Source organism: Juglans microcarpa x Juglans regia, chromosome 7D, assembly GCF_004785595.1.
Source record: "Juglans microcarpa x Juglans regia isolate MS1-56 chromosome 7D, Jm3101_v1.0, whole genome shotgun sequence".
Taxonomy (NCBI): domain Eukaryota; kingdom Viridiplantae; phylum Streptophyta; class Magnoliopsida; order Fagales; family Juglandaceae; genus Juglans; species Juglans microcarpa x Juglans regia.
This window is the reverse complement of record NC_054606.1, coordinates 14415426-14487514: the sequence shown is the minus strand read 5'-3', so window position 1 is coordinate 14487514 and position 72089 is coordinate 14415426. Positions and strand designations below refer to the sequence as shown.

Below are 72089 nucleotides of genomic sequence, written 5' to 3'. Positions count from 1 at the left end.
TTGCTCCAATCTGCTACCCCACTTCTCGCGTCACACATGCCAATGGCAAATTTTTTAGATGTACCCAAAACACCTCATAGTCAAAGTTCATCTTCTAAGGAGGAGTACAACCATCAAAAGGATTCAATGCAAATAATTGGTTATCGAATAGCCATGGTTTGCCCTCCAGCACTAGAGGTCTATCCTTTTGGCTCTCAAAAGTTACTACAAACATATTTGGAGCAATATCACAAAAAGTGAACGAACCTCCCAACCTCCAGATCTTGTTCATAGTTGATTTAATCACCTCCTTATTCACTTTTCGATCTGATAAGAGTTTTCCAACCAAACTTTTATGCCCCTCCTCTGTCCCTTTGTTCATGTACTCTGCATTCACCTCAATCACCTCATTCTCCCCCTTTGTGAGGTGAAGTTTCTCCCACCGTTCTCCCAATTCATCCATTCTTACCAACTCCTCCTCCCTCACTCAGTAGAGTGAGCTGAGAGTTTTCCTTCACTTGGTCTTTCTCTACAAAGGAAGCTCAGAGAAGAGTTTAAAAAAAGTTCACCATGAATTGAATCTTATATCTGTGAGGTTTCCGAATAAAATGAACCTGAACCTCCATGAAATCCAATGTTGTGTCTATTCCACTTTAAAATCCAAGCGTTCAATCAGTTCGGGTCAATGTTTTAAACTTAACTATTAAACTTGCGAAGTTATGGTTGGTGTTGATGAAATACACAGTAACAAAATAAAAATTAAAATCAATAAAAACTGAAGCGAAACTATTTTGGACTGAGGCATAGAAATCACTCTCTTTAAGGAGATTCAAGCCATTTGCGGTGTACAAAATTTCAAATGAATCAGTGCAGCATACCTCCTCTTGATTTATCCATTTTAGGATATAACAGTCCAATTGAGCGTCGTATAGCTCGACCCGACTCTGCACAAAGGATTGACTCCAAAGCTTTACTAAAAAAAATTGCATCTCTTTATCTGGAAAAATTCTCAAAATTATCCGCACACTTTGCGTACGTCTTTTTTCTATAAAATTTTTCTCTCGTACGTAAAAAGTCGGCGAAACTGAAGAAGCTATTAAGATGAGATTTGGTTTTTTCAGCTAAGGAATTTTTTTTCTTATATATAACATGGAGCTTCCGTTATGCATATAAAAGACACTTAGAAAGATGTTTTTAAAATCTAAACGTTAGAGGACTTTTTTTTTACGGTTATGACACTTGAATTCCAAAAATAATATAGTATATTCAAGCCTTGCTCCAAAATATCCATAGAAACAAAAATGAAGTTCAAATGCGCTTAGTGCATGTTTCGTATTATGGTGGATAATATAACTTTTACCTTAAGGTTTATAATTGTAGAGTTGTAAGCATAGCTCTATAGTTAAAAATTTATTTAATGTTTAGTAATGAAACACTTTCAAAACATGCTACAATTTTTTTTTTTTTTTTGAAACAATATAAAAAACTTTTTTTTGAGGTAGAAATGACATAAAAAGTCATTTGAAAATTGTAGTGTCGTGCATGTAATAAGATCAAAGGGCAAAACTATAATTATCTTAAATTTATATGGGTATTTTCGCCCATTGAAAGTCTTTTTTAAAATAGAAACCATGTTCCGAGTTATTTGAAAAAACACATTTGAGGATTTTTCTTAAATGTATCTTTTAGTTTATTTGAAATTAAAAATTATTTTAATATGTAATACTCAAACAATCTAATTTTATCATTAAAGAATTTTTAAACCTATTTAAATACTTTTTAAGACCCAAAATGACTTAAGGCTACGTTTTGATGTTACGTTGAGCCCAGTTCTTTATGAATAGTAGTGAGTTGAGTAGTAGATGAAGTTATATGGGACCCATCTAAACTGAGTTTAAAGTGTGTTTGGATGTTAAAATGAGTTTAGTACTTTTTATGAGAAGTTGAAAAAGGTTGTGAGTCCTATATATAAAGATGTGTTAAGTTGAAAAATGTTGTGGATCCTATGTGTAAGAAGATTTTGAGTTGAAATGAGATTAGTGATTTGAGAGTTGGGTGTTTGGACGTTAGACTCAGCTTAAAATTAGATTGAGCTCAACTGAGTTCTGGTTGCGTTAGACTCAGCTTAAAATTAGATTGAGCTCAGCTGAGTCTTGCAACCAGATGCAACTTAAGGCCTTGTTCACTTTCACAAAACTTATCAACTCATCTCATCTAATTATTACAACTTTTTAAAATTTCCACACAAAATAAAATAAACAATTTAACATTTTCAAATCACAAAACAAAAATAATATTAAAAAATATATATTATAATAATATTTTATTCAACTTTCAACTTTTATCTCAACTCATTTCATATCATCTGCAAAAACAAACAAAGCTTAATTTAACTTAATGTTCAATCTAAATAACTAAATGAACTTCAAATTCCACAATTATTGGACATTAAAAACAATGTTGCAAAATACAATTTTTTAATAATAAAAGTAATACAAATAAGATAAATACTTCGAACAAACAAAAAAAAATTATTATGCATCATAAATGTATGATTTACATTGAACCTTCACTTAGTGAAACAATAGTTTTTATTCTAGAGTTAGTAGTATGTACTCTCAAATTTCAACTATAGCTTCTAAAGGGAAATAAATGCATAATTTTTTATTTCCAGGTGTTGATAGGTACTTTATTAGCCAGCCATGTTATGATCTTGTGCTAATCCTAGTTTCATGAGTAATTTACAAACAAGTCCAATTGTAATGTCCCATCCCTGTAGGTCTAGAGAGTTAACTCATGTCACCTAAAATTATCTCCAATAACACTTTTAAAATAAACCAGAGTTTCCATAACATATTAACATATTTGTTCAATACAAATATTCATATTCCTATATAAGGGCACATAAGAAGTGCCTCAATAATATACATAAATATTTTCACAAAGACTAGAAATATCAATTACTCAAAATACCAAAGTCACATAAAATATCAACACTATCAAAAAGACTCTCCAAAAAGTCATTGTACCCTGAGGCACTTAGTCTTCTATGATTAACAAAACTTGCAAGTACTCACTATTCCTGACTTCCAGCTATTACATCCAAATTATCTAAAATATATTATGGAGATAAGGCGTGAGTTATCAATAACTCAGTAAGCAGAAAACATATACTAGTATGCAAACATGAGCATTTATAGAATTAAGAATACAGAACAAAACATATTTTATTTTCATAATGCAGAATCAGAACATGTTATAAAAAATATCAGAGCGAAAGTTCAAAAATATTCTTATTCAAAATTCCCTTAGCACAGCATAACTGAAACATCATATCATAACAGAATTCCATGTTTAACCCCTGTAGTAGGGTTGTGCAAATCCCAGCGGCCAACCGAGTAGAAACATAATGTGAATCTTCCTCTTATTATTCTCAGAGCCCGAGTGTGCACATAGGAAAGATCACGCAGAAAACCACATTATTTCCAAAGTGGATGCACCAGAAACAAAAAAGTTGGTACCAACCCAAACAGAAGCCACAGTTTTGCATTCGTGATAAGGTCATAACAGAACAGAAACAGAATGTCATGACAGAAGTTTCAGAAATCACATCATATCATATCAGAGTATAGAACATTTTCAGAATAAAACAGAATCAAATCACAAAAATATAATTTATGTAAAAAATTTCATATTCGCTCTCTTTTGCACAGTTCGGAAACAAAATGTCAAAATAAGCTCATGTCTACACCAGTCATGAGTCTACACCAATCATGACAGAAAATACTTTCTTCTTATACAAAATTTTATGAGCAATGCAGAACAAATAACTGAGGTCGTTTCTAAAATTTCTTTTCATAACAAAATATGCATATTTTCCAAAATCAACCTCAAATCATTTTATTTTATGCAAAATGTAGCGTAGAAATCCCGCTTACCTAGACTTCTTAGTTTTTTAGAATTTTCCTCAAATGCCAAACAAATATTAATCGTCATCTATAAAAATCACGTAATTCCCATAAATTTCAATTGAACATGTACTTCAATATTTAAGCATAAACTTTCAAAATAACCTATTTTAATTCCTTAAAACCTAAAATTCTCATAACCTCAAAATATATCATCACTTTCTAAAATATTCAATATACAACTTAATAACTCCGACTAAAACATTAAATTCTAACTTATTTACTATTGGGATCTAACTATAATTTATAAAACTAAATAACATACTTATATCGAAATCATTATAAGTAGAAAATCATAATTTTGTTTAAATCAAAAAAATATTCTTTTAAAAGGATTCAAAATAAGATTTTGTACTTACTAATCACTTCAAAAATTCATCAGTATTTACTTAATAAATATTCTGTTAAAATATCAGTCTCTTAAAATACCAACTTAACAATATAAATCTGCACATTTACGTCCAAATAAGAACATACTCTGCAACCCACATAATATAAACTCATGATTTCAAACCCAAAGTACATAATATAAACCCATTAAACTAAACACCCTAAACAATAAACCTAGAGGTATACACTAAGGGGGTAAAAAGTAATAGCACTTCCTTCTATACACAGAAATAAAACCAAGTATGCTATGGCAAGGGCTTACCCAAGGGAAACTGAGGCGCGATGGATGTTGGGCTGGGGTGATGGTGGCTTTCTCGATGGCATCACATAGGGAGAGAGAAAAAGAGAGTGCTGAAAATGAGGGAGAGGGAGATAATGTGAGACAAGAAACGGATGAAGAGCAAACCGAAAGAGGGAGATACGGTGAGGGAGTGTCGGTGGCTTACCGAGAGAGACTGAGGTGGCATGCAGAGTACTGGGGCTGATGAGACGACGGCTGGCAGTGTGGGTTGGCAGGTTGATGGCTCATGATGGAGGAAGCACTCCTCTGTTTCTTGGTGTAAAAACAGGGGTAGTGTTTTTATCGATAGCTGAGAATCGGCCAAGGTTCGCGGAGGGGCGGTGGCGCTGTTGGGGGTGGTGAACTCAAAGTGGCTGAGATATCTGCTCGGATTGAGTTTGGTGGGGTTGCAGCACATGGATTGGCTTTGGGGTGGCAGTTTACTGGATGCAAACCGAGACTTTCGGTTTGGTGCTTTTACGGAAAAACGATGGCTGGCTACGATGGTGAGGTATGGACTGAGGTTCACATGGGGTGGAAGAACTAGGCGGCAACAACTTGGGGGTGTAGTGGGTCACGGAAACAGATTCACACTCTGTTTTTTGAGAAAGAAAATAGAGGGTGATGGAGGCTATTTCCGTCATACTAAGGAGATCGCGATGGAGGCAGTGGTTGGCGGCAAGGGTCCTCGCTAGTGGCAGCAGAGTGGAGATATCGGTTTGACACTTCTAGGAAGAGGAGGACGAGCGACACTTATTTTAGGGTTGAGGATGCTTAACATATGTATATGCTATAAGTAGAAACAGATAAAACCTAAAGAAAAAAAGGAATGAGGGACGTGCACCAAAATGGAAAGCGGTGTGAAACTGTGCGACGTGCAGTCTGGAATCGCTTCCGCGGGCCTAGGTTCTTTAGCCTAAAATGAAATATTTGGCCCACGACTTGGATTATGTACGGGATTATTGTATGGGCTTTTTCCTTAAGTTTTGGGCCTTCATTCAACCTAAAAAAAAAATACACTTGTCCCATAAATTTTCCGGGTGAAAATCTACTTCGTCCATTAAAAGATTTTATCTAATTATCAAACTCATTGAAAAAATATATTCCGCCAAAAATATCTTAGGCCTAAACTCTCTTCCAAAAAATTTTACTCACAATCTCAAATGGTTTTTGATGGAAACCAAGTTGGGCCTACTCTTAAAAATCATTTGTAAATTTCAGATGGGCCAATTACAAGATCAAGGGCCAAGAAGATCAAGGAAGCAATGCATGGATTGGTGAAATCCACTTGGGATGAAGCTCGCAAGAGCCCAACACTCAAGATGGGCTTGAAAGAAGGAGAACTAGCTTTGATCCACTTGATTCAAGTTGTGGAAGACATGACTTAGAGATAGGGCCTATTGTTATTAGACACTTCCAATTTGGTTAAATGATTTATTTTATTAGTTTAGAATAAGTAGGCTTGAAGATGCCTGGCCCACACGTCTTATTTTTAATGAACTAGGATTTTTTAGAAGGCCTTGTATTTTGGCCAAGGGCTTATTTGGAAAGTTACTTTTTAAGAATTAGGGTTTCAAGAGGTATTGTAGCGTTACTGTAGCCGTGGGTACTGTAGCGAGACACTGTTCATCAGGGCATTTTGGGTAAAAAGGGACTTTATTTTGGCTAGAGTTTTAATTAGGTTTAGTTTAAATACTCCTTGTAGCCTCATTTGAAGGTTAGACAATATTGAATGTTATTTGTGAGTTGGGATTTCTACTCTTGTTCTTAATTGAACTCTTGAACTTATCAAAGGTAAATCACAACCTTTGTGGCGTTCCTCCTTTGTAATCTAGGTTCTTGAGACGGGTTCTTCAACGGGTCTAGATTTTGATATAATCTAGGTTCTTGAAACAAGTTCTCATCGGGTCGAGGTTTTTCCATCCATTGACTTGAATTTGGATTTCTTGGGGAGTTTTCAAATTGATTGTGGGTTCAAGGGATTTCATTCCCGCGGGTTCATATCATTTGGTATTCAGAGCAAGGTTTCCAATCAGGTCTGATTCTATCTTTTATTTCTTGCATATTTTAGTCTAGGGTTCTATTGCTCTAGGATTGATTACAAAATATATATATATATATATATATATATATAGTGGCTGTTGTATTTCTTCACTATTGTTAGGGTTTCTGAATCTCATTGTTCTAGGGTTTGTGTTGGCTTAAATCTCTTGTTCTAGTGGCTGCCGTATAGCACTTGGGTTAGGGTTTTTGAGTTAGTGTTAGGGTTTTCTCAATTGCTTATTCTTGATTATGATCAAATCAGTTGGTGAAAAAGAAAAAAAAAATCGTGCAAAAAAAAAAAAAACGAGAAAAAAGAAAGAAAGAAGAAAACCGAAATTTCTCTTGAGCCTTATCATCAAATGGGCTGCATACATTATTCTAGTTGGTATCTTGTCTTATAGTTACTGTTTCATTCGTATAATTTTCTTGATTCACGTGTCATTTTTTTTTATTCCTTCCGTCTTACTCTTGTTCTTGTTTCTTGGACCTAATTACTAGTTGGGATAAAACATGGTTGCTTTGTCTTGATTGAGTTCAATTAGTACTTAAAGAACTTAAGTGGAAAAACTCTTGAGGTAAAAGGCAAGAGAGTGTGAGACTATTATAGAAAAAAAAGCCAATTAAGAGTGAAACACGAGTGGAGTGCCATTATTCGAGTGTAAACACGTAAGAGAGTGTGTGAGGTTTTTCTTTTTTGTCACTAACATTTTTTTGTGCAGCACCTTATAATGTCTCAGCGGAGTAGCGCATCACCAAGGGGGAGAGCAGATAACTCATCCTATGTGTTGCAAGTCATGCAACAACAGTTTGAGCGGTTGAACTTTGTGTTGAGTGAAGTGAGAGATAGGATGGATCATTAAGAAGCAGTGATTAGAAATCTACAAGGTGGGAGAGACAGGAGGCGACGTGAGCATAGAGTTGAAAATGAGTATGAGAATGAGGGAGATGGTGAGGATGAGGAAGACTTAGCATCTGAAGTTGGGTCGGGTAGACATGGAAGAGTTAGGCGTGAAAGACGACTTGAGGGGAATCTCAGGGGTAGAGATGGTGTAGATAGAGACCTTGGGAGCATCAAAATGAAAATACCATCTTTCCAAGGTAGAGCTGACCCTGAGGTTTATCTAGAGTAGGAGAAAAAAATAGAGTTGGTGTTTGATTGTCATAATTACTTTGAGGAGAAGAAAGTGAAGTTGGCGGTAATTGAGTTCACTGATTATGCTATTATTTGGTGGGATCAATTAGTGACCAATAGGAGGAGAAATTATGAGAGGCCAGTAGAGACATGGGGAGAGTTGAAAGCTCTCATGAGGCGGAGATTTGTACCTAGCCATTACTATAGAGACCTTTACCAAAAATTATAAAATCTTACACAGGGGTCTAGGAGTGTGGAGGATTACCATAAAGAGATGGAGGTGGCAATGATTCGGGCTAATGTAAAGGAGGACCGGGAGGCCACCATGGTTAGATTTTTTAGTGGTTTGAATAGGGACATAGCCAATGTAATTGAATTACAGCATTATGTAGAGATAGAAGACATGGTACACATGGCAATGAAGGTGGAGAGGCAGTTAAAGAGAAAAGGAACAGCACGATACACTTTGGTTTCTAGCACTACTTGGAAATCAAAGTGGGATAGGAATGATATAGCTGAAGCAAAAAGAAAGATCGAACCACCTAAGGGAAAAGATGAGGGAACTAGCAACAAACCCAAGGTAGAATCCCAACCTTCACAGAATAGAGATAATAAATGTTTTAAGTGTTTGGGTTCAGGGCACATTGCTTCTCAATGTCCAAATAGGAGGGTGATGATTATGCGTGACAATAGGGAGGTGATGACTGAGAGTGAGGATGATAGTGATGAGGTGCCCGAGTTGGTTGATGCTAGTGATGATGATGGAGTGGTATACCCCGTGACCGGTGAGTCTCTTGTTGCCAGGCGTGCTCTCAATGCACACATTAAGGTGGATGATATAGAGCAACAGAGAGAGAACATTTTCTATACTAGATGCCATGTCAACAATGAGGTATATAGTATGATCATTGATGGGGGAATTGTACTAATGTTACTAGCACTACTTTAGTTGAGAAATTGAATTTATCAACCTTAAAATACTCTAGACCATACAAATTGCAGTGGTTGAATGATTGTGGGGAGGTTAAGGTGGACAAACAAGTGTTAGTTACTTTTTCTATTGGAAAGTATCAGGATGAGGTGCTTTATGATGTTGTGCCTATGCATGCTGGCCATATTTTGTTGGGGAGGCCGTGACAGTATGATAGGAGGGTGACACATGATGGGTTCAAGAACATGTACAGCTTTGAAAAGGAGGGCAAAACAATCAAGCTTGCTCCTTTAACTCCAAGCTAGGTCTATGAGGACCAACTGAAATTGAAAAGTGAGGTTACTCAAAAAAGAAAGAGTGAAAATGAGAGTGAACAAAACAGAAAGAGTGAAAATGAAAGTGATCAAGAAAGAAAGATGAAAAGTGATTGAGCAAAAAAGAAAGAGTGAGAGTGCAAATGAGCATAAAAGAAAGAGTGAAAAAGAAAGTAGAGAGGTGGCTAAGAGTAAAGAAAAAATAGTGGAGCCACGAGAGAAAAAAGACTGCAGAGAAAAAAGGAAAGGCAAAAGTGAATTTCTATGCAAGAGAGAGTGAGGTTAAGAGGGCTTTTTTCGCAGATCGCCCTTCTTGTCTATAAAGAGTCCTATCTTACTCTTGATGAAACTAATCAGTCTCTTCCTAGTTTGGCTATTTCTTTGTTGCAGGAGTTTGAGGATGTCTTTCCGGAGGAGATGTCAAATGAGTTGCCACCCATTAGAGGCATTGAGCACCAGATTGATTTTGTGCCCGGGGCCGCTATTCCAAATCGACCAGCCTATAGGAGTAATCCAGAGGAGACAAAGGAGCTTCAAAGGCAAGTTGAGGATTTGATGGGCAAGGGGTACGTGAGGGAGAGCATGAGCCCTTGTGCAGTACCAGTGCTACTAGTGCCAAAGAAGGATGGGACGTGGAGGATGTGCGTTGATTGCAGGGCGATCAACAATATCACTGTAAAGTATCGCCATCCCATTCCTAGATTGGATGATATGCTTGATGGATTGCATGGCTCATGTATTTTCAGTAAAATTGATCTTAAAATTGGGTACCATCAAATTAGAATGAAAGAGGGTGATGAATGGAAAACTGTTTTTAAGACTAAGTATGGGCTTTATGAATAGTTGGTTATGCCATTTGGACTTACAAATGCGCCCAGTACTTTCATGAGAGTAATGAACCATGTCTTACGTGCATTTATAGGCAAGTTTGTGGTTGTGTACTTTGATGATATCTTAGTGTACAACAAGGACTTAAATGAACATATTGAGCATTTGAGATATGTGTTTGATGTGTTGAGATGTGAAAAGTTGTATGCTAATTTCAAGAAATGTGCATTTTGCATGGAAAAAATTATTTTTCTTAGTTATGTTGTTAGTACAAAAGGTATTGAGGTGAATGAAGAGAAAGTCAAGACCATCAAGAAATGGCCAACGCCAAAAAGATCCACTGAGGTAAGAAGCTTTCATGGCTTAGCTAGCTTTTATTGGTGTTTTGTTAAAGACTTTAGCACTATTGCTGCACCACTCACTGTTGTAATTAAAAAGAATATTGGGTTTCATTGGGGGGGAGCTAATCAAGAGAATGCTTTTGCCACTATTAAAGAAAGGTTGTGCTCTTCACCTGTGTTAGCATTTCCTTATTTTAACAAAACTTTTGAGATTGAATGTGATGCCTCAGGAATAGGGATTGGAGCCGTTTTGATGCAGGATAGGCGACTCATAGCCTTCTTCAGTGAAAAGCTAAGTGGGGCATCCCTGAAGTACCCTACTTATGACAAAAGAGCTTTATGCTCTTGTTCGTGCATTAGAGACTTGGCAGCACTACCTATGGCCAAGGGAATTTGTGATCCACACCGATCATGAATCATTGAAGCATCTCAAAGGTCAAGGTAAGTTGAATAAAAGGCATGCTAGATGGATGGAATACATTGAGACTTTTCCCTATGTCATCCATTACAAGCAAGGTAAGGAGAACATTGTTGCTGATGCTCTATCTTGGAGGTATGTACTTCTTACTTCTATGAGTGCTAAAATGCTTGGGTTTGAATATGTGAAAGAAATGTATGCCAATGACGCTGACTTTTCTTATGTGTATATGGCATGTGATAAAGCGGCATTTGGTAAGTTTTACAGGTATGATGGTTATTTATTTAAGGAAAGCAAACTTTGTGTGCCAAGTTGTTCTATGAGTGAGTTATTGGTGCGTGAGGCACATGGTGGGGGATTAATGGGACACTTTGGTGTCAAGAAAACTTTGGACATTTTGCATGAACATTTCTTTTGGCCTAAGATTAAGAGAGATGTTAATCGTATTTGTGGAAGGTGCATTACATGTAGAAAGGCCAAATCTAAGGTTTTACCACATGGGTTGTATACACCCTTACCCGTTCTTAGTGAGCCATGGGTAGACATATCTATGAACTTTGTTTTAGGGCTGCCTAGGACAAAAAGGGGTAGAGATTCTATTTTTGTGGTTGTTGATAGATTTAGTAAGATGGCACATTTCATTCCATGCCATAAAACAGATGATGCCACAAACATAGCTGACTTGTTTTTTAGAGAGATAGTGCGATTCCATGGTGTACCTAGGAGTATTGTTTCTGATAGGGATGTTAAATTCTTTAACTACTTTTAGAAGGTGTTGTGGGGGAAATTGGGTACTAAACTCTTATTTTCCACTACTTTTCATCCACAGACTGATGGTCAGACTGAAGTAGTTAATAGGACTTCAAATCAGCTTTTACACACTGTTGTTCATAAGAATTTAAAAACTTGGGAGGATTGTCTGCCATTTATAGAGTTTGCATATAATAGGATCATGCATACTACTACTTCATATTCTCCTTTTGAAATTGTTTATGGATTTAATCCGCTTACTCCTTTAGATTTGATGCCTTTACCTGTTGATGGCAGGAGTAGCTTGGATGGACAAAAGAATGCAGAGTTGGTAAAGTCACTTCATGAGAGGGTACGACTTCAAATGGCCCAAAAGAATGAAAGGGTTGCTTCCCAAGCCAATAAAGGGCGAAGGCGTGTCATCTTTGAACCGAGAGATTGGGTTTGGGTTCACATGCGCAAAGAAAGATTCACAGCCCAAAGAAGGACGAAGTTGCATCCTCGAGGAGATGGGCCTTTCCAAGTTCTTGAGAAAATTAATGACAACGCATATAAAGTGGATCTTCCAGGTGAGTATAATGTTTCTGCTACTTTCAATGTTTCTGATCTTTCTCATTTTGATGTAGGTGAAGATTCGAGGTCGAATCCTTTTGAGGAGAGGGGGAATGATGGAAACCAAGTTGGGCCTACTCTTAAATATCATTTGCAAATTCCAGATGGGCCAATTACAAGATCAAGGGCCAAGAAGATCAAGGAAGCAATGCACGGATTGGTGCAATCCACTTGGGATGAAGCTAGCAAGAGCCCAACACTCAAGATGGGCTTGAAAGAAGGAGAACCAGTTTTGATCTACTTGATTCAAGCTATGGAAGACATGACTTAGAGATAGGGCCTATTGCTATTGGACACTTCTAATTTGGTTAAATGATTTATTTTATTAGTTTAGAATAAGTGGGCTTGAAGATGCCTGGCCCACACGTCTTATTTTTAATGAACTAGAGTTTTCGAGAATGCCTTGTATTTTGGCCAATGGCTTATTTGGAAAGTTATTTTTTAGGAATTAGGGTTTCAAGAGGTACTGTACCGTTACTGTAGTCGTACTGTAGCCGCAGGTACTGTAGCGAGACACTGTTCATCAGGGCATTTTGGGTAAAAATGGGCTTTATTTTGGTTAGGGTTTTAATTAGGTTTAGTTTAAATACTCCTTGTAGCCTCATTTGAAGGTTAGACAATATTGAATGTTATTTGTGAGTTGAGGTTTCTCCTCTTGTTCTTGATTAAACTCTTGAACTTATCAAAGGTAAATCACAACCTTTGTGGCGTTCCTCCTTTGTAATCTAAGTTCTTGAGATGGATTCTTCAACGGGTCTAGATTTTGATATAATCTAGGTTCTTGAAACAAGTTCTCATCGGGTCTAGGTTTTTCCATCCATTGACTTGAATTTGGCTTTCTTGGAGAGTTTTCAAATTGATTGTGGGTTCAAGGGATTTCATTCGCGCGGGTTCATATCTGTTTTTCATAACTATAAACCCAAAAGTTTGTAAGGTGGCTTAGCTAGGCCCAGGTGTTATACCAATTCTCATAGGACGCGGCTCCACTCCCACACTCACATAGATGAAATATGTCAAGGGTGCTCTTGTAGTTCTAACACCCTAGTCATGTCAAGGGTGCTCTTGTAGTTCTAACACCTTAGTCATAAGAACTACAAATTTTTCATTAAGAGTTTTTTTTTTTTTTTTTTTAAAAAAAACAAATCTCATCCTTTAATCATTATAGGATAAATACACATACCATAGGAATGGAAAAAACTACCAAATAAAATAAATAATACATTTCTTATGACCACCAAATGATTCATTCTTCACATTGAATTCAATTCTCAAGATCTCTAGGTTGGGTATCCTCATATGCGGTTCATGATTGTATGTACTTTAATCTTATTCCTCTTGATGTATTCCGAACTCTTTCTCTTGTCAAGGCCTTGGTTAGTGGATGTGCTAGATTATCACATGATTTCACATAATTCACGTTAATGACATTACTACTCAAATAGGATCTAATAGTAATGTATTTTCTTCTTATTGGTCTGGATTTATTTTGTAATAGAAATTTTGTACCAATAGTAGTAGTGCTACCACAATGAATTAATATAGGTGAAATTGGTTTTTCTGAATTTCATATAATAAATCTCTCAACCAATTTGCTTTCCACTTGCTGAAGCCAAAGCTAGAAGCTCGGCCTCCATAGTTGAGTTAGCAATAATTTTTTTTTTTTTAGACTTCCAACATATAGCACCATCTAAGGTAAAAATATAACCAATAGTAAAAATATAATCACTGACAAGGCATTCCAATCGGCATCAGTGAAGCCTTCAAGTATAGGAGGATAGTTTCTATAAAACAAGTCATAATATTTTGTATCGGATAAATATTTTATTATCCAATCAATTGCATATCAATGGTCTCTTCCAGATTTGGTAGTAAATCTATTAAGTACTTTTACTGTATAAGCAATGCCAGGTCTAGTACAATCAATCGCATAATGTAAACTACCAATCACTATAGCATATTCCTTTTGATTAATGACATCATTGTTGTCAATTTTAACAGAAGATAAATGAGTACTAAAATCAAATGGACTAGTGAAATGCTTGCATCAATATTTTCTCAAAATAGTGCGACTGCTCAAGAAAAATATCATCACAAGATTTTGTGATTTTCATACCGAGGACAAAATTAGACTCACAAATATTTTTCATGTCAAAATAGTAACTAAGGATGTTTTTTGTTTTAATCATCAATATATATGCTAATAAAAACAATGAAGATTATTTCAAGATTTATAATAGTACATTTATCACTCTCTTTTGGCTTATAGTCATTCTTGATCATGTAAAAGTCAAATTTCTCACTTGTACATTGTAACAACCCAACCTAGATATTATTAGGGATTGAATTCCAATAATTTTATCTTTCAATTTTTCATATTATTATATAATTCTCTTGTTGTTATTATTAGTATTATCAATTTGATTGGATTCTATAGCATTAATAAGTTGTTTATATTTTAAATATGAATTTTTATTATAGCTATTATTTTAATTAAAATTGTTAATATTTTTACCTTTATTAATAATAATCTTCCGTCGTCCTTCACGCCTTTTATCCTCTCGGACGTTCAAAATTAATTTAAACTACGTGGTCCACGAAATGCAAGCGCCGAAATCCTCATTTTAATACTTCTCTTTCCTGTGCATTATTTTCCCTTCAGCTATTTTCTCTAGGGTATTTTCTTAATCTAAAAGATTTCGTATATTGTAACCGTGGCACGTCTCTCGGTTTTGATTGAGTTGAAACACTTTCAGTTTTGTAGCCAACATATTCACACGAATCAAAACCTACACTTCTTGATATACCCACGTAGCCCATGCACGTCTCTCTCTCGCCCACGAAGATTTCCTACGTCAAAAAATTTCTATTTGGTAACCGACTTGCACACTATATTTATACTCTCCAATTCCCTCCCTCACGCCGGCAAGCCGCCATATCTCCTCCACGGGCGAGCAACAAATGGCAAGTCGTAGCCTCAACAAATGGCAAGCCACCATGTCTCCGTCCGCAGCCCCTGTTTTCTCATCGTCAAAACAGAGCACCACCGCGTTCAAGAGAAACCCACGAGTCTCCACTACGCCGAAGCAGCTATGGACAACCCAGAAACTGCCGCCTCACCATGCTTCACTTTCGAGAGATTTCGCCACCACCCAACGCATGGAGCAAACCACCCGAGGGTCAGTTTTCTAACATCAAAACAGAGCACAAGCCGAAACCCTGTTCGATCACCACCAAACTCCGGAAACCGCCAGAATATACCCAGAAGATTTCGACAGTAACCTCTCAGCCCTCCACGACGGGCGTTGAGCCCACCTCATTTTCTCTGTCTCTCTCTCCCTCTAACCGCACCGAACTCTCTCTCACGCTATTGTCTCTCTCTCTCTCTCTTTCAGTGCTCTTCAGCCACCCTGCCACCGTTGACCTAGCCCAGCCACCAACACCGCCGCATCCCTTCTTTCGCACCGCGCACCGCGCACCGTCGCACGTTTCTTCTCTCACGGTATGCTCTCTGTTTTGCCTCCGGTCGCACGACTTGTGTTTCCCTCTAAGAAAATACCTAAACAGAATACGTTTTAAACTTATATTTTATGTAGGGTTTTGATTTTTAAGTTCGGCCTTGTTTTTAGGTTGGGCTTAATTCTAAGCTCAGCTTGTGTTTTACTTGGGCCTTTGTCTTTGGGCTGGGCTTGATTTTATTGGACATATGTTTGAATTAAGTTTATGTTAATAGATATTAATTTTGACTTGTATCTTATATTTATCTTAAATTTCATGTTAGGCTGGGTTTTATATATTTCAGAAAATTACTATAATATGTTAAGTTGTGCTTAGTTTTATATGAATAAATATCTTAATCTAGAAACTTGATTTTACGGAAAATATTTAAGGGTTTTAAATTAAATTATGATTAAACTATAGTAATACGAACTAAATGTTTACAGCAATTATTTTCATAAACTTAGATAAAAATATATATTTAATGATATTTGAAAGATTAGATATTATATTAGTATTTAAATTTCAGCAGAAAGTAGTAAATGTTTAATTTTATTTTCAACGCTTTAATCTGAATAAGTCTATTTTATTAAACGAAATTATGCTATTTACTTTGATAGATTTTGCTATGATTAAGTTGTGAATTGGAAATAAAGAAATATGTTAAGAATGTTTAAATGATATTTATTAGAGTTCTTGTAATTTCTTATAATTATGTAAATTATATGAAATTAAACCTATTTTTAGAATTGAGGTTTTCGAGATTTATTTTAATAGAATTGAATATAGCTCAAATATTCTACTTAAGTTGTAAATTTAAAGGGAAAATATGTCATTAATATTTAATGAATTATATGATATTTAGTATTCAATGATTTTGTATGAACCATAATATTTATTAAATTATTCTCTAGTATGTATTTAACTAGGTGAAATATTACGACACGCCTTTCTAAAAATTTAGTGACATTTAATACTTTGTATAGATGACTAGCTACGAAGTGAGATTCAGGAAGTAGCGTAGCGAGGTAAGTAATTTAATCATGAATTAGGATCATCACTTGTTAGCTTAGATAAATTATTAGTAAAGTCAATTCTTGAAAGCCAATGTTAATGTATCTTGCATGTTATGATTATGCAAACATGTCATCCAACATCATACACGACAATGTCATTTCGAATCATGTTCAGATTCAGAAATTATTATCATGTACATATTATGTCATGCATCTCATGTGCATAAAACACGCAAGCTATCTTAAGTTGAAGTACAAGATAAGATAAGATTAGTTTAATCAGATGGTCATTCAGATGCATGGTACCAATATAGTTTCAGGGAAAATGTACAAGTTACGGACTCAAGTGTGGTCCACCATAGTATGCCATAATACTATTAGCAGCTCCCCATGTGGCCGCAAAACGTAGGGCCAGTGCACAACCTCGTACACAATGTTAAGTGTGTTGGCCTGTCAGATCAGTCAGTTACTTAAGATAAATCAGTCATGCATAATATAAGGATCAGTATGATCAAGCATGATTTTAAGCTCTTAGCACGAAAACTTTTATGAAAACCTTACGTTTTACCTTTTGATGGATTTCTTACTGAGCTTTCGACTCATATAAGTTTTATTTCATTTATTTAAACCATCCAGGTCAAGATGATAATCAATCTGAACAGGCAGGCTAGACTAAGATATTGGATTTAGGTCCACGCTTTATAAATTATTTATTTAGTCTGATTTAATTTAATATAAGATTTCTTCTTGCTGGGTTATATTTTATGAAAAGCATGTAACACTCTCACCCTTAGGGAAGGGTGTGTTACACACAAGGCCAGATTCTACAAAGTAGGTTGATCTATATAAATTTCTTTATCAAGCTTTCCATTAAAAAAAGTTGTTTTAACATCCATTTGATGAGTTTTTAGATTACAGATTAATAATCTAATGGATATTATTCTTGTAACAGGAGAAAAAATACCAAAAAATCTAGGCCAAATTTTTATTTAAAAAAGTTTTCAAAACTACCCTTGGATTTTTCAACTATCCATCCGATCTAAGTTTCTTTCTAAGGACCCATTTACATCCTATAGTTTCTCAATTTGATTTGAGTTAAGATAAGAAACCTGTGAATAGTAATAAAATGGTTTGAGTTAATTATTTTATTGGGTTTTGAAAAATAAGAGAGAAAAAGTAGAAAAAAAATATTATAAAGTTAAAATATTATTAGAATATTATTTTTTTAATATTATTTTTGTGTTTTGTTTAGAAGTTTGGAAAAATTCTAATGATTAGGTAATGATTAGAGGAAAATGTTAAAGATTTCAAATTGAAAAGTATTTATACTTGAGTAATGTTTGAGAATGAGATTATATGAGATGAGTTGATATAGGTATCCAAATGAAGCCTTATATTTTGAATTTTTTATTTACGACTTCAACTGGCTATTTCTTGTATTCTAATCTTTGAACAAGCCACAATTTTCAAAGATTAAATTTACTGTCAAATTCTTATTCCCATTTTGAATCATCAAAGCATCTTGCCCTTTAACTTCCTCCATTAAGCAAATACGTTTGAAACTCCCTTCATGAAATTGGTAGCTTTTCAATGATACCACAAACAATTAGATTTTCTCCATTATTGATGCCTTTAGATGTAACTTTTGCTACAATCATTTGAAAATCTTGCACTTGATTCGCAAAAAAAACTTTCCATCTACCATTTGGTATCGAAAGAAACGACTTGTCGCATATTCCTTTGCTCTGGCTCCTTCTGTATCATATTTACTTTGTAAAACTTTCTAAATTTTGTTTGTAGATGTGTAAGTAATAATGTAGTAATCATAAAATAGTAATTCTATATACAACCGTGAAATGTGTAAATGCCGCGTAATCGTTTTGAAAAAGAGTGGGGTCTTCTATTAAAAAATTAAATTTTTTTCATATAGATCCCAGGTTTTATTCATTTTTTTCAAACGATTACACAGCAGTTGCATAATTCAAGGTTGCAAATATATTTTCTCATCATAAAAGTAATATGCAAGACAACTCAAAAGATAACATCGACAATTATACTCATCTTTTATGTATTTTCAACATTTCCTCATGAGTTTTTACTTGTACTTCAATCATGTTCTCGGCAGTGATCTTGCTAGGAATCTTTGCAGTGAGAATATAGGAGACATCATATTGACAACTTAGATAGAAGAGCATCTTGCACGCCCATCTCTTGAAACGGAAGGGGCTTATTGAGAGATCTCCAATAATTTTCATGGATTTTTTGGCTATAGACTCCATATGAATTTGCTTAAAATTGTTGGTGAGATGCATATAATCAAATAAAATTTACAATGAAATTAAAATTTAAATGAAACTAGTTTGGACCGAGGCATGAAAATGTTGCTCCGTTCAAACATATTCAAGTCCTCTGTAGTATACAAAGTTTTAAATGAGAACCGATACAACAAACATCTTCTTGACTTGTCTCCTCCAGGATACAACAACTAAACTAATTTTCATATGGCTCGAAACAACTCTACACAAGTAGTTGAGTCCAAAACTTCACAGAAAACAACACCTTTGTTTGTTTGGAAAATTCTTAAGAGTACTTTTTTCTTTTTCTATAAAACTTCTCTCTCGTACATTAGAGCTCGTTTGGATAGTGAGATGAGATGAGATGAAATGGTTTTAGATGAGTTGAATAAAATATTGTTAGAATATTATTTTTTAATATTATTATTATTTTGAAATTTGAAAAAACTGAATTGTTTATTATATTTTATGTGAGAATTTGTGAAAGTTATAATAATGAGATGAGATTGTTTCTGTATCCACTACAACAAATAAGGGCATTTGGAACGAAAATTTTCGTCCCAAAAGACTAGCATTTCGTCCCAAAGTATATTTTGGGATGAAAAAAAATTGTCCCAAGTTCATCCCTATAAAACTATCCCAAAAGGTATTTTGGGACGAAAATCACAAATTTGTCCCAAAAAATATCTTTTGGGACGAAATTAAGCTAGACCGTTCAATCGTGTTCGAACGAATTTTTTTTTCTGGAACGATTTAAATTCGTCTCGAAAGTTTGTTCGAATGTCGTAAATAACGTTCGAACAATGAGGAACTGTTCGAATAGGTATTTCATGGCCGGTCGATCGATACCACTTTGTTCGACCAAATACACATGAAGAAATGTTAGAATAAAAAAATTGATGATCGAACGCAAATAGTGAATTGTCCGTTTCGGACGTGTTCGAACGGCGCGCAATTTTTTACCGTTCGAACTCTAATTTGTGATGTTCGAATGGTTGTGTATGATTTATATATGTTCGAATGTTTGATGAGAGTTTGAACGGTTATTATTTTCTTGAACAATACTTAAAACCAAATAGATATTTATATTTAAAAAATACATTACAAATTGTTCAATATAAATAAAATTAATCTAATAAGTTAGAACTAAATAAATAAAATACTAATAATACTAGTGAAATTATTAGTACATGATATATAATTGTTCAATATGCAAAAACACTTCTAATGAAATTCAATTGTTTGGAGGCCTGAATTGTTGCAAAAACATCTGCATTTGAAGCTACATCTATTTTTGTTGTTCTTGCATTTGGAGTTACATCTCTTGTTGTTGATCTTCTTGTTATTTTATGCGCATCTCCATGTATGCTTATTTCGTCAATTGAGCCTCTAACTCCTGCTGTTTTGCCATCAATTCATCAATCTTAGAATTTGTATTCTCTAATGCAATGGCGGTAGTGCTTGACGTTGATAAAAAGCCTGAAGGCTTTACACAGCGACCCAAACCCCTCAAGTAGCCCAAACGTTGATCCATAATTTGTGTAAAAATTTCAACATCACTTGTTGATAAGTTATGATATGATGCAGTTTCAACATGGATGGCAACCATTTTATCCTAACAGAACATATAAAATTAATATTGATACAATAATTTAAATATGGCTAATTAAAAGAAATTATAATACTTACATAATTCTCACGAGCATCAGGATGAGTCCACTCTCCATTGAATTGTTTTCATCGTTTCATTAAATTGTTCTATCAATTAATTTATTAAATTGCTATTAGTATATAATTTTGTAAATATTTTTGTCGTAATTAGATTTTATCACTAATATTGAATATATATTTTATTTTTAAAATTTCAGATTCATAATAATGTCTTATAGGGGCCGTAAACGTGGTAGATTAGGAGAACCTTCCATCCAAACAGTTCGAGAGCAGATTGTTTTACTTGAGCGACAGGTAAAAATGTTTGATTTTGTGGCTCTTATATGGGAGGGTTATTCCCTCCCATCAGTATTCAATGATCGTGGTTGGGCACCAATCTTAAATCAGCGAGAAGAAGGAATAAAACTCATTTCCTACATTGAGATCGTTACTGTTCTATAAAAAGCTCGATGGTGCCAGCCCAAACGAAGGGGCATACAGGATCTGTGTCTGAGGAGCTCCTGTTATATTTTCAGCGGACGGACTTGCTGTATATCTCGGTATTCCTAGACTTCTCGATGCCTATCGGAACCTACTGCCTAGAGAGTCTGATCCTTTAGGTGATGCAGAGATGTCTCAGGACGAGGGACCAGTTTACACAGATGAGATAGACACACTTGCTGATCATGAGGTCAGAGACTTGATTGTTGGTCAGATACTCCAGTGTACGATGGGACGAAGAGTATTAGGCAGACAGATTTATCTTCTTTCTTCAAGATCATGAATTTGATCATCGCCAACAATATTGACCCTCGGCAGCACAAGACCGAGGTCGGCATGCATCGAGCGAGATTTATGATACGGGTCCCTCGTGACATTCCAATCGACCTCGTGGGTTATATATTTGAGAAGATCCGATCAGAGGCTCAGTTCATTACTATAGATATGCTGCCGTTTGGGATCTTCATCACTCGATTTTTATTACATGTCGGGGTCGTGCCAGAACCTGCCGAGCGTTCTCAGGAGCATATGGGACCGATCAACAGCACCACCCTGTCACGGAGCACGGGACACTTGAGATTTCATTTTCGTGGAGTTGTTCCTGACAGAGTTGATATTCAGAGAGATGCAAAGCCGGAAGATACTAGAGTATCGGTTGGTGAGACATCTACACAGGCCGAGGCATCACGCACATCTCCTCACGAGGAGATGGCCGACATACTGCATGTTGAGATCGGCGTACACACATCAATAGTGTTGATGCAGTGCATACTGTTATATCTGAGTTGCGTACAGAGATTATGGCTACCGTTTCTGGGTTACGTATAGAGGTTAATGAGTTATGTACAGAGATTAATGTCAATAATGCAACTCAGGTCACACTCAGTACTCGATTGGCATAGATAGATAGACAATTAGCTGCAGTCTAGGATGTGTGTAGAGACCTCGCATCACAGTAGTTTCTATTTTTATTTATATTTTTTTTGTTATAGTTATGGATATTATATATGCTGTTTTGATAATTTGCTCTAATTGTAAATTAAATATTTTGTTTTTTCTAGAGTATTTATTGATTTATATTATGTGGTGTATGGTTGATAATACTTATTTAACTAAAAATCTTATTTAACATAAAATAAATCATTAAAATATTTTTAAATTAATTATATAAAATTAATTAATGAATTTGTATATATGATATATATATTTTTTATATTTTGAGCTTCGTACCGAGATTTATATTATACCTTCGAATGTATAAATATGGTGCTTAAATATATTCTAACTAAATATATTCCATTCGAACGGTTTAGAAACCTTCGTGCCAGGATTTGCCACCAAATATTTTCCGTTCGAACACAACAAATTATCGTTTGAACGGTTGTGAACTTTTCCCGCCATAATAAATTACTTTCCCGCCAAGATTTTACTGTTTGAACATATTTTTTCCTGTTCAAACAGAAAATACTTTTTGAAACGATTTAATTCGTCATAGAAAATATTGTTCGAACAGTTATTTGACCGTTCGAACAATTTTGTAAAGTCATCAATTTTGTAAAGTCATCAATTTCAGTTAAATTTCGTCCCAAAAAATTACTTTTAGGGACAATAATTTCGTCCCAAAAACTCAAATTTGTTGTAGTGATCCAAATGAGCCATAAAAATAGATAGAACTGAAGAAGCTATTAAGATGAAGCTTGGATTTTTCAGTTAAGGAATTTGTTTTCTTATATATAACATGGAGCTTCCTTCGTGCATATAAAATACACATTTCGTACAATGTTTTTAAAATCTAAACGTTGAAGGACTTTTCTATAACAGTCATGACACTTTAATTCCAAAATTAATATTGTATATATTCAAGCCTTGCTCCAAAAATTCACAGAGAGAAAATTGAAGGAGTTCAAACGTCTTGGTTGGACATTTAAAACAAAATGAACAGTAACGGCAATAAAATAGAATTAAAGCAGCCACTAATAATGTTTTAAAAAAAAACTGAATCAACTTAATGAGCACTTAATGACCAACAATTAATCTAACTTAAAGCTCAATCTTGATGCCAAAATAAATTTCAAATTCCACCATTATTGGACATTAAAAAAAAGTTAGAAAATACTATTTATTAAAAAAAATACTAACATTGGTGCGTTAGTGAAAATACCAAAGCAAAACTATTTGGAAAATGTTTGTAACAACCTGTCAGAAATTCAGTTAATGAATTTGTTAGGGCATGTAAAAAAAATTAAAATGTTATTAGTGAATTGTTTTATTGAATAAAAAATATTATAAAATTAAAATGTTGTTATAATATAGTTTTTTAATATTATTTTTATTTAGAGATTTGAAAAAGTTGAACTACTTTTTATTTTTTATTTGAAAGTTTGGGAAAGTTGTAATGATTAGTTTGAAAAAAATTATAATGATCAGTTTGAAAGTATTTGTGTTTGAGTGATATTTGGGAAGAAGATGAAATGAGATTCGATAAGATGAGAATTTTATGATGGAAACTTTCTCCAAACAAGCCTTATAGGAATGTCATGAAAACCCCATAAAGGTCTCACGAAGTGACCAATCGTTTAGGTTTTAATCTGTCACCATAGTCAGTTTCTGGCACACTTAGGTGTTAGAAACACGATTTTATTTATTTGAGGTACTTAAGAGTGTAAGAATGACGGTATGCGCCATTAGTCTATGATGAAGATTTAGGGTTTTAGGGCGCAATAAAATAATTTTCGTTTTCTAGACAATAGTTGTTCGAAAATGCATTGATTTGTTCGAGGCACTTAGGAGTTGAAATTCGTGAAATGAAGTGTACAACTAGTTTTGTTGGATTATTTAGGATTTTATGGTGTAAATTTATTTTCATCATTTTCGGAGTGAATAGTAGCTTTTGTGTTAGTGCTATGTGGTACGTAGTTGAGTTGTTTTCCTATCATGGTGTGGAACGTCCAAATCAATGTAGAGAAATTTTATTTGGACACTTGAAAAGATCTTAGCCACACTTAGTGAATATTATAGGACACTTGGCACCAAGATGAACAGTGAGATGGAAATGTGAAGTTAAGGAAAATCAAACTTTGTGATCATGTCACCTAAGCTAAACACTATTCCATCCAATTATCTATTTTTGCACCAAACCAAAAATGGTTTCAACTCTAATGAAACTCTAAATATTTGGAATCAAATTGAAATCCCAAATACCTTGTGGAAACCGAAACCCTAAATAGTTTCCCAAACCCTAAATAAGCCAATTTTAGTTTAGTGTTTAATTACTTGATTAAATAACTTCTACATGCTATTTACCATTCAAATTCATGTTATTACACCCTTATCCATTATTTTATACCATAATATTTTCACTAGGCTAAGAAAAATTGAATTTGGGCTTGATAGAAACCGAAACTCCAAACCAAACTCTATTGAAACCTCAAATGAGGCCCAATCGGTTTAGGCCCATTAAGGCCCACTGAAATGCACCACCTATGCCATCTTCTTGGGAGAAGTTTCTCCTCTAACATGAGTGTACTTTCCCTGCCCATATCAACCCCAAATAGTGGTTGTTGGGAGGGCAATCAGTCACCTCACCACCACCCTATCACAAGGTAGCTTAAAGCCTTAAAGGCACAAAACCTTGTGATGTAGCCATGGTTTTGGGCATGGTTTTGGATGACAAAAAATACCAAAAAGTCACCCTCACATCCCCTATCAACCCCTCCAGCTGTATATAAGTCGTCCATAGTTTGTCCCTTAGGCATTTGTCACTTTTGAAACACTTTCTTGAAGAGAACTGAATGGGAAAACTTCAGATGGCTTTTCTGGCCTTGCTTGCTTGAATTGTTTGAAGCCTTTTTAAGTAGATGTAAAAAATCTTTTCATTTAGTTGTACCTCTTTGATTTTATTTTCCATTGGTATATTTTGTGGGATTTTTCATGGAGTTTTGGTTAGTAAAAAATCTATTTAAGCATGCAAAGGTCATATAGGGCGATAATGTAGAGTGTGCGATTCTTTGATTTTTTTTATGATGTTCTTGGCAAGATTTTAGTCTGATATTTTTATGTTTTAGATTTAACATATTAACATGCAAGTTGGATTTAAATTTGTTGCATATTGAGAGTTTTTAATAAGAGTTTTGCAAGATATTGAAAAGTTGGAAACTAGACATGTAAAAACAGTTTCTGTTTTGAGTAAGTTTAGATATTTTGTTATGAAAGCATGTTCCTATGGTTTTGATATCCACATAGGTTATTCTTAGGATTGTGATCTATGTGTTAGGAAGTTATTTTGAAGATTTATGGTTGTGATCTTGAAAGAATAAGTTTTTATGCATGTTAAGATCCGGTTGAAACACAAACTTGAGGCTCATGGGTTGCGTTGTGTTTCTATGCAACTTTTGCCATGAGATCTTGAATTTAATGTGAAGCATATGATGTTGTTTATTAATGGTTCACTTCATGGAAAAAGTCAGATTTAGTGGCTTGATCAAAGACCAAAACATGAGGTACTCGGTTTTGGAGAAAATGTGCAAACCGATTGTATTGGTTGACATTTTGCGATTTTTGTGATCTTTGACTTATTTATTCAAATATGATATTTCTTAAGATTGACTTATGATTATGTTAAGAGTATGTTTTTAAAATTTTAGAGTTCTTGGAATTGATTTGAAGAATGATAGACTAAGAACATCAAGGGATTGTACATTTTGGTCAAAAACTTGATGTTTTGGCATGAAGGAACTTGTGATTTATTTTATGATATGTGTTTTTTAGTGTCCTATCATGATATTAAAGCATAGGATGTAAATTTTTTTTACACGTTTCAGTTTTAGCATGAAAGATAGGGTTTGAAAGAATTTCAACAAAAATTAAGGATTTTAGCATTTTTCATGTTTTAGTCTATGCTTGGTTCTCATAGCCATGTTGTGTCTTAAATTCTTCTAATTAGATATTTCGATTTAGGACAAAATTTACATAATGAATATAAATTTTAGTGAGTTTTGGAGTTAGGATGTGAAATCCTTCAGTTATAGATAAAATGGTTATTTTCCTAAAAGTTAATGGGTAAAATGATAATTTTATTTTGAGTCAGTGATTTTATATTTCTATATTTACTAGTGAGGATTTCTAACCTTTAGAGATGTCTGCTTACAGTTTCTATTATTTGATGCTTAAATTCGTCACGCTTCAATCATTGTAAGTCTTTAACTTACGTTTAGGATATCTATGTGTATATGATGGTAAGAAACCATCATTCATGTTGGTTATGTTATATATATATATATATATATATATATATATGTTAAGTTATGTTATACCATGTTTTATTTTCAAGCACAAAATTACTTGTTACATGTTATATTACGTCATGCCATTTTTATTTTCAAGTACGAAATTATCTATTACATGTTATATTATGTCAATTCACGTTTAACTATTGTACGCCATGTTATGTCATGTTGTTAGTCATGCTCACACGTCATGTCATTTGTCATCTCATTTCAAGCCACGTCATGTCACGAATATAGAGTTCGTCATGAAAAGTAGTGTTTGCAAGGGCCAAAGTATGGGGTAATATCCAAGTAGAACTCCATTGTTCACGCTGAAGTGTCTAAACTGATGTGAAATTATCTGAGCTGACAAAGTACCATCAACATGTTTCGAATAGGGCCAAAGTATTCTGGTCGTCAAAACAAAGTTAGGCACCAACGATGATGGTGCCAAACCACAACTATGATGTGATGCGATGTGGTATCGGCAGGGGCATATTGCTCAAAAGGACCTATGTAGCATCCACAGTTCATGTTTACTTAAGCAGTTATTATGGGAACAAGATTCCAAGTTCATGTTTAGTTTCAAGTTCAGTTTAGTTTCAGTTCACGTTATGTTCATTTTCGAGTTTAGTTTAGTTCAGTTTCAGTTCATGTCATGTTATTTCAGGTCCAGTTGCAGTCTATGTTAGTTGAGGTCATGTCAGCTCATGTCATATGAATTACTGCTGTTACGTCACATTCATGCATGTTCACGCTAGCATTTATGTTTTTATTATCATACATATATATGTACACTAATAATTAAAGTTATTTGTTAACTTGTTGAGATTTGTAATTAAATCTCATTTAGTAGTCCCAACTACCATCCCCCAGAATGGTAAATCATGTACCAAGTTCATGAGATGCGACGAATGGTTGATTGGAAGAGGTCGATTAGGCGACAACACAATGAAGTAATGCTCATTGCTTCAATGCTCCGTTTTATCGATAATATTTTGGCTTCCTTGGCCGAGTTGCACACGGTACTAGCCTAGTATATTATATTAGTCTTTGCATGTACTTAAGGCGCGCTGTCTCTAGTACTCGTGATGTTACAGATCTTTTGGACATATATTGTAATTTTTGAACGTTTGTTATGTGAATTTTATAAAGTATGTTTACATTTTTGGGATATATTACTTCTGGTACAGAATATTGCTTAAAGAAAAAAAAATTATCCGTTGCAAATATTGCATATTGTTGATGTATGCCAGGTGCATTGCATCTTTATCTGTCATGAACGGGGATATAAAACCTTGTGTTGCAGATCTTTTGGGCATCTCAATGTTAGTTTGCCTGCTTATTTTGCCTCTTGAGTTTGATCGCTCATGCATTTTAATTTTTTTTTCTAATGATCAAACATGTAATGTATTTGTATATGTTTTCTAAATGTTTAAAGATGTTTAAAAAATATTTGAAAAAAAAAAGAAAAAACGTGCAACTGCACTAGAGGCACGTCCGACGATACATGCTGAGAGCAGAGTAGTAGTTGTATCGTAGGCCATGCGCTTGGCAAACTTAGTTAAAATATAATCCCGTTAACTTTATCTGTAACAAAAACTGATAATGTGACATTGGGAATACTATATTTTTTTTTTAAATAAAAAAAGAGATAAGGATACGGAGACTCAATTCCCATACATTCGTACTATATAGGAAAAAAGAAAAGTGGCATCACGCTGCTTTGATCTTCCCTCTAACACAAAGATGTACGAAAACAAAAGATAATATAATGATAAATGTTATTGTCATGATGCCGCGCCGAAGAGCCGTAACCGAAGAAGGAAGAAGATGACTTGGGTTCGGTAGAACTGAAGTGAAGTGTGTGGAAGTGAAGGGTTTGAGAAGAGGCTAAGTGTTTAAGTGAATATGGACGGTGTCGTATTGGGAGCATACGTTAGTTAAGGGCTGGTGGAAGAACGACGTCGCTGAGCTGCTGCAATGCCGTATGGTGCGTTTTAGCAAACCTGATAAGGGGAGTCAAAACGCAGTGTTTTTATTATTGTCTTATGAGTCTGTCTTGTAATACGCAGCGTTTGGCTTTAAAACCAAACGTTGCGTTTTGAAGTGAACCTGCGTGAGTCTGCAAGTTGATTTCAAGTATTGTCTATCACTTTTATTTCTTAGCCTGTCATGGTTAGTTTAACAAATAGGAGAATTAGTTACATGTCGGAGAAATGAGGAATAAAGAGAATCAGAGAGAGGGAGAAAGGATTATCAAAGAATATTGCAGTAGTGAATTTTCTGTAAGGGGGATTGGGAGCCCTCGAAGTACTCCCGTGACAATACAATTTCTTCTAGCCATTTTATCAAACACAGACAGTGCGCTCTGCTTCATCTTCTTGCATCAACCTTCATCAACATTCAGTATCCGTCCTCATTACATTCACAATCACAAGCAGGTGTCTAACAGTTATTATGCTTATTAATTTATATCACTCATTTTGCTTCTTGATATGGTATCACAATGTGGTGTTACATAGATTAATAAAAAAAATTAAAAATATAAACATAAAAGGTCAAGGGAATCTAAAGTTTTATTATTTTTCTTTTTGTATTTTCGGACGTCAATTTATTTTGAATATATAATTTTAAAATTTTTTTAATAAGGCATGTAGTACCATGTTAAGGGGACAAAGTGAGTGATGTAAATTAAGAGATATAGTTAGGTTCCTCTAATAAAATTTATCACTCTTTCCTAACCAAAAACAAAAAATAATCACAATAAGTAGATATAGAATATTGAAAGAAGAGACTAGTCTCCTCCTCCTCAGTAGCCAATACATTTAGGGGCTTTTTTTTTTTTTTTTTTGTCATTAACTAAAATCCCGGGTATTTGATGTTTCTGATATATTATTATATTTATTAACATTTTACATGACTTTGTGTAATTAAGCTATTTATTCAAAATATGCTAATTATTGACCAGGTGAAAAATCAATATAACAATATGCACTTCAATAAGCTGCCCAAGTGTGCTGTGAATGTGCATATATATATATATATATATATATATATATATATATACATATGTGTGTATATAAAAAAATGCTAAATGATCCCACATGAGTTTGTCTCTTCAATTTTACCGCTTATGCATTTTAATTTGTTTTACTTAATGATTAAAAAAGTAACTATTAATAAAGTTGTATATTTTCTTTTATTTTTTCTTACAACGGCACTAAAGCCACCGAAAAAGTACATTTCATTTTTTATTTATTATTTATTATTTATTTTCATATATTTTTTAATCATCATAAATATTTTTTTAAAAAATAAAAAATTCACAACATCTTTAAAAAATAATTTCTTAATCATTAAGTAAAAACAAAAAATTAAAAATAATTTGGGAGAAATGCTTGGGACCATTTTCGAAATCCTAAGCATTTCTTTTTTTTCTTAATGACTAGGGAGGTTAAAAAAGTATTTAAAAGAAAATCATAAGAAATAATAAAAAAAATTTCAACTACGATAAAGGTTGGACGCCCGCTAGCAGTATATATAAATATATATATATATATATATATATTTATATTTATATTTTGAAAGGAAAAGTTGGCATGCAGCTTCCTTTACCCGTCCTTGAATGTGCTAACTTTGGAGACATGCAGCTCCGGGCTGCAGTCTGCACGTCTCCTAAAAGTCTTTTCCTTTGTTTTTACCCTTTTTGTGTAAAGAAAAGTCCTCTTATTCAAATTGCACATAAAGAGAGAAACACTCCTAGCTTGTTGCAAAGGGCAAGAGGGAAAAGTTTTTAAGCTAAAAGAACATTAAATTATATTTTTTATAAAAATATTAAGTATGTTTTTTCACTACAAAATTATAACTTTATCTATTGATTTTGTGTGAATTTGAAATTTTCTATCCTTTTAATTGTTGATAATTTAATGGTCGAATCTTATAAGTGATAAGTTTGTGACATTTTAAATTAGAGATTCAAATACGATTTTTATAAAAAAAAATTTATTCATCATCTTAACTCTTATCATTTTTCTATATCTCATAATGTAGTATTAGATGATAAATTTATAAATAAAATATAATAAATAATTTCTATTCACGTAATACTATATCATAAAATAATAAAAAATTAATAAAAATTAAAATGATAATTTAGACCTCGTACTACAGAAGACCGAAGGGAGAAAATAAAGTCACCTACACATCCCAATGCGAAATTTGTCTTCATTCGAGCTTCCTTTTTGCAAATAATAACAAACAAATCAGCTACCATACCTACCCCTCGAATCTGTTCCCTCAGCGCACCATTACTGCTTTCCTTGAATATACGCTACTCTCATTAACATTGCTTCTGCTCCATTTCTCTACCTCCAAATTCCAGCCCCACTTTGTACTTCTACCCTTCCATTTTGGAAATCTATATCTAGTCTGCCATTGTTGGTTTGTTTCTTCTACGTCTTGTTGTTGGCAGTGTTGCTGTCTGCCACTCTCCCATCTTTAACTGAGCCGCTCAATGTTCAAAGATGTAGGCTTTTATGCGTAATCTTTCCGTCTCCTTCAATTCATTGTTTTTCTCAGCAATGTTCAATTGTTTATTTCTTGTTTGACTTGCTTTGGTTTGCATTTTGTAAAAATGGGTTCCTTAATTTTGGCGATTCTTGAAATTTGGAAGTTCGATTTACCAAGACTCTCCTACTGGTTAGTGTTAGTAGCCATTGAATTCTTCAATGCAAGTCTTTCGAGCTTTTAGCTTTGCAACTTGCAAAACTAGCACTGACTTCCACTCTTCGTTCGTAGTCCAATTTGTTACACTGTCTCTGTCTTTCTCTCTTTGAGATTTTTCAGAGCTGGGTCTGTTTCAGAAGGAATGCAGGCAATCTGTTTGACAATGTTGTTTTTGGTAGTAATTGCATATGGACAATCAGACATTGAAGCACTCTTGGAGCTCAAGAAGGGCTTTGTAAATGAGCCCTCTGGGCAAGTCCTTGTTTCATGGGATTCTAAATCCTTGGATTCTAATGGGTGCCCTCAGAATTGGTACGGGATTGCTTGTAATGGTGGTCGAGTGACCTCAGTCACTGTTAATGATGTGGGCCTAGCCGGTGAGTTTAGGTTCTCAGCTATTACAGGCCTTAGCATGCTTAGCAGCTTATCAATTTCGAACAACCAGTTGACAGGGACAATATCCAAGATCGATACACTTCAGTCTCTTCAAAATTTGGATCTCTCATGCAATCTGTTTCATGGGTCTATACCCCCTGGATTAGTCAAATTGAAGAAGTTAGCACAACTGAATCTTTCTTCAAACCAATTCGAAGGCAATGTTCCTGATGGTTTTGGCAAACTCCAACAGCTGAAGTATTTAGACTTGGGGGGAAATGATTTCTCTGGGGATATTATGCATCTTCTGTCCCAAATAGGTAGTGTGGTTCACGTTGACCTAAGCAGCAACCGGTTTTTTGGTTCTCTGGATCTGGGACTCGGAAGCTCTTCTTTCATTTCCACGATTCGATATTTAAATATTAGCCACAATCACTTGGTTGGAGAGCCCTTTGCTCACGACGGAATGCCATATTTTGACAGTTTAGAAGTGTTCGATGCTAGTGATAATCAGCTGGTGGGAACTGTACCTTCGTTTAATTTTGTGTTCTCTCTACGGATTCTTAGGCTTGGAAACAATCAGTTAAGAGGGTCTCTACCCGAAGCACTTTTGCAGGAGAGCTCAATGATTTTGTCTGAATTGGATCTTAGTCTTAACCAGCTCGAAGGTATCTTGACTTGATTGACATTTTTTCTTGGTATCTTTGATGCTTTACCTTTTACATAAATTAATTAACATTATATGTCTGCAAGATTTGTCCTTTTTTTAACTTTATGAAGAATTCTTCGAATTAATTTATTGTGTTCAATGTTCCTACATAACATTCCCATTTTAGTCGGCTTGTTAGTGGCTATGCATATCTGAGTATACAACTGTAATTGCATTTTCTTAGCATCAGTCAATTATGTGGTAGAGGTAAGCAAAACAACTATCAGAGAAGCACTTCCTGTTGTACTTTTATCGTTCTAGTTTTTGTTGTCTTGATAACACACTTTATAGTTATACCAATGTACGGGAATAATTAAAATAAAATATAAGAGGTGAGGAAGCAAAAGAGGTAAATAATGACGTGTCAATAACTACAATAAGATAGCTAAACTTTTTTCTTTACTGGAAAAGCAAAAATAAAATGATAGATAAAGTAAGTGAAGGAAAATCAAAGTGATAAGCAATGGGAAATCAATATCACTATAAGCTGAACAGTCTTATTTTTCCTCTATTGAATTAGTAAATCATGAATGGTATTAAATGATTGGAGACTATTTGTTATGTTTCACTTTTGGGCTAATCATTTAATGCCACATCAAGGGATGTTAAGAGGATGATGGTTAAAAAGGATGATAAATAGAATTTTTCTTTTTTTAACCTTAATCTGGTGGGTTTATTGTGGTAAGAAAGACAATATAATGAAAGGTCTTTTAGCATATAAAAGGTTGGGCTAGGTCAATTAAGTAAAATGAAAAACAAAATAAAATGATGAGGTTTCTCAATAGAACACTAAAAGGATGTGCCACGAATTATATGGGTAATAGGTTTTTTATTGCTCCATCTGTCTTTCTGAAACAAGGCTAGAAACACACTCCTACCCCTATGTTGCTTAATAAGGAAGGGCCGACCTCTACGTGGTAGATCAACACAATAAGTTTACTATAAAATCCACCATTATATGTGCTAAGTCGAAGAAATTTATATACAATGATCATCATGACCTCAACCGATGACCTTATGGACAGAAACAAGCTTTAAAAACCATCAATTTGAAATGCTTAAGCTATTGAGCCAACAATGTGTATCTACTACATCTTAACACTTACAGAATACTAGAATTAAAACAAGGAATCGGATGAAATAACATCTTATATCATTTTGCTGAAGTTGAAAGGATGGTTATTCTATATTATTATGATAGCAAGTGAGTTTTTGAGAATTGTTATCGTTCTTCACAGTTGGTGTTCGTGGAAATGTGTCCTAGAAACCTCTTTTGCTGTTCAGTCCCTATATTGACATTTTTATGTCGGCCCCATTTGTTGGTGGAAAAATAAGCTTGTAAATTGTATGTCCAGGAATTTGCTTAAAGCATTTTTTTTCTTCTTTTTCATTATTCTTATTGGATAGGTTGCTGGTAATTTCTTTGGTACTCAGGCAACATGAAGTTACACAAAACTGGTGTCATAATTCGATTCAAAATCATGTTGCATTGAATTGTCGGACTTAGTTGTGCCTTCGTGTTTACAAAGCCAACCAAATAGTGCAATGAAGTTGATCTGTATGTCATCTCAGTAATTTAATTTTACGATGAAGATTTAGGATCTCATTCTTTGTTTGATTAAATTTAGGATTAGATTTTTGTTAGAAATACACTGGAGAGTCTATGCATCAGAATTTAATATGCCGGAACATAAAAAGAAAAAAAAAAAGAACAGGAAAAATAGTCAAATTTTTTCAAGGTCTCAAGGAAATCTCAAGCCGCATTTGAGTTTATACTCCAAAAGGACACCACGGTTACAATAGGAGTTCCTTAAAGTCATTGTATAGGGCAAGAGCTTCTTCCTCTCAAGTAATGTAGAATCCCTTGTGCCACCTTTCTATACTCGATACAGATATTAGAATTTAACTATTTCATCAAAGAATGGCTATTGTTGCTTAAATTTACATGGTAATATATATTTTTTTATATCAGGATATACATGGCAAGAAGCTCATCATCGATGTCCATTAGTATATTAAATATGCTCTAAACTCAATACTCATATTTCTTGCTTCACAATGGATTCTCTTGCATGACATCATGATGCGAAGTAATCCTAGACCCAAATCCAGTAACTCCTAGACTCTTTCAAGATGGGTTTTCTTCTGTTGTATAGTGTATCATTTCTTTGTTCACATCGGTTGAGTATTTATAGCTTTCAGCTAATTTATATGGGTTTCAAATTGAATTCTTTGCAACACTCTATCTTCCATTTTCCTTTGTGGTTAAAAAGAAGTTGCATTATGGCAGGTCCCGTAGGAAGTATCACTTCTGCAAATTTAAAGAAGCTTAACTTATCTTCAAACAAGCTGTCAGGATCCTTACCTGCCCAGGTAGGGCACTGTGCCATCATAGACCTGAGTAATAACATGCTCTCTGGTAGCTTGTCCAGAGTCCAAGGTTGGGGAAACTATGTGGAAGTCATTCGGTTAAGTTCAAATTCATTGTCAGGAAGCTTACCAAACCAAACTTCTCAATTCTTAAGGCTGACTTCGCTTGAGATATCGAAAAACTCATTAGTGGGTGCTCTCCCACCAGTATTGGGTACATATCCAGAACTTAAAGTGATCGATCTTAGCTTCAACCAGCTTAATGGGATCCTCCTTCCAAGCCTTTTCACCTCAACCAAACTGGCTAACCTTAACCTGTCAGGCAACAATTTCTCTGGGTCAATACCGTTTCAAAAAATTGGAAATATCACTTCCATAGATTCTGTCAAAGACTTCAGCTTGATGTCTCTTGATCTGTCTAATAATTCGTTGAGTGGATATTTGCCTCTAGGGATAAGTAAGTTTCATAACTTGGTGTATCTTGACCTATCTCATAACAATTTGGAAGGTAGCATTCCTGATGACCTTCCGGGTAACTTGCAAGGTTTCAATGTGTCTTTCAATAATTTTTCTGGAGTTGTACCTGAAAACCTAAAGCGGTTCCCTGATTCAGCATTCCATCCAGGAAATAATTTGCTCATCTTTCCTTATTCTCAATCATCTCCAAGAGATGTCACAAACAGGACTCCAAGTGAAGCCGGGTCTCATATGAAAAGTGTTATTAGAATTGCCCTGATTGCAGGCTTAGTTGGTGGCACTGCTGTGATATGTCTTTTGTGCATATTGATCTATTCCAGAACTCACTGGCAGGAACATACGAGGTCAAGTTCAAAAGAAGATGATGCTAAGATAGGTATTTCAGAAGGGAGTTCCTCCATCTCTCATAGATCAAGACCCAACAAAAATGTGGACCCATCATTATCTTCACTTGCATTTGATCAAGATATTTTTACATCATCCCAATTGGGATCTGGTAATGATGTTGGGGAAACTTCATCAGTTTTAAGGAAGCACAAGGATGTTGGCCATTTAGAATCAGTGAAAAAAGGGGACGGAATATCTCCTCCTATGTCCCTCTTGTCATCTTCAAACCCATCACCTTCTAAAAAGCAACTACCTGATAATCCTGGTGTGTTCAATGTTGTTTGTTCTCCCGAAAAATTAGCTGGGGATTTGCATCTCTTTGATGGTTCCTTTCTATTCACAGCAGAAGAACTTTCGCGTGCTCCGGCAGAAGTAATTGGGAATAGTTGTCATGGAACATTGTATAAAGCTACACTTGACTCTGGCAATGTATTGGCAGTTAAATGGTTACGGGAGGGAATAGTAAAAGGACGGAAGGAATTTGCAAGGGAAGTAAAGAAACTTGGGAACATCAAACATCCAAATTTAGTTTCTCTGCAGGGTTACTACTGGGGCCCAAAGGAGCATGAGAAGCTGATTATATCCAATTATTTCAACGCTCAATCTCTTGCACTCTATCTTCATGGTAAGATTCTATTTACTTTGTTTGATACTACTATGCACACATCCTGGAATATTTTAGTCCGTTTTTCTTCAGAAATTCCTTGAAGTTTGATCAAGCCAATGTGCAGTCCTAATCATCTGATGTGTCCAGCACTGGAATGTGCTGAACTCAAAGCTGACTTGCTGTTTAGCCTATGTGCTGTATTCTTTTAAGGCAAATGGAAGAATTTATCTTCCAAAATTGAGCCATCAATTCAGGTGGTTATATTGCGCAATCGGACTGGTGCTCAATCATTAGATATGAATGCTAGGACAATCAATTTTTATGCCACGTAATTATGGATCTTGGCCGAAAATCAATGATACTTGCATCACTCTTTATGAAGATCCTTTTCATTTAATTCTTTTTATCTATAAAGCTTTATATTAATTTCTTGTTATCTGGTCAACAATCCAAAAAACATTATGTAGTGACTTGCTATTATTTGGTAGTCTTTATGGGCATAGTATAAAGTTGTCTTGATAGTTTCCCGGGCAACAGACTATCTAGTGGAGCAATACTTGCTCTCTGCTGGTTTTAGGAACAGCTGTAATCCTAAACTAGGTGATAGCCTTACAGCCTGGTTGGATAGATGCATTGATATGAACTTGCAATAGGATGATACTGACAATGATTATATTGTTAGTGAATACTCTATTATCGTTTGGGAAAGTGGATGGTTATCCAACATTATGAAAGAGAAGATAGCGTGAATGAACAGGAACAAAGCTCCTTGAACATTGCTTCTGAGCTTGATCACTCTGCTATGAATAATTGAGGAAAAACTTGAAGAAACAAGGTTGCACATTTATTAGCCTTTTCTTTCTTAATAAACTTCTACATCTATTCAGTTGATTCAAGAGATGGGTAGCACATTTTATTTTTAATTTTAAGGGGAAAATATACAATCCACCTTAAACTAATAGACGGTTTACTCTAGCCCAACACTGATACTTGCAGCACACAACCATAAAAACTAATAGCACATTTGTCTAATTATGACCATTAAAATGAATGAAAATATGTGGAAATATATAACATGGTATAATCCTAACCATCAAGTCTTTACAGAAGGTTCTTATTGCAAGCTTTTGGTAGTTTGTAACTACAATCTGTCAATGTCTAAGGATGCTTGGGGAATGAGATGAGATGAGAATTTGTGAATGGTAGTAAGATGGTTTGTGAATAGTAGTGAGATAGTTTGAGTTAAGTATTTATTGAGTTTTGGGAAAGAAGAGAGAAAAAGTTGAATAAAAATATTATAAAGTTAAATATTGTTAATATTATTTTTGTTTTGTAATTTGAAAAGGTTGAATTGTTTTTTGTTTTTTATTTGAAAATTTGGGAAAGTTGTAATGATTAGTTTGAAAGTGTTTGTGTTTGAATGTTGTTTGGGAAAAAAATGAGATGAGATAAGATGAGATGGGATGGGATGAGATGAAACATGTTTCCAAACATCCCCTAAGGTGCAATGTAACCCCTTGGGGTTGTCTCAAGTGGTAAATGCCTTGGGCTAAGGGGTATGCTTCCTTCAGGTCTAAGGTTCAAATCTTCTTGGGTGCAGACAATCCCTAGGGATCATCGGACTGGAGGATTTTCCCCTTGAATTATCCGATGTGCACTTGAGGACAACTCCTTGCCTAGGGTTTGTGCACCCCAGAGATTAGTCGAGAGGCTAATCCCAGACACCAGGTGCCAATAACAAAAAATGTCGAAGATGCAATGTGTACGCATATTTACCCATATATTTTTTACCGTATTCATTGGCTTTCGTCCACCATATGTTTACTTTCTCTAGTGAATTAACTAAACATTACGACAAGCAAAATAACCATAGTACCCCTCCAGAACTCTGGCCCTAAAGCTTTGACATGTTAACATCTGCCATTGGCATTAGGCACTTCATATTGTGTCGGTATCCTTAGTTGACTTCTGCTAACTTGTTTACTAGAGGAAACGTATTATTTGGATTGCACTATTTGTGATGACCACAGAAGATGATTATCTAGTGATAGAGATAAGGCAGCTCCTAAAATTTTTATGATATTTTTTTGTACGATAATTCTTTTAGTTTCCTACATTATCTGATAGAAGAATTATGTTGCATCCCCTTTATATATTCCACAGAGATGGGGCCAAGAAACCGGCCACCCTTGTCTCTTAGTGAGCGGCTTAGGGTTGCTGTAGATGTGGCCCGATGTCTGAGCTACCTGCATAACGAGAAGGCAATACCTCATGGAAACCTCAAATCCACCAACATTTTGTTAGAAACTCCTACTCTAAATGTGCTTGTTGCTGATTACAGCCTGCACCGAATACTAACTCCAACTGGGACTGCCGAGCAAGTTCTGAATGCAGGTGCGCTTGGCTACAGCCCTCCTGAGTTTGCTAGCTCAAGTAAGCCATGCCCATCATTAACGAGTGATGTCTATGCATTTGGGGTTATCTTGTTGGAGCTTCTGACCGGTAGAAGTTCAGGGGAGATTGTTTCTGGGATCCCAGGTGTAGTTGATCTGACTGACTGGGTGAGGTTATTGGCAGCTGAGAATCGTTCTGGTGAGTGCTTTGACAGGCTGATTCTGGACAGGAACAGAGTGGAGCACCAACCTAGAGGTCTTGATCATATGTTACAGGTGGCTCTAAGATGCATCCTTCCTGCATCTGAGAGGCCCGACATGAAAAGAGTTTTTGAAGATCTCTTAATGTTAGTCTAGTGAATGATATCACCAGGAACAGAAGCTCTATTGCCTCTTTCATTCTTTAACTTCTTTTGCCAATTATTTCTGTTAATGACAATTCTAGATAGAAATTGTAACTGCTTGAACGTAGGAAATAAAGTTGGGTTAATCATTCTTTCCAAACTCTTACTTGGGAATGTAATTTGACTCTGAATTCTGGTGTGATTTTGTTAAGGAGACTGCCTTGCGAGAGGTGTTAGTGAGCTGCATAATTTATAGATCGATTTCTCCATACAATTTGAGGCAAGATAATGATGGTAGTTTGGATACTAAACTCATCTCAATTCATCTTATCTAATCATTACAACTTTCTCAAATTCTAACACAAAATATAATAAAAAATCTAACTTTTTCAAATTTTAAAATAATAATAATATTAAAAAATAATATTCTAATAATATTTTATTTAATTTTTAACTTTTATCTCAACTCAACTCAATTTAATTTAATATCCAAACGCAGCCAAATGAACCCTCCGTTTTGATTGCCACCTTTCACCAATTTAGCTACATTTATCTCACGGTCTTTTTTTCATACATGGCAAGTTGTAAACACCTTTTATATCGTCTCTTTAGAAGAGATTTTCTGTGAACATTATTTACTCGATTTTGTAGAACCAATAATTATGTAGTTGTATTTTGCCCCAAAGATTATGATAGAACAAATTATTGAGATGCATCTGCAAAGATACGGAGGGTGATGATTGACTAAACTATAACCTGTTCATGGGTTAAAAAAAAAACTAGGACAGATCAAATCCTGGAGTGAATCACTGCGTGAAGATGAAAATATTTTTGCCCTCTTCTGGTTACCAGATATACAAATACATTTTTCTGTTTATTTGAGAATTAGAGGCTGTTAAGATATAAAATAAATAATAAAATCTTCACATTCTCATTAGTTTAAGTTTTCGAGAGAAGTGATTTCATCTGATGTATGAGTAGATGTCGTAAGTTTGAACATGATTCACCAATTTAATTAAATATTCAATGTGTTAGGCTCACTTATTAATAGAATTCTAGTTCACATGGAAAAGTATTAATATATAAAATAAATAATAAAATATATATCTGTATAAGCACAGCAAAATCACAAAGTGTTTCAGCAGCATTTAAATGATTTCGGTAACAACTTTAGAGAAAAAATTAACCCATTCGGAGCATAGGTTTGTGCAATGCAGCAAGATGAAGGAGCAGTGGCGGTGTCAAAAATAGGGAAAGGTCCAGATGCAAGGGTAGACGGTAGCACCGACATGAATGGCTACATCTGCTCCGAATACCTCATTGAGGAAGAGGAAAGCTGAACACCTAGTAAAACCTCTCTCTCTCTCATGGTAGAGAAATCACCGCTATCACTCATATTTCCCAACATCCACCCAAGCTATAGTATTGAGCTATCTATTGTTGCCTCCAAAAAGTTTTCCTTCTCTCTTTCCTCTTCTCAACGTGGTACCAAAGCCCCAAATCGACTAACGCCTTTTTTTTGTAAGGCTGCCGATGGTTCATGTTCTGATAAAGACCTCTCCCATTCCTTTACCTTCCAACTTCCCAGCAATTTCTCCCACATAGTATCTGTCAAACTTAGTTCTGATAACTATTTACTGTGGCGTGCCCAAATCATCCCCTATCTCCATGGCCAAGAATTATATCACTTCATCGATAGCTCCACCCTTCCTCCTCCTCCTATTCTCCCCGTCTCATCACCCTCTCCGACTGGACCCTTTCCTCTACCAAACCCAGCCTATCTTCAGTGGCGTTGCACTGATCAAATGCTTCTCAGTGCTCTTCTTTCATCCCTCACCAAACCAATCTTGGCCTAGGCTATTGCCTCCCGCACCTCTCGAGAACTCTGGTTCACACTAGACACCATGTTCACCTCACAATCTCAAGCTAAAATCTTCCAAATCCGTCATCAACTCACTAACCTCAAAAAAGGTTCTCTATCGGTGACAGACTACTATAGAAAATTTCGTCTTCTCTCCGACACAATGACTGATGCTGGTGAGCCGCTTCATGACTCTGAGGTGGTTTCTTACCTTCTTAATGGCCTCACCTCTGAATATGAATCATTTGTTACTTCTGTGACAACTTGGGCCACTCCCATTAGCTCATCTGAACTTTTTAATCTTCTGCTCACTTTTGGAAGCCGTGTATCGCTCACCACCATACAACACAGACTTCTCCCAACACCATCTGCTAATATCAATACTTCATTTTCCTCTCAAAATTCAACCCATGGAGGTCGCAACACTTATCGTGGAGGTGGCCGAACTTGAGGAGGTCGCTTCTCATCGTCTCCCTCATTTCCTGCTTCCCAAACCAACAAACCCACATGCCAGGTCTGCACCAAAGTCGGCCATGTAGCTCTCCAGTGCTACCACAGATTTGACCAGGGCCTATTAATTTGAACCACCTCGATCTTTCTCTGCTAACTACACAAGCTCACCGCAGCTCACGGATAGACAGTGGTATCCTGACTCAGCCGCAACAAACCACATCGGACCTTCACAACCTCAATATCTCAAGTGAACTGTACCTTGGATCTGAATAAATTCAAGTTGGCAATAGTGCTGCCCTCCCGATTACACACATTGGTGATTCTCAAATCTCTTGCTCAAACTCTGTTTTCTCCCTTCATAAACTACTCTGTGTTCCCCAAATCACCAAAAATTTAATTTTTTTCCAAAAATCATGTCATGACAACTCTGTTTAATTTGAGTTTCATGAATCTAATTTTCTTGTGAAGGACAAATAGACGGGCAAGTTGCTTCTCCAAGGCCCAACGCATAATGGCCTATACATGTTTCCTCAAGCCTCCTTAACACCTACTCCCGTTGCCCTCATTGGTGAACGCACTACTCTCGCACAATGGCACTATCGACTTAGTCATCCCAACCTTCAACTTGTTTCCCGCATACTGCGCACAAAATGTTTACCTTTTATCCCGTCTCAACATGAGTTTTTTTGTTCAAATTGTCCTCTTGCCAAGTGTAGGCAATTATGTTTTCAATCTTCTAGTACTCAGTCCTTAAAACCCTTGCATTTAATTTTTGTGGATGTTTGGGGTCCATCCCTTCATATATCAAGAGATGATTTTCATTATTATATCTCATTTGTGGATGATTTTAGCCGCTTTATCTGGTTCTATCTATGACGCCCTCAGATTTTACTTGGGATCAGACGGACATCTAAAGCGTCAGGACATGCAACACAAGGTTACCTGCTCCTATTCAGGACATATAAGATGCAATGTTCCTCACATGCATCTAGTATTATGCAGTATTCGCAGCGGATAATTTTTTTTTTTTAGCAATACTATATACCAAACTTATAATATCTCAAATAGTTAAAACATAATCCGTGCATACTTAACAAAATAAACATCCACGATTATAGCACGGGTCTCAGAAAATTGTAAACTCAAAACAATGGAGACTTGGCTCCGTAATTATATTGCCAAAATACACTATTGGGCTAGTTCGTTGAATAACTCGCGTAACTCAACTAATGAGGCCGGAATACTATCCAAAGACCTAACTATGGAGGTTGCAAGCTTCGTGTTATGTCTACGACATCTATTCAACCTTTTCCAGTCTGCCAGTGTCTGCTCCTTGCTCTGATCCTGACACATCGCCTACTATTCGGGGGGAATGGTAGTTGAGACTACCACAGTGAGATTTGCTCAGCAAGCTAACAGGAAACTTCCACACAGGTTAACGATGCATGCATGATAGTAAAAGCATGAATGCATAATCAAAGTCAAAAGTAAGCATAACATAACTTGACATATAGCATGGCATAAATGACATAACTTGAATTGAAACTTAGCTTGACGTGACATGACATGTACGTGAACTTAAAACATAACATGGACTAGCAACATAGCATGAACGGAAACTTGAAACATAACATGAACATGAACCTGAACATAACATGACATAAATATGAACTTGAAACGTAACGTGAACATGAACATGACATAACATGAACGTGAACTTGAACATAACATTGACATGAACGTGAACTTAAAACATAATATGGACTTGAAACACAGCATGAACGTGAACATACATAACATGAACGTGAACTTAAACATAACATGAACCTGAATATAACATGATATAAACATGAACTTGTAGTCTTATCTCATGGAGTTACCATGATTGCGTAATCTTATCTCATGGGGTTACCATGATTGTGTATTCTTATTCAATAAACTTAATTAATAAAGTGACCATACGGGTGCTACACATGTCCCCTTGAGCTATGTGTCCCTGTCGATTACAGCATCGCAACACAAGTGTCTATACCAGCTGTGAGTGCGTTAATACGTACTCCACAATTGTTGTGGCCCCACGTATTATACGTGTCACAATTGCTGTGTCTCACGTAGTGTATGCTCCATAGTTGTTGTGGCCTTATACTTCATGCTCCACAGTTGTTGTGGTCCCATGACTTGTTTATGCCACACTTGTTGTGGACACACATAAAATAAAATGTGGCTTCATCGGCATTAGTGCTTGGTGTGCTCCAGTGACTAGCAAGTTAGGCCCCATTCGCAACCTGTTGACTGTACTTCATCAACCTAGGAAATTTCACACCTATTTAGCACTTAGGGTCATGATTAACATAAATAACTTAACAAGACTGTTCTCAAGATACACACAGTATTCGAGACGGGATGGCATGAATATGAAAAGACAAAAGTCCTGACGTAGCGTAATGTGACATGAATGTAAGACGACAAACATGACATACTTTGAGACATAAATGTAACAGAAAACATTTCATAACATGGCATGTATGTAACAGACAATATTTTATAACATGACATAACATGTAACAGATAATATTTCGTAACATGGCATAACATGTGACATTGAATATTACGTGACATGACATACATGTAGCAGATGGCATATGTAATGTGACATACTTGCAACGGATAGTAACATGAGACAAAATATATTATATAACAGATAAGTATTTCGTGACAGAATAATTCATGTAATAGATAAACATGTGATGACATGACATATATAACAACATACGAACATAAACTATAGTTCCCTTACCCATCATACATACACAGTAAATTGATAGTAAGTTAAGAGTTAACTTACCTCGATCGTCGTGTTTTACGAGAATAAAGTGCGAAATACGAGGAACTGTAAGAGGGTATTCTAAACGTTAAAAATTTAATTACTAACAATTAAAAATGTGAAAAGAGACAACTTCGAGTAAAATGACCATTTTACCCTTTACATGTGAGAAAATGACCATTTTACCTCTAACTTAAGGATTTCACATCCTAACTAAAAAATTACCAAAATTTACATTCCTTATATAAATTTTGTCCTAAACTCAAATATCAACTTAGAAAAATTTAAAATTATTCACAACTATAGAAAACTCACTATGGTCGAAACATTCATAGGCCATTTCTCTTGATTTATTTCTTCCATATTCAAAACTCATGATTAAACCAAAATTTTGTAACAAAGATCTTCTTATCCTAAGTTTAAAAAAATACTTAACAAGTCCATTAAGAAAAAAACTAATTATCAATACCAAACTTTTTGTAAGAAGATCCAAATTTTTTAACAAAAGGTAAACCATTAAAATACAAATTTTGGCCTTAATAAAAACATCTCCAAGAATTCAAAAAAAAATCAAATCTTACTTCTACTATATCCATATCATCATCCTAAGATCAATCATGCTTTAAATCATCAAACAAAAGTCACCAAAATCACAAAACAACACTTGGAGTTTTTGGTTTACACTTAGTACAAAAACAGAAATTTTTCTCTCACCTGACTTTGATCAATCTCTTGATCCATGGTTTAAAGAGATGTGATCTTCAAACTAAAACATCTCATGATTTAAAAATGTGTCCTAAAGAAGATCCAACTATCAAACTTAAAATCACATGGCTAAAATTCAATAAAACATGGATCTAACCCAACAACATCAAATCTTAGGACTAACCGAAATCTCCTTGTATAGAAAAATCATATCTTTAAAACTAATACTAAATATTTTCAGAATAACATCCAAACATGTAAATAAGAGGTTTAGGATTATCACATAAAAATATCAAAGCATTTGGAATAAGATTAAACCACGAAATATTGAAACTTTCTTAAAACAAAAACTGTTTTTCCACTTCCAGTTTTCAAGTTTCTAGATCTAAGGAAATCTATCATCAAAAGATTTGTTCATGCAACAAAACCTCAATGAATAGAATGACCTTTCTATGGTTAAAAATAATTTTCACCAATCAAATGAGCATGTAATGAGACTAATATGATATTCACGGAAACTACACTCAAAGACGAACAAGTTTTATAAAGGAGTCATTATGCGAAATACTTACAAAGGATAAAAAATTGCCACGCAAAAAGACCCATAAATTTACCCGAGAGAGCTCTTTTGAGTTTCTCTCTAAGAACGGGGTGAAGAAGTGATAAAATGGAGTGAAATGTGCCTTGCACGACTTTAGACTCCTGGAGGGGTAAGTTATGGGCTTGAATGACCCTTGATTGGAGTTGGCTATGTGATATAAAGTGGAGAATAGTGAGGGGGCAAGGACTGCCTGCAGCAGCTGTGAGAGATGGAAGTTGATGGAGTGGATTTCTCCTTCACATCAAAGCACTATTGGGTGTAGCCAATGGCAGTGGATGGTCTGCCATGTGGGGGAGGAAACTTCTTCAAGAAGCATTGCCAAGGTGGCCAAATTCGTGGGCCTTGGTGGGTCCCAACCAAGTAGGCTTCAATTTTGGGTTTAAAGGGGGTTTGGTTAGGGTTTGAGATGCTATCAAGCCCAAAACCAATTTTTCTTGGCCCAATCAAAGTTCCAAGGTTTAAAAGGTCGGATAATGATGTCATAATAATGATTTGATTAATTAATAGCATGTGGAAGTGATTTAATCAAGTGATTAAACACAATGCTAAAAATCGAGTTAGAAAGGGTTTGGAGGCCAACTTTAGGGTTTTGGTTTCAACCAAACTTTTGGGATTTCGATTGGATCCCAACCATTTAGGGTTTCACTAGGATTAAAACCCTCTTTGGTCTGACACAATTTGGTTGATCAGATGAAACAAAGTTTTGGTTTGGTGGCATGATCTTACACCTTGATTTCCTTCACAATTTATCTAATGGTTCATCTTTGTGCTAAGTGTCTAATACCATTCATTATGTGTGGCTAAGATCTTGCCAAGTGTCCAAATAAAAATTCTCTAACCTAATTTAGACATTTCACATTGTGACTTTGAAAACACTGCACTGGATGCTCTTATCGAGGTTATTATTAACTCCGAAAAAATGCATAAGAAACTTAGTATTGGAAAAATCTTAAATATTCATATTAACCTACCGTGAAAATTTTTTACCAAAATTCAACCCCGAAATGCCCCTAAAAATAATTTTACAATTTTGAACAGACATTATGTCCAAAATTATGAAAATGAGTTATTGCGCCATAAAGTCCTAAATAATCAACTGAGTCTAATGGCGTAGACCAAAACACATTCTGACACTTTTAACTATGTCAAATAATTAAACTCATATTTCTAGCACCATAGTGGGTGATAACACTGACTATGACAGACTAAAACCTGTGCGATTAGTCGATTCATAAAAACTTATGGGATTTTCACGATAGTCATAAAGTCAATAGAAATTTCACTAGTGAATTTTTAGCGGGCTGTTACACTATCCCTTAGCCTCAAAGGGTGATGCAACCTCCATTTTTCTTATTTTTCAAAAATATGTTAAACGTCTCTTTAACACAAAAGTTAAAAATATTCAAAGTGATTGGGGAGGGGAATTTCTACCCCTCACCCATGTTCTCCACTCTCAAGGGATCTCTCATCGCCTCTCATGTCCCCACACCTACCAACAAAATGGTGTGATTGAACATAAACACCGCCATATAGTTGAAACAGGCCTTGCTCTTCTAGCAACGGCGTCTCTCCCCAATAAATTTTGGGCTGATGTCTTCCAAACCACGGCCCATCTCATCAATTTTCTCCCTTCTCCATCCCTCAAAAACAAATCTCCCCACCTTCTTCTCTACAATAAAGAGCTCGATTATTCTTTTGTCAAAGTTTTTGGCTCCGAGTGTTGGCCCAATCTTAGGCCCTACAAAAAGTTTTTGTCAAACTTTTTGTTCCTTAACTTGTCTTTTTCTTGGTTACTATCCTATCATAAAGGATACAAATGTCTCCATCTAGAATCCAACCGATTATACATTTCCCGTGAAGTAATATTCAATGAATCCTCTTTTTCATATGCCAAACTCACGTCTCCGTCCTCTACAAACTCTCATCCCACTTTTACTTTCCTTCCCCTTTCAACCATCGACCCATCTTACACTCACACAACACCAAGCCCAATTCCCACCCCAAACCCATCTTCCACTAACATATCACAAAGTCCAACTTCAAGCCCATCCACTACCCAAAACACACCTTCTTTTATTCTTCCCTCTTCTTCAACATTTCATCTCGAGACTAGAGAAACCTTTCCCATCTCAACAGCTTCAAACAATCAATCTCTTGCATAAAATACTCAATCCATTCCTCCTCCTCGATCACCCATTGTAACCTGCTCAAAAACAAACTCCTCCGGTCCCAAACAATTTCTAGATGGTCACCACGTCAAGCCCTAATTTCATCCATTGAAATACCAGAAGAACCAAGCTTTTTCACCATGGCCTCCCATTTTTCTGCATGGTGAAATGCCATGACCACTCAAGCTCTAATCCAAAACCACACTTGGACCCTTGTTCCTCCTCCCCCTTCCTCTAACATTGTTGGTTGCTGGTGGATCTTTTGCACAAAGCATCGTGCCAACAACACCATTGAACGTTGCAAGGCACGACTCGTCGCCAAGGGATTTCATCAACAAGAGGGAGTTGATTACTCCGAGACCTTCAACTCCGTCGTTAAACCCACCACCATTCGGTTAGTCATCTCTCTTGTTGTCTCCCATGGTTGGACTCTTAGACAACTAGATATTTCAAATGTTTTTCTTCATGGTGACTTGACCAAAACTATCTATATGTTCCAACCTGTTGGTTTTGTCCATCCTGACCACCCACAATACATGTGTCGCTTGCAAAAGGTCATTTATGGTCTTAAGCAAGCACGCTGTGCATGGTTCGCACAACCGAGTTCCAAACTCTGTGAATATGGTTTTCTTCCATCCAAATCCGACCCTTCTCTGTTAGTCTATTCCTATAAGTCGGTTCTCATTTATGTTCTTGTGTATGTGGATGACATTATTGTCACCAATTCTCATGATGCCCAAATTGAACATCTTATTCAATTTCTTACTTCTGTTTTTCCAACAAAAGACCTAGGGAAATTGTCTTACTTCCTTGGCCTGGAAGTATCATATTTACCTAATGGCATCCATCTCTCCCAACAAAAATATATCCGTGATCTTCTCTCTCGCACAAACATGTTGTCTGCCAATGGTATTACATCTCCCATGTCTACCTCGTCCCGTCTATCCATCTTTGATTCTCCCACCTTCTATGGTCCAATGCTTTATAGAAGCATTGTGGGCAGTCTACAATACTTTTCCTTAACTCACCCAGACCTTGCTTTTGCCATAAACAAGATTTCTCAGTTCATGCATAATCCGAAAATGTCCCATTGGCAAGTTGTCAAGAGCTACTTCGATACCTCAAACACACTTTAAATTTTGGTCTTCTTTTTCAAAAAATCCACCTCCCTTCAGCTGCAAACCTTCTCTGATGTTGATTGGGCTGGTTGCCCAAACGACCGATGATCCACTAGTGTTTTTTTTTTCTTGGTCCAAATTTAGTATCCTGGAGTTCTCGAAAGCAACGAACTGTTGCTCGATCAATTACCGAGGCCGAGTATGAGGCCTTTGCAAATGCCACTGCTGAATTACTCTAGGTTCAATCTCTCTTAATAAAACACTGTATTTTCCTTCCCAAACCTCCAACTCTTTGGTGTGACAACCTCAATGCTACTTACCTTTCTGTTAACCCTGTACTTCATTTAAGAACCAAACACATGGAAATCGATTTCCATTTCCTACATGATAGATTCACTACAAAAGCACTACAAGTTACCTTTCTTCCTTCCAAAGATCAGTTAGCTAATATTTTCACTAAATCAATTGTCTCATCTCAGTTTCACTTGTTGGGAACAAGTCTCACAGTGGTTGACACACCGTTAGACTTACGGGGGCGTATTGAGATATCTACTGCTGCCTCCAAAAATTCCAGCACATCAATTGCCTGCAGAAGAGCAACCACGTCAACTGCCTCATCGGATACCTCTCAAGAAGAATCTTCTAGAATCAACTAGACTAGGTTGGTGCCTACCCTCTGGGTATGGCTATTGTACTTTATTGTATTATGGCTGACACTTTTGTAACTAACTCTACCAATTCATACTGTCATTTGTAATGCACAATAAGTGCTCGAGTATATTCCTAGGAGAAGGTTGTTAGATTATTTCTCTGTATATATTCAATTCTGTATAGAGAAAACTGCATGAAGAAATATACAAAAAGTTTTCCTTCTCTCATTCCTTTTCTCTACAGCTAGCATCACCCTCCTAAGCCCTCAGCTGAATCCGTAACCCTTTTTCTGCATGACCTCCTCGTGTTGCATGGCCAAGCTCTTACACCCCAGTCCCTATAACTCACTGCAAGCGCATAAGCAAGTCCTGTGACCCCAATCACTGCAAGCCCTGGTGCCACCACAGACTCTCCCTCAAAGAACCCAGATGTTCATCTGTGGCTAATGGGGAGGTAGAGGAAATTGGACCTTTTAATATCACCAGATGGGAGTTTGGCCCTAGTGGTTTGGAGCTTGTCCACCACAGACTTCCTTGGAAGGAACTTAAGGTGCCATACTTGCTCAAAGTTTTATATGAAGATGATGGTATGGTTGACCTTAATAAACCTTCTGGCCTATGAGTTTTACTTGGTGGCCTTTTCCAGCAACGAACGGCTATAATACAGCTTCAATGGCTAGCTAGCAAGCAAGGCTCTTCTCTAGCACGTCAAGAAGCCATCGGTCGCATTCGAGTTGAGCATATTGTTACCGAATAGAATATGATGGCTGTTCAGGAGAACATTGAGCTATTCTGTGAGCTTATTGTCATCTACCTTCAAATTATTGAATCAGAAAGGGATTGTCCTCTAGATTTGAAGGAAGCAATATAAGGTGTGTGCTTTGTAGTACCAAGTTGTGTGGATCTGTTAGAGTTGTTGTAGGCTCAAATGTTGTTTGTGACTAAGTATGGTAAAGAATTTGTATCAGCTGCAACAGATTTCATGCCAAATTGTGGTGTTAATCGCTAGTTAATAGCACTGCTTTCAATTTGTGCTCTTTCACCTGAAAAGAAACTAAAGCTTTTGAAAGAAATAGTTGAAGAGCGTGAGTTAGATTGGGATCCAATGAAGATAGACTCTTCTTTCTGGACCATCGAGGATTATATATCTAACTCTGCAGAAGAGGGATGGAGTTTTGGTAGGTAAGAATTTTGCTCCTTAGTTGCTTGATGTATTGCCACCTCGTTGGTCCTTTGATAGAGGAAGAGAAAGAAATCCTATGGGGAGAGTTGTTACAGAACTCACCAAGAGCTCAGCTCTGATTGAATTAGTGAGGTTGTTCTCTCGGCTTCAAAGGGTTGGGCTTCAACCTGACAATTTCACGTACCCTTTTGTTCTAAAAGCCTGCTGCCAATGCTTCATTGTTAGAGAAGGTGGGCATTGCAATCAATGGTTATAAAGGCGGGTTTCAAATCGGATCGATATATAGGGAACACCCTTAGGGATTGGCTCAAGTGGTAAAGACCTTGGGCTTAGGGGTATGCTCCCCTAGTTCTACGATTCAAATCCCCTTAGGTGCAAACAATCTCTAGGGGCCATCAGACTGGTGAATTTTCTCCTTGAATTACCCAAGGTGCACTTGTGGGAAACTCTTTGCCGAGGGCCTGTGCACCCCCGGGATTAGTCGGGACGCTGTTCCTGGACACCTGTTTCCAATCAAAAAACATGATCGGGCTTGCAAGGCGGGTATTCGAGGAAATGACTGTGAGAGATAGGGCTTCTTGGGGCTTTATGAATGTAGGATATGTTGATTGTAAATGTCTGTCAGATTCTTTTAAGGTGTTCTGACAAATGGAGCTAGTAAATGAAAAGCCAAACTTAATCACTTTGGTCAACTTGCTTTTTACCTGTACTCCTCTTCTCAATATCAACATTGGGGAGTCCATGCATTCCTACATCATCATAAACAACATCTCTCACTAGATGTTGCTTTAGGAACAACTCTCCTAGAAATGTACCCTAAGTGTATATTGAGAAAGCTTTCCAAGTTATGATATCTGGTCTAGAACAATTTGTAGTTTGGTCTAGAACTAGATAGCATGTCATTTGCTAGGATCTTGTTAGCTTGCAGCCACTTGGGTCTTGTTGATGAAGGGAAAAAGAGATTCATTATCAATCTCTTTGTTACAACTGTGTTTGCCCAAGGGTTTTATGGTACAAAAATAGTCAATAGCATAGGCCTTCTAAATGCAAGGTAATATCTTTAAGAAAAATATAGGGGTGGATTTTTTCAGATTTTATATATCTGGGGTATTGGGTTATTAGCAGTTGGCCAAAGCAACACTATCACTGGTACTTATGCAGGGCAGTTTATAATGGAAGGTTTGGATGGTTTAGTTGCTAAAACTAGCTTTGATGATAAATGGCCACCCAATCGAAAATGGAAGTGTTCAGCCTCAACCTCCACCATCAACACAATGGTTTGGTTCAGAACCAGCAAAGAAACTCCGTCCCATTGCAGTTACAACAATTACTGATGGCTTGAAGAGGTTGTACGCTGAAAAGCTAAAGCCATTGGAACTTACATACCATTTTAACGATTTTGTATTTGCCTTGATGACTAAGAGTGAGTTTGATGCTAAACCAATGGTCATGCTTTTGTGAAAGTATTCAACAAGAAAGACAACATTTATAAAACATTGCTTAGATGAAACTACCCAAGAGCTCATATTGGACCAAAGCCTACAACTAACATATATGGTATTCCTGGGAACACCATAGTTGTTCACATTGATGAAAGAAGTCCTCAAATGGATGAAGCCTTGACAGTAATTCAAGAGATTGTGCTAGTAAATGATGAGGAAATTAAGGAGTGGAAATTGAAGGATAGAAAGTTGATGGACATCTAATGAAAGGTTGAAAAGTTTGAGGAAATAGCGTATTTGATGATTCGAGATGATGGAATGCTACATCATAAAAAAATAGAGGGTGATTCTAGCAGATCCAGAAATAAAGGAGAAAATTCTAAGAGAAGCACACAATACGCCCTACACTACTCATCCTGGAAGCATGGAGATTTACAGGATTTAAAAGGACACTTTTGGTGGGATGGAATGAAGAGAGACGTGGCGCAGTACGTTTATAAGTGTTATGTTTCTCAATTATTGAAAGGAGAGCATTAGAAGCTAGCATGAGAATTTCAACCTTTGCCAATTCTGGAATGGAAATGGGAGGACATTTCCATGGATTTCATAGTAGGTTTGCCAAGGAATTCAACCGGAAAGAACTCCATATGGGTTATCGTGGATTGATTGATGAAAAGTGCATACTTTTTGCAAATCGTAAACACTGATTCAATGGAGAAGGTGGGGAAGTTGTATGTCAAGAAAATAGTTTGTTTACATGGAGTACCGAGGTTGATCATGTCGGACAAAGACACTTGATTTATATTCTGACGTCGCCAAACCTCCGCTTGGGATGGAACAGAGGCTTAGAGTGTCAGGACATGCAACAAAATGTTACATACTCCCGTTTATGACAGTTAATATGCAATGTATCCTAGAATGCAACTAGCAGTATGCAATAATCGCAACGGAATAAGGATGACGAAATATAACTTATGCCAGAATAAACTAAAATATCCCAATAGCATTAATAACCATCATAAGTTCAAATTTAAAGGTAGCATATCCTTAATATAATATACTTAAAATAACAAGTCTCCATGGCTAGATAAACTCTTTCATACGCTCTAAAGCACATAGAAATAAAGCTATGAACATCAAAATAAGGTATAATCTTCGATCGAGGTCTGACTCCTCTTCAATCAGTTGAATCTATCGGTCCATTCTGTCCTTCCTCGCCTAGTCTTGATACAAGTTCTACCATTCTAGGTGGAATGGTAATGAGACTACTATAGTGAGATTTCTTGAAATCTTAGTAAATTATCAATCAATGTGCACAAAGATAAATTATGCATGATAAATGATAAATATGAAATGCATGCTATGTAAAAAATCAGTATTTGGTATCCCATCCAGATTTATCCACATTTTCAGAAAAATATTTAATGCATATTTTCTTATAAAGAATATTTTTCAATTTAACTTTTAAAAATATAACACTTCATCATCATTAACCCCTCAATAATATTAACATCAACATTACCATAATAACGTATGGTATCATCACAGTTCATTATATGCATTGAGAGTACCTGCTAGTGATTATAATACAACTTATGTTGAAACAACGTTGTCTGCAGACTCATTCTCAATGCATTGGTCGCATAACATCATAACATATACACCCACCAGCCTTAAGTGCCATAAAAGTTTGACTTCGCTCCGGTATTCTTTAAAAAGAATCCATTTGAAACCCGTTAATTGTTTTTCATCAACCCAAGGGTTACCACTCTATTTTTACTCCCTCCAGAATGGACATAGGAGTTCCACTAGGATAATTCACCATCCTAGCCTTTGGGGTTGTGCATTCTATGCTTGAAAATATTTTTTTTTCATGACATGCGTTTATAAGTATGCTCAAATGATGAAAATTGCACATGTCATGTAAGCAAGTAGTCATGTGCTCAATGTACCATTTAACATGATGTTTCAAGCTCAAATGACATTTATATCATGAATGTGACATTTATCAATAAATTATAAATAAATTATCAAAGTGTAAGTTAGAGGCCAACTTACAAACTTTTCAAAGGTTTAGACAATCAATGGGGCTGTAATCAAAGTTATTTTAAGTTAGGATTTTTGAACCACTAAGGAAGATGTTCATAATCAAAAGGTTAAAAAATTTCAGTATTTACAAAACTGCCCCTATACTTAGTAAAATTTCCACTAAGGCCTTAAATTTTCACGTTTTGCATATGGCCCCCAAAAGTCACCAAATTTCACAACCCTCATATTTTCTATATTCTAAAATCATTTATGCCCTTAGAATTGAAAGATTCAAAGTACAACTATGTCAAACTTACCCAACTCGTGGCATTCATCCCTTTAAGGCCTATGTGTGATTTTGATTTAAAAACCTCTATGGATGCATGTGTGCTTCAAATTTCCTCAAATGTAACCTTGAATACAACCTTAGAGACAATTTAAAACCTTTGGTTTAACTCCTACAAGTTCATCCCAACACTTAAGCATGGATTAAGGCCAAATTACCACTAAAGCATCCATTAAGCATATGCATGATGTTCCTAGCTTTTCTTTACCATGGAAATATTAGAACCTAATTAAATCATGAATTTTTATTCTTATCCCAATCAAAATGATTTTCTAATTGCTAATTATTCAAGCCTAAGAAAATTCGTCAAAACTTCATCAATTAAACTTAAACTAAGCAAAACCGAAACATGCTTGATGATCAACACAAGATATGGATTTGAAACCATGCTTTCAACTTCAGATTTAAACCTTCAAAATTCATCCTAAGACATTAATGAATCATATAAAATTATAGTAAGACATGTCATAGCTAAAAATTCAACCCAAAACAATTTATGCATTCAATACTTCCCTTTTAACCCGGTTTTGAACTTAGAATGGTAAACCTCAACTAAACTCAATTAAAATTCATTCCCCTGACATAAATTAATGCCTAACATGCTATGCTAATACTAAACAAAGATTAGGGAAATGTTACTTACAAAATGCATCACCACACTAAACAAAGATTGAGCTCCCAACACAACCTCTCCCAAGAACTCTAACAAACACCCTCGGTTTCACTCTATTTGCACACTAAGGGGAGAAATGCTCTCAAGACTCAAGAGAAGGCTTGGAGGAGTGGTGTGGGGGAAATGAAGAGGTGAGGGAGGTATTTATAGGCTTCAAGGTGGCTAGGGGACGTTGGCTTTGGATGAAGAAGGGGCTTGGGATTGGTTGATGTGGGCATTGGAGTGTGGTGATGCAAGTTTTAGCTTTTGTCATCACTTGTACAAGTGAATAGTGTTCAAACTCTCATAATTTCTAAATTTTTAGGTGCTTCCTCATGTTATGTGGGTTTAGGTTCTGCCATGGTGCATAAATAAAAACAAAATGCAAAGGATTGCATGGTGAGGTCAAGCCATAATGTCGTCGGGTAGGGGTCTTCAAAGCTAGTCAGTTTTTGCTTACTTGTTTGTCTCATCTTCGTGGTCTATTTTGCAGGTATGATGACCTTCATTTGGAGCCCTTTTAAGGCAAGGAAAGAGGGCTGGATTGGCTGCCATGTGATATACATGAGCAGAGAATGGGAAGGAAGTAAAGTAATGGTGGTAGTCGAGTGATACCTAGTGCCAATGCCAATCGATTTTGGCATTTCCTTGGGGAAAAATTGGTCAACATGCTTATGAGTGCTTGAGTGACTTTTTAGGGATTGGAGGGAAGGGGTGGTGGCATGTGGAGATGGCTCAATGAAGAGCAGAAAATCTCTTGAAGCAACTAAGGGCATTCAATTTGGTTCCAACTAGATTTGCTAGGGAAATGGTTGGGTTTTGGTTTGGTTTCTTGGAGGTATTGTAATACTCTGTCTAAAAAGCCCATTAATATTTAACCATTAGCTCCTTTAATTTTAGTTAGCGAGAGACTGTTATTATTGTTTGGAAAATTATTTTTTGGGATTATTTTTAGCATGACAGTCACGTTTTTTTATTTTAGTTAGAATTATTGGAAGCATTCTAGTATTATGCTCTATGGCATCTATTCCTAGCCACATCACATCCTTAGTGATTGAGAACCCTTAATTAAACACTCTTGGACTTACCCCTAGATCCATCCATACTTAGCCCTTTATGCTTAGCCCACTAATAATGGCATGTGTCATTCTACTATTGGCTTCTTGGTAGTAAATCCTAAAATAAAATACTAGAACTCTTTCAATAATTCTAGCTAAACAAAATGTGATTCTTAAGCTAAAAAAATAATCCCTAAATTTTTTCTAAAAATATATTAACTAGGATTAAGGAAGCTAAGGTCAAGTCTTAATGGACCTTTTAAGTGGGGTGTTGCATATATCTTGACTCTGGCAAAGTTTGTAGAATGGGAACCAACTTGAAGTCTGGTAGTGCCTATCTTAATGCACTTTCTTGCTTGTAAAGTCGAAATTAGAGAGGGGGTAGCCTTCGCAGTCCCTCCCCATGTAACGGATCTGTCTAATTTCTGGTGGATCAAAAATAATTTCTTTGTTCTGGCAATCTATCCTAGCATAGTGCTTGGATAACAGATAACTAGCCATCTATTGAACCCCAATAAATTGAAGACGATCAGATCTGCTTTCATCACCTTTCCACCTAGACATAGTGGGTAGGTCCTAAGGATTCGAGTATAGGAGACCATACTTTTGTCAGGAATTGACACTACTACCGCTTGAGGTAATGTTTGGGTCAGTAGGTTGCACGTGCGTGCAAACGCCGTTGACACAAAAGCCCCATTGTGCCAGGGTCAAACAAGGCATAAGTCAAATATTCGTACAACGTGATTTTACCTAAAGTGCAATTAATTACCATATACTTAGTAGCTAATTTATAAGAGCTAATTTCTAAAAAAGAGGGGTACTAAGAAAAATACCAGTGATAACCCCCGTTTCTTCATCTTATTGTACCTCATCGTCTATTTCATCTGGGGTGATAGCGTAGACATGAGCTTAGGCAGACGACCTTTGATTCAGCCGGTTGTTAGGAGTGTTCCTATCGCCTTGTGCATTATGGGGGCATTCTCCAATCATGTGCCCCGACTAACCGCATCGAAAGCATAGCTCTAAACTTACTCGGCAATCTCTGCCATGCATTTTCCCACACTTCTTGCAAGTAGTAGGTGGGGCTGGCATGACACCTTTGTCCTTGTTGGCTCATTGTGTTATCCTCATTTTGGCATTATTCCCTCCTGTAGAGAAGGAATAAGTCCTTTTCCGTTCTAGGTTAATCTGGGCCATAACGCTCTGTTTTTCTATTTTCGTTATAGCAGCCACGTTAACTAACTTCTGGAAATTGCTGATGCGAAACCTGACTACGTAACTGCATATCTAGGGTTGTAGTCCTCCATGGAGTTTATGAGCCTGAATATTTCCGGTGGTAATCAGATGCGGAGCGAAACCTCCTAACTCCATGAACTTTCCAGCATATTGCTCAATTGTGAAATTGCCTTCTACTAAAGTGGTGAATTCTTGAGCCTTCTGCTGCGTCATTGATTCTGCGAAAAATTGATTATCGAACGCCTTCTTGAACCAATCCCAGGTCAGAGCAGCGATGTTGCCCAATTCCCTTATCAGCAGTTGTTTCTTGGTATCCCACCAGATACCAGTCTCTCCCTACAGCAAATGTCCAGTGTACAACACCTTTTATTCCTCAGTACAACTGCTGATCTCGAAGGTCTTGTCAACATCGAGTATGTAACACCCCGTATTTTTAGTGTATTTTTTAATTGAATGATTATTTGTCATTAATTTAAAAATTGATTCTCTTGTTTTAAAATTTTCAGATTTTAGTGGGTTTATTTTTATGATTTTTAATTTGTGAAAATTAAATTTGACATGTTCCCTTAATATTAATTATTGTTATGCATTTAAATTTCTTTTCATATTAAATTAACTTCTTGTTGGATTTAATTATTTATTTTCATTTTAATCACTACATTTGAATTATTTTATTGTACTTGTTCTTTTGAAATCGTTTCCGTTGAATCATTTTTGTAACCCAAGATGTGAGGATTGAACCTCATTTCTTTCCCTCAATTTTCTCTTTCCTCTCTTTTTCTCTTCTTCTTTCTTTTCTTTTTCTTCTCCTTCCAGTTCTCTCCCGTGCGGCACCTCCTCCCTCTCTCTCCCCGTGCGCTTCTCCTTCTCCACCCAGTCTTCGTTGTGCGCCGCCGTGCGCGACACCGTCCCTCCCATCAGCTTCCCCACCGGCCGGCAACACCACTCCACCAATCTCAGCCCCTAAATCGCCGCCGATAGCCCCCACGTACCACACCAAGCCACGACGCTCTCCTCACTCCAGCGCCGCCGTCGCGCCATCACCGACCACCATTTCTTCACCACTTCATCCTCGACCTCCTAGCAACCCAATGCACCCAACCCCAGCTCCGATCCATCACCGGTGAAGCACAACCAACCCCATTTCCGATTTGGGTATTTTTGGTCTTCAACCACCCTTTGTGCCGCCACCCACGGCCAATCACCACCACCACTAGCTTCACTGACATCCCTAAGCCCTACCCTATCAATTTCGGGTCTTGGTTTGTCCCTGTTCAAAAGTGGGTTTTGAGACCCACGGCCACAGTGCATTTTGCACTGTTCTGTTGCGGTGCCGCCACTTCTAGCACCTCCGTGATCTTTCAAAAATTATATTATAGCATTGTAAGTATTTTCTCAAAGATCTTTTAAAATTTAAATGTATTTTGCGCTAACTCATATTTACTGTGAATTGGTTGGTTGTGCCAGACTGAGTTTGAGGAGTAAGGGGGTCGGTTGGATTGGATTATGGAGTTGTTTGTGTGATTGGTTTATGATGTGAGATTTATTGGCGGTTTCGGGTTTAAATATTAGTGTTTCGAGTTCGACGTTGGTTACGGTGGATATTGATGATTTTAGAAAGTGGTGATATATTTTGGAATTATGAAGGTTTTAAGTTTTGAGGAATTAAAATAGGTTATTTTAGAAGTTTAGGCTTAAATATTGAAATATGTGATTGATTGGAAACTTACGAAAATTACGTGATTATTTTATAGGTGACGATTTATAGTCGACTCGACTTTTTGAGAAAAACTCTGGAAAAGCTAAGAATTCCAGGTAAGCGGGGTTCCTATGCTAGATTTTATACGAATTATTAAAACTGAGGTTGACCTTCTGAAAACTTTGCATATTTTGTGATGAAATGAAAACTTGAGAAAAACCAACCTCCGTCGTTTATTTGCATCACTCATGAAATCTGTACGGAAAAGAGAAAATATTTTTCTGACATGCATTGTGTAGACATGAGCAATATTTGACATGTTTCTGAAATATGCAAAAGAGCAAATATGATATCATTGAGACATTTTTTTTATACATGTGATATGAAATGATTTGGATATGTTTTTGATGAAATGGAAAGGATATGAATATGTTTCGCACGTGTTTTGATATGATATGGATATGATAAACCTTTGGCATACTTATCTGTTCTGGATCTGATTCTGAATATGGTTCTGATATGATGATACTGATTCACGTGATATGATTGGTACCACCATGATATGATATGATATGATATGAGTGCACCCACTTTGGAAACAAAGTAGTCTTTTTACGTGTTCTTTCCTGTGTGCACACTCGGGGCTCCGAGATTGAAAAATGGGAAGTTCACCATATGATACTACCTGGTTTGGTCACCGGGGATAGCACAACCCTACCACGGGGGTTAAACATGGTATAAGATATGATACGATACGATATAACATGATACGATAAGATGAAGATGTTCAGTTATGTTATGTCAAAGCGATTTTGAATATGAAAATGATATTTAATATGTACAAATGGTTTTCGAATATGAAAATAGTTTTTGAATGCCAAAAATGTATTTGATTATGAAACGGATCTTTGAATATGAACAGTTGGATGTTGAATATGAAATTGTCTTTGAATATGGAAAGTGTCTTTAAATATGAACAGTTAATTTTTTAGTCTGGAAAGTCGCTCTGATTTTCTGATAACATTTTTCTGAAATCTGCATATAAAAATATTATGTTTTGTTTCTGCATACTGAACTTTCTAAAAAAGCTCATGCTTGCACGCTAGTATATGTTCTCTGCTTACTGAGTTGTTGATAACTCACCCCCTCTTATCTCCAATATTTTCAGATGATTTGAATATTTCCAGTTGAGGATCAAGAATATGGAGCATAGGTAAGAGGAGTTAAGAATAGTGGTTTAAGTATAGGAGGTTTGCATGAGTATTGATGATTTTGTTATTCAGTAAGTTTGTTGCGTTCTGATGATATGAATTGTTGGGTGGTTGATGTTTTTATTAAGACTTTGTATTGTCTTGGATTAATTATACTGGAGTATTTGATGTGAATTAATGAGTAGTTTGTGAGATAGAGAAAAATTTGATTATGTACTATGTAGATGGAAAATGATTTTTAGCGACATGAGTTAACTCTCGGGACCCTTGGGGACGGGGCGTTACAGAGTAGCCACTTGTTGGCCTTCATGGGTCCTTCAGTTCCAATGAAGTTAGGGTATCTATATATCAGAAACTTCTCTTATGAGTAGCCTCGGCTTTTCATCCTCTCTTGCCTTTCTGGGAGAGGCTGTTGTTGGTTCTGCCTCAAGATAATCTCTTGCTACTGCTTCATCCTTTCAGTCATTTGGCAAATTGCATCCGCCAAATCGTGTCCTCTGTCCACCGAGCGGTCTTGTTCTCTGCGAGCATTGGATCCCTCAGGGTTTCTTTCCCTTCTGTCACGTGCCATTTTGTTTTGATCGTCCAAATCTTGAGAGGCACGTGTATTAGGTCCAACTAAATATTCAACTAAATATTCAAACCTTCACTCTGGCATATCATTCCTAAGGGCATGTGATTTAACCCAAAGACGTAATTGCTCTTATACCACCCTGTGACGACCCCAAACCTTCGCTTGGGATGGAATGAAGACTTACAACATTAGGACATGCAATACAAGGTTACATACCTTCATTCATGACAGTTAATATGTAATGTATCCTAGAATGCAACTAGCAGTATGCAATAATCACAGCGGAATAAGGGTGACTAAATATAACTCGTGCCAGAATCAACTAAACCATCCTAATAGCATTAATAACCATCATAAGTTCGAACAAAAAGGTAGCATATCCTTAAAACAATATATTTAAAATAACAAGTCTCCATGGTTAGATCAACTCTTTCATACGCTCTAAAGTGCGTAGAGTTAAAGCTATGAACATCAAAATAAGTTCTAATCTTCAATCGAGGTCTGACTTCAATCAATCATATCCATTGGTCCATCCTGTTCGTCCACACTTGGACCTAATACAACTTCTACCATTCTTCACTACCTACCACAGTGAGATTCTTTGAAATCCTAGTAAGTTAAGAACAAACGTGCACAAAGATAAATTATGCATGATAAATGATAAATAAGAAATGCATGATATGCAAAAAATCAGTATTTGTCTCTCATCCAGATTCCTTAACATTTTTAGAAAAAGCTTTGATGTACATTTTCTTACAAGGAACATTTTTAATTCAACTTTAAAAAATATAACACTTCATCATCATTAAGCCCTCATTAACATTAACATTAAAATTAACATCATAATGTATGGTATAATCATAGTTTTTCATATGCACTGTGAGTACCTACTGGTAACCGTAGTACAACTCATGTTGAAACTACGTTATCTACAAACTCGTTCTCAATACATTGGTAACATAACATTATAACATATGCACTCATCAGGCTTAAGTAACTCAAAATTTTAACATCGCTCCAGTATTCTTTAAAAAGAATCCATTCAAAACTCGTTGATTGTTCTTCGTCAACCCAAGGGTTACTACTCCATTTTTGCTCACTCTAGAGTGAACAAAAGAGTTTCACTAGGATAATTCCCTAACCTAGCCTTTGGGTTTATGACAAAAATTAAGTTTTCATGCTATGCTTGAAAATATTTTTTTTCATTAAATGCGTTTTATTAGTATGCTTCATGTGAAAATGACAATTTTGTTTAACCTACTCAAATGATGAAAATTGTACATGTCATGTAAGCAAGTAGTCATGTACTCAATGGGCCATATATTTCATGCTCAAATGACATTTATATCATGAATGTGATATTTATCAATAAATCATAAATAAATTATCAAAGTGTAAGTTAAAGGCCAACTTACAAACTTTCCAAGGGTTTAGAGAATTGATGTGGCTGTAATCAAAGTTATTCTAAGTTAGGATGTTTGAACCACTAAGGAAGATATTCAAAATCAATGGGTTCAGAAAACTCAGTATTTACAAAACTGCCCCTATACTTAGCAAAATTTCCACTAAGGCCCCAAATTTTTACTATTTGCATATGGGCCCCAAAATTCACCACATTTCACAAACCCTGTATTTTCTATGTTCTCAAATCATCCAAGCCCTTAGAATTGCAAGATTTAAAGCACAATTATGTCAAACTTACCCAACTTGTGGCATGCATCCCTTTTAAGGCCTAAGTGTGATTTCAATTTAAAAACCTCTATGGATGCGTGTGCGCTTCAAATTTCCTCAAATGTAATCTTGAACACAACCTTAGAGACAATTTAAAACCTTAGGTTTAAGTCCTACAAGTTCATCCCAACACTTAAGCATGGATTAAGGCCAAATTACCACTAAAGCATCCATTAAGCATACACATGATGTTTCTACCTTTTCTTTACCATAGAAATATTTAGAACCTAATTAAATCATGAATTTTCATGCTTATCCCATTCACAAGGCTTTTCTAATTGCTCATTATTCAAGCCTAAGAAAATTAATCAAAATTTCATGAATTAAACTTAAACTAAGCAAAACTGAAACATGCTTGATGATCAACACAAGATATGAATTTAAAACCTACCATGGCATGCTTTCATCCTCAAATTTAAACCTTCAAAATTAATCTTAAGATATTAGTGAATCATATAAAATTATATTAAAACATGCCATAACTAAAAATTCAACCCAAAAAAATTTATGCAAGTGTAGGGTAAGGTTACTTACAAAATTCGTGGCTCTTTGAGCTCCCAACACAACCTCTCCTAAGAACTCTGAGGGGAGAAATGCTATCAAGACTTAAGAGAATGCTTGTAGGAGTGGTGTGGGAGAAATGAGTAGGTAAGGGAGGAATTTATAGGCTTCAAAGAGGGTGGGAGACATTGGCTTTGGATGAAGAAGGGGCTTGGGATTGGTTGATGTGGGAGGTGGATTGTGGTTATGCAAGTGTCAACTTGCGTCATCACTTGTGTAGGTGAATAGTATTAGAACTCTCATCATTTCGACATTTTCAGGTGCTGCCTTGTGTTATGTAGGTGTAGGCGCTGCCATGGTGTAGAAATAAAAACAAAATGCAAAGAATTGCATGGTGAGGTCATGCCATAATGTCGTCGGGTAGGGGTCTTCAAAGCTGGCCAGTTTTTGCTTACTTGTTTGTCTCATCTTTGTGATCTTGATAAGTGTACGAAAGTGCACTATAAATACCCTACTATTGGACTAAAATGCTAAAACTTGAATCGAAATCATAAGACTGAATGGTTATTCTTGAATTGAGTTTCTATTTACTTTGGGATACTCCTAAGCAGATTTTTATATTTAATTTCAGGGTTTATAAAAAAGCAAGTCAAAGCCCAATCAAATTCAAAGGAGGACTTTCAAGTGGGCAAGACGTTGAAATAATGTAAGAACTTTCAAAGAGTGTATGACTCTTCAAATAAGGATAATGATGGGGCTTGAGAGTAATTCATATCAGAGTACAAAACGCGCGAGGAGATAACTTGGACATACCTTAGTGTTTTGATCATAACTTTCCACTCATACATCTGATTGATGCAATTTTTAATGTGTTGGAAAGTTATCTTAAAGGGATACAAATTTTTCTCAATAAGGATTTATAAATTCAAACTCTTGAAGTGTGTACGTGGCTGCCAAGATGAGTCCTAAAATTTAGGTAATTTTTTTATGTTGAAATCATGATGATATTAGGGTTTCTTTCCTACCCTATTTAACCATATCATTAACACAAAATTGTGGAGTTTTGGAGGGGAGGAGACACAGATCTAGAGAAGACAAAAATACTATTTTTATTTATTTTTACTTTTTTCATGAAGAACTAAATCTTAGCTAAATTGTAGGGCAGAATTCGATTGGTGAAAATACTTTGACTTTATTTCAATTCATAGATTAAGTTTTATTGTTTAAGATTCTAGGATTCAATTATCTATTTGTTTCAGATATTAAAAGTTTGAGACAATTATATTAAATATTGCTATGGTTTGATTTTGTTGAGCTATAGAATTATGAATATATAATTGTGATTTAAACATGCTTTTCATGTCATTGATGTGATCTTTTATTGCATTATTATTTGTGAACATAGTGTCGTCTCTAGATCTGATATTTATTTTTATATATGAAAATCGTGGTTTGTAAAGGGAGAATAGACTCTAGAATTAAATTTGAGAAAGTAGATGAATATAATGTCATATATTCCAATTAGGAAGTTGGTGCTAATTGTATATATCATTTGGATTGAAAAAGTCAGAGTATTAGATATGGTTGACGGAAGCCCAAAGCTTTACTTACCTTTTTATCCGTTTCCTAATCTCATTTTAATTACGTGCTTTAGATAGAATTATCAGATTCTTGTCATATTATAATTTGATCTTTTTTTCAAGCTCGAGTCTTGTTGTGTTATAATGTCAGATCAGTCCCTGTGGATCGACATCCTGAACTATACTATAACACCACATACTAGTTTGGGCGTAATCAAGTCTGTTTTGCGGGTGTGATGACCTTCATTTGGAGCCCTTTTCAGTTGAGGAAAGTGGACTAGATTGGCTGCCATGTGATTATACATGAGCAGAAAATGGGAAAGAAGCAAAGTGATGGTGGTAGCCAAGTGATGCCTAGTGCCAATGCCAATCGGTTTTCGCATTTCCTTTGGGAAAAAATGATCAACATGCTTATGAGTGCTTAAGTGACTTTTTAGGGATTGGAGGGAAGGGGTGGTGGCATGTGGAGATGGCTCAATAAAGAGCAAAAAATTTCTTGAAGCAACTAAGGGTATTCAGTTTGGTTCCAACTCGATTTCCTAAGGAAATGGTTGGGTTTTGGTTTGGTTCTTGGAGGTATTTCATCCATTGCTAAAACTTAACCATAAGTGATGTGGTGAGGTAAAATGGTGGAAATGGCGTGGGCTAGGGGCTGATTTGGTGCAATACAGGTGAAGGTCAAGTCTAATCTTCTAAGTTAGTCTAAGAACAATGCAAATCAACAATAGAAACCAAAAATTTCAGATTGTAAATGTGGGAAATAAATTAAAGAAAAATTAAGCTAAAAATATGGTTTAGAGGTTACTAATCATGTGTGAGATGATTAATACTTCTTAACTCAAGTTGGAAGCTTAATCATGGTTAGGTGGGAACCCTAGGGGTGTGTGGCACATCTTGAGCTTGAGGGAAATCAATGGTATGGTGTATGTGGGCTTCAATTAGAAGGATAAAATGAAAGACAAGGCTTGTTGGGCCTTGTGGGTTGGGCATGTTGGGCCATTTGTGTAAGCCATGGAGGTGGGCTTGGTGTAGGTTATTGAATGGACCTTATGCTCAGATTTGAGGGCTCATCTAAGGCCTCAAGGGCCTACTAAGTTTGGGTCCAAATAGCATGTCTTTCTAAGGTTGGGCCAAAGGCCTTCACTCTTACCAAGTTAGGCCCAAAGGCTTCAACCTGCTATACGTTGGGCTTAATTTCTAAGATTCTTCAAAAGGGGTCTAAAACCTTATAAATCCAAATGGGTCAGGATTATAGCACCTATTTCTTGTCCATCACTTCCTTAGTGATTGAAAGCCCTTAATTAAACACTCTTGGGCTTACCCTTAAATCTATCCATACTTAGCTCTTTATGTTTAGCCCATTAATAGTGCCAAGTGTCTTTCTACAATTGAATTTTTGGTATTAAATCCTAAAATAAAATACTAGAACTCTTCCAATAATTCTAGCTAAACTCAAAGTGTGATTCTTAAGCTAAAAAAATAATCCCTAAAATTTTCCCAAAAATATACTAACTAGGATTAAGGAAGCAAATGTCAAGTCTTAATGGACCTTTTAAGTGGGGTGTTACATATATCTTGACTCTAGCAAAGTTTGCAGAATGGGCATCAACTTGAAGTCTTGTAGTGCCTATCATCGGTAGACTAATGGACAAATGGAACGGACCATATAGATGTTTTAGAAGATTTGCAACTTGTGTACTGGAGACGAAAAGGTGACTGCAAAGGCCATTTACCTCTAATAGAGTTTACCTATAATAATAGTTTCCAAACAATGATTAAGTTGGCACCATATGAAGCATTGTATGGGAGGATAAAGTGTAGATCCCCTTTATACTGGGATGATGTTGTAGAAAATGAGATACTTGGTCTAGAATTCCTACAATAATTGAGAAAGCAAGTCTTGTTGATTAAAGAAAGGATGTTGGCACTTCAGAACAGGCAAAAGAGTTACACCGATGGAAGGAGAAGAAGTCTCAAGTTTAAAGTCGGCGATTGAGTATACGTTAAAGTGCCACCCATGAAAGGAATTGTTCATTTTGGAAAGAAAGGGAAGTTAAGCCCACGATGTGTAGGACCTTATGAAATTGTGGAAAGGATCGGGTTGGTAGCTTATCCACTAAACCTTCCCATGGAACTTCAACGATTACATGATGTGTTCCATGTTTACTCTTGGAGATCAGCTCGATTGTGGTTGATCCAAGTCGTATTCAGCTACGACCTAACATATCTTATGAGGAATGGCCGGTGCAGATTATCGATTTGAAGGATCAAGGATTGAGGAACTGGAAAATACCACTGTTAAAGTACCTTGGAATAATCCAAATTTCTAGGAGGCTACTTGGGAAAGAGAGGATTTGATGCGAGCAAAATACCCACATTTTTTTGAATCTTAGGAAAGTTACAGTTTACTGGGTTGAATGTCTAGTTGAAATTTGAAACTTGCAAGTCGGTTGTAATTAGTTGACAAAGTAATAAAAGTGTTTGATTTGATTGGATTGGATTGTGATTCATAGTTGGATGTTCCTTGTTGTGTTATGAATGTGCTCTTGATAATAAGATATGGCACGAACTAGGGCCACAACACTTAAGTTTGTGTTACCAACCGCGAGAGTTAGGAGGATGCGAGAACTTAGGCAAAGGGCCAGGCAGGAGAGGTGAGATCGGATGATCGTAGCTCACTGGAAACAAATGGAGAAGTTTGAGTATCATCAAATGCATGTGATGGATGCAAATGTTAGAGGAAATATTTTCTTGCGACGAGCATTACCACATTAGGTGCGCCAACCGCCGCATGACCCACTTCTTTGGAAGGACACTACTAGATTACGTGTGTTAGGTTTTGGAGAAATGTGGTGTCAAGTCATTTCCAATGTTTCAATCACTACCAAATCCCAAGCAAGGTTTGGGGGCATTGCACTCAGGAGTTTCTGGTAACAAGGGTCCGATGAAGGCGAAGATGTGGATAATAAACATCGAGAGAACTTTCGAGGTAGGTAGGTTCATCCAGAGTCAGATGGTTTTGTATGCAAGCTATTTGCTACAAGGAGAGGTGGCACTGTGGTGGGGTGCCAAGAGGCAGCTGCCTACCATGGAGCTTGGAGCCATGGACAGGATCTTGTGGGAGAGATTTAAGAGAGAGTTTGACAATCGATAATTTCCTTTTATATTGAGGAAGTAGAAGTCAAAGGATTTGGCAAATAATGCTGAGACCTACTTAGTGCACTCAATGCTTAAGGAGAAGTAACCTAAAGAAATCGAGAGCATATCGATGGTGGTTAAGGAATTCCGGGATGTCTTTAGAGAACTACCAGGGTTACCCTTTTCTAGAGAGATTGAGTTTTCAATTGAGATGGAATCAAGAGTAGTTCTGTTACACAAGGCGCCTTACAGGATGACCTTAACGGAGTTAAAGGAATTAAAAAGCCAACTACAGGAGTTGTTGACGAAAAGATTTATCAAGCCACCTTGGGGAGCACCAATACTATTCGTGAAAAAGAGATATAAAACCCATAGGATGTGCACGACTATCAGGAACTAAATAATGTGAACATAAAGAATAAATACTCGTTGCCAAGAAATAGACAACTTGTTTGACAAGCTAAAATATGCTACAATATTTTCTAAGATTGACCATAGGTTGGGATATCACCAATTGAGGATTAAAGAATGCGACATACCAAAGACAACCTTTTTTGTACTAGGTATGGTCATTATGAGTTTACAATAAGTCGTTCGGGCAAGCTAATGCCCCATCAACTTTTATCGACATATAACTAGAGTGTTTCGGCCGTTTTTTTAACTTGGTTGTGTAGTATTCATAGACAACATTCTAGTGTATTCCATATGTGCCAAGGATCAATTAAGATTAGTGTTGGGAACACTCAAGAACCATTAGTTATTTGCCAAACTCAACAAGTGCTAGTTCTGGCTAGAGGAAGTGAAGTTCCTCAATCACTTGATATCCTAGAAGGGAGTCACGATCAACCTAAGTAAGATCGATGTGGTGCTAGAATGACAGTGATTGACCTCTGTTCAAGAGGTAAGGAGTTTCTTGAGCTTGACTGGTTACTATTAGAGGTTTGTGGAAGGATTCTCTAGGGTGTCGAGTCCTCTCACAACGTTAACCAAGAAAATTGTTAAATTTACGACTGACAAGTGTGAATGAAGTTTGAAGGAACTGAAAAGGAGATTGAATATGACCCCTATTTTAGCTTTACTCGAGCCTCACAAGCCATTTGTGGTATGTATTTAGAGATGCATCAAAGTATGGTCTAGGTTGCGTCCCAATGCAGGAAGGTAAGGCGGTAGCTTACGCGTCCAAACAGTTGAAGGACAACGAAAAGAACTACCCCACTCATGACATGGAATTGGCAGCAATAGTGTTTATCTTGAAGACCTGGTAGCACTACCTGTACAATGAATAATGAGAGGTGTACACAGATTACGAGAATTTGAAACATATTTTCACCCAGAAAAGTCTTAACATGAGGCGACAAATGTGGTTGGAGGTCATTAGCGACTACTAGTGTGAAATTAAGTATCACTCGAGAAAATTCAATTTAATCATCGATGTCTTAAGTCACAAGTCGAGGACAAGAGATGTAGGAGAATGCTTAGATGTGGACTCACTTTTATAATGGATAAGACGCCTATTGGTAAAGGATTTGCCACCAGCAGAGATTCTTACTGCCTTGGAACAGTTTAGGGTGAGCGATTTTGACGAACTGAAGGATTAGCAAGAGAGGGGTTCGAAACTGCTAAAGATTCTATGGAGAATCTGCGTAGGTAAAGTACCTATGCATTTAAGCTTGGGCGAGGATGGAGCCCTGTTGCTTAGAGGATGGAAGGTGGTTCCAGGTAATTCATAAATTTTAGGACAAATACTAGCCGAAGCCAATTCCTCGTCATACTCAATACACCTTAGAGGAATGAAGATATATCGAGACCTTAAGAAAGGATTATGGTGGGAAGGAATGAAGTGAGACATCGTCTACTTCATCGAAAGGTGCACTACATGTCAAAGGGTAAAGGTGGAGAACCAAAGGCCGACTAGGAACTTGCACCCTTTACCTTTTCTTGAATGGAAGTAGAAAGATATCACTATGGATTTTGTGGTTGGATTGCCTCGAACCCCTAGTGGGAAGAATGCCATATGGGTAATAGATTGATTGACCAAGAGCACCCATTTCTTGCAAGTCACCATTAGAGACAGACTAAGAAAACTCACACGATTGTACATAAATGAGATAGTTAGATTACACGGAGTTCCTAAGACTATAGTATTGGATCAAGATCTTACGTCCCATTTTTGGAAGAGCTTACAAAAGCGTTGGACACCAAGTTGAAGTTTATTAGTGCTTATCATCTACAAACTGAAGAGCAATCGAAAAGGACCATTCAAATATTGGAAGACAAGCTAAGGGCATGTTGGTTGATTTCAAGGGGCCATGGGAAGGTCACATCCCACTTATTGAATTTTGTACAATAATAGTTATCAGGAGACTATCCAAATGACCCTTTATGAGGCGTTGTATGGGACAATGTGTAGATCACTGATATGTTGGGATGAAGCAGAAGAAGCCAAGGTGCTTGGACCGGAAATCATCCAAGAGATAACAAAGTAGGTCAAACTCATACGAGGGAGGATGGCCATAGCCCAGAGTAGGCAGAAGAGTTACGCCCATAATAAGATAAGAGAGTTGATCTTTGACGATGGAGACTGGATGTACCTCAAGGTATCACCTATGAATGGTGTTAAGATGTTTGGGATGAAAGGGAAATTAAGCCTAAGGTACATTGGACCCAGGTAATGGAAAAGGTCAGTCAAGTAGCGTATCGAGTTGCGTTAATAGCAGAATATGAAGGGATTCACAATGTGTTCCACATTTCCTAAGTATGGAAAAGTTTCCAGAACCAGTAACCTCGACTAATTGATCCAAATTTGGTTCCACTACAATTGATCCAAATTTGGTTCCACTACAATTGAGTCTCATTTACGAGGAGAAACCGATACAAATCGTAGACTGGAAGGAGCAGTAGGGGTGTAAAACAAAAAGAAAAATCGGTTGAATTAGATCGGACCGGTCAATTTGGTGTGGTTTGTAAGCGGTCTGGTGCGATACTGGTTTTCATATTTTGAAAACTGGTTTAAGGCGAACGGGACATGTATATATATTTATAATTCTTTATATTATATTATATCCTAAATCGCTAATTAATATAACATAAAATTCTAATCTTATTATTCAAGTCTATTAAATTAATCTTATAAGTTTTAATATAACATATAAATTCTAATCTTATAATATAACATTAATATAACATAAAATTGTAATCTTAAACATAAATATTAATATTTAGTTATTAATATAAACATACTTTTGATATATATATATAAATACATTTTTGGCATAATAAATTATAATATATATTATTTTTGTAAATACATTTTTACACATTTGACTATAGATATTCATATAAAAATTTTAGAACTTATATAGACTATAGTTAAATTCAATACTATAATAGTATGTGTTAATTATTGTAAAATAATGTACTTATACTATAATATAAATAGAGTAACCGTTTATATGTAAACATTATATTATTACTAACATAGATAATCTGTAAAACCCAAAAAACTAAACCGGACCTAACCGAAACTGGAAAAATTGAAATTTTCGGTTTCGGTAGTGAATTGGTTCGATTCTTAAATTTTCAAAACCTATATATACCATTTCGGTTCTAAGAAATGTACAAAATTGGACTGAATCAAAATGATCACACCCCTAAGGTGCATAGATTGCGGTCTAAATTCGTACTAATGGTAAAGGTGGAGTGGGGTGATGCAGGAAACAAGGAGTTTCCATGGAAAAGTGAGTGGGTCATGCAGGAGCAGTTCTATTTGTACAAGTTGTAGTAATGAGTTGTAACGTATGATAAAAGGGTAACTTGGACAATTGCAAGGAGAAAGCAGGTCTATAAATAAGCTTTCGACCTACCCTCTTCACCCACAACATCAAGAACTCTCATAAACATAGTCATGGTACGAGAGAAGATAATTGCATGATGGGTAGCAATGCCACCCAAAATAATGTATGATCCTTGGAAGAATGGAGAGAGAGAGAGAGAGATTAGAGGTTGAGCGAAAGAGAGTGGGGAGGAGCGCCGCAAAGACGAAGAAAGTTCTCAAAGCACTATAGCCCTAATAATGAAGACGTTGCACCACGACAACACCATTGTTCCGGAACGTGACGAGCAAGATGAGGACAAAGGTGAAGATTCCCCAACATCCTATGATGTCGAAACTAGTGGAGGAGCTAGAATGCGAGAGAGCAAAACTGGCGGGTAGCCTAGATAGGGTAGACGAAGGAAACATGAGGAGTCATCTCATGTCCTTTTTGCAGATGGTGAAGGTCAGTCTGCAGATCAACAAGAGTGCAAGTTCGATATGAAGTCAGAGGTGACCAATGGCCTCAGGATCTCCTGTCTAAGATCCCCTCCCTTGGAATAACAAAGCAATGGAGAAGTCTCACCAAACAAACCTTTAATGGATTTGAGTGGAAAGAAAGATGAAGAACGCTCCATTGGTCTGATGAAAATAGTTGCAGGTGCAGCAGAGTACAGCCAGTCTAGAACATAGGCAACCATGCACCTTGTAAGAGGCTTGGCAGACACAACCCACCGCAAGGTGGAGATGCGCCTTATGGTACACTCCATTTGTCTCTATCATCCTGCAATATGAAGTTAAGGCTAAATGACTCATATCCAAGCATACCTAGAGTTAAAAGTATGTCAAAAGGACATCTGACAACTCCATCCTTTAGAAGGGATTCAGACATAAAACAAAATCTCACTTTTGAGATCACAAAG

The 72089-nt window shown here is 36.1% G+C and overlaps 1 protein-coding gene and 1 long non-coding RNA gene across 2 annotated transcripts; both read left to right on the top strand.

Moving 5' to 3' along the window:
• Positions 1–30403: 30403 nt before the first annotated feature.
• LOC121239659 (probable inactive receptor kinase At5g10020) lies at positions 30404–38836 on the top strand. The gene is made up of 3 exons (XM_041136932.1): positions 30404–31977; positions 34309–35877; positions 38023–38836. Exons 1-3 carry the CDS (start codon positions 31077–31079, stop codon positions 38607–38609), a joined length of 3057 nt encoding a protein of 1018 aa, XP_040992866.1. The 5' UTR covers positions 30404–31076; the 3' UTR covers positions 38610–38836.
• A 12499-nt stretch (positions 38837–51335) lies between these two features.
• Positions 51336–67307, top strand: LOC121239844. The gene is made up of 3 exons (XR_005935375.1): positions 51336–51465; positions 61879–61881; positions 67297–67307. It is a non-coding gene; the product is annotated as an uncharacterized LOC121239844 (long non-coding RNA).
• The last annotated feature ends 4782 nt before the right edge of the window (positions 67308–72089 follow it).

Excerpts from the sequence above, each read along its gene's own strand:
- LOC121239659 (XM_041136932.1), top strand. The coding sequence starts at position 31,077 with ATGCAGGCAATCTGTTTGACAATGTTGTTTTTGGTAGTAATTGCATAT. Across the intron at positions 31,978-34,308 it reads TAGTCTTAACCAGCTCGAAG|GTCCCGTAGGAAGTATCACT; the intron begins GTATCTTGACTT and ends GCATTATGGCAG. Across the intron at positions 35,878-38,022 it reads TCTTGCACTCTATCTTCATG|AGATGGGGCCAAGAAACCGG; the intron begins GTAAGATTCTAT and ends TATATTCCACAG.